The sequence below is a fragment of the Sebastes fasciatus genome, chromosome 15 (genome assembly GCF_043250625.1).
Source record: "Sebastes fasciatus isolate fSebFas1 chromosome 15, fSebFas1.pri, whole genome shotgun sequence".
NCBI lineage: Eukaryota > Metazoa > Chordata > Actinopteri > Perciformes > Sebastidae > Sebastes > Sebastes fasciatus.
The window spans coordinates 27,473,914-27,546,002 of NC_133809.1; the positions used below are offsets into that span (position 1 = coordinate 27,473,914).

Below are 72,089 nucleotides of genomic sequence, written 5' to 3' on the forward strand. Positions count from 1 at the left end.
GCACTCTGTGCTTTGAGCTAAACACTAATGACAGCATATTAGCATATTCATAATGACTATGCTAACATGCTTGTTGACATTCTCTTCTGTGTCTTATTATTATCAGGAGTAACACTAACTCACAACCCTTCCAGGGAAACAGGAAACGCTACCATGAAGGAACCACAACCCTTCATCAAATATGATATGATCAGTTACATTAAAGGATCCCTGCTTTTTGCTTCTTTTGTGTTTATACATCAGAACGGCACATATGGGTACTTAGCAAAAAGTCAAGGCCACGCCCCTTTTTGTGGGATTGAAAACCAAAGGTCCCGTTGACTTCAATGCAATTTGATGTATGTTTGGATCGTAATTTTGACAAATTCGTATGCATTCATCTCTTGTTATACAAACGGTTGTTTTATACACATGTCTGATAATTATTTTGCGATCTTGTCTGAACCACGGACGTATTAAGAGAACTGGATACAGCGTTGGAGGCGGGGCCCCGTTCATTCCTGTGAGAGTTGCTCAGTGGCGCATGAAGCCAAAATGGCTCGACTTCTGACTGGAAAAGTACCCGGATCTTCCAGCGACCTTCCGCATCCATTGGGCCCATGGAGCAGGCGCAGTAGCGTCACATGGCTCTGTCACATCTGTCACGCTGTCGTCACGGGTTGCTAATTCAGCCTCCCAGCCCTCGCTCCAGCCTCGGTCTGGTTTTCATTCACATGAACGGAGGAAGAGAAATAACTCTGGATTCGGCTATTAGTGCGTTTTACAACTTTGAGGACCTAATTATTTAAATAAGGGCTATTAGAGTGTTCGTACTGGGAAGGTGATTTACCTAAAAAGAATAATACACTGAGTTAAGGACCTATCTTTCCCAATGTAAGTCTATGGGAAAAAGTATTTTCGGGCCCAATGGCATCACGTGACGGACACAGAAGTTGTAGTACCGCCGTTTGGCCACTAAGAAAATTGGAATCAACGACCGCCGCTCTTCCTGGGGGGTTGGTCTGAACCTGAGCGTTTGCGATACCTTAATAAATGAAGGTCGATCACCGCCATGTCCCTTCAGTCTTCCCCCGTCCAACACAGTGGCTGGATATTATGGCTTATCCAGACATCATATTTGATTGAATCACGTTAGGTGTTGCTGTAAATAACCAACGTGTTAATAGCCAACTGTTTGATATATAGGCTGAGATTTATTTGGAGACGACAGTCTGATGCTGCTATAATGTTAATGCATGACTGTATTACTGCAGCAGCCGATATTCACATATCGTATGTGCCTCAAATCTCAATGTGAAAGCCTCGGTTAACCCGCCACACAACAGCTTTTCATAGTGTTGTGTCATCATTTTCTCTCCTGAGACAGCGAGTTTCTTTCCCCCAAAAGGGAGCGCAGACTCGGCGATGACGCCATGCTGGTCTGGTCTATAGCTTGGAGCCATAAAGCCATGCTGGTCTGGGCTACAGCTTGGAGGCCTAGAGACCCTCTATTAGATCTTTTTTAGGACACAGCAGGGGAACAAATCAGAGATCAGCGGATTTATTGTTGCTGCAACCAACTACACAGCAACTCTTCTGCATAGCGTTTGTTTAATGTAGTAGTTTGGAGACATGTTTCTTCTGTTTACTCTGTATACCGTGGGACACAGGATTGTTTTCCCCCAAAAGAGGGTGTGGTCATGAGAGCCTGATCTGGATGACATATTGCCGATCTGATGTATAATTAAACCTGAAACACGCCCGATGTCCTACTGCAATCAAGCTCTGATTTGTATTGATTTTAGTAAACAATATCTTTGATCATTACATAAGTCTTGATAAATTCAACGAGACACAAATCTTCAGAGTTCTCAAACCACGAGGCACACGTAATGGTTATGTAACGGTTTGGCATACAAGGGAAAGTATATCAAATAGCACTTCCTTGCCTTTGTGGAAATTCACTTTCCTTATTCTTTGTGTCAGCTTTGGTTGACCCACTTCCTGTGGCCTGATTGCCAGTTGTCATGGTGACGCCAAAGCAAAGAGAAAGGGGGCAGATTAAAGAACTATACTAGATGACACTTTGCTAAATGATGTTTATTTGTTCTACAGAGGGACAGATTGCCAACACAAAGGAGTGAATAGGCTGGAGCTTTGTCGTCTGGCCTCAGGAACCTACCTGTCAACAACACCTGCATAAAAAGCTTCCTGTTCATCCTCGAAATGCTTTGTTCCACTGAATGTCTGTTTTTAAGTGTGATAAAAAACCCTGATTCTGATCTAGTTAGCTGTATTTAAAGTGACACGGCGATAAAAAAAAAAGAAAAAAAAAAAGGTCACATAGTTCGACATTTTGGGAAAAACGCTTTCTGGTGTTATGGCTGGGAGTTAGATGAGAGGATTGATACCATACGGTAAATATAGTCGGGTTTCCACCAAAAGTTCCCGGGACTTTTAGTCTACTTTTCAAGGAACTAAAAGTTTCCTTCAGCCCTTGTCCTCTTGTCTGTGTTTCCACCGCAGTCTAAAGACCAGCGAAGATTAGGCAAATTAGAATTAGAATTATGAAAAAGCAACATGACATGTGACGAGGGCTGCTGGTGGTCACAGCAGTAAACACACTCTTGCAGCTTGCAGTTCAGTGTGTCCACCTGTTTCATCTAAAAAACACACAGAAACGTTTCGGTTTCGTCTGACTGCAACGATATTCACTGATGCGCATTGGATGTAAGGTGTGAAAGTGAAACTAAGAGCGTCTGTCTCCACAGTAAATCATCTGTTGAGTGTTTGATGGTTATTTATTTGTGCTTTAGAACGTAACCGCCATGAAACAATCAGAAACTAACTTTTCTTTCTCTCATTCACAGCATTCACAGTCTCCCTCTTCTAACGTTACCACTCACGATCTGTCTCTCTTTTTTTTCTGTCTTTTTTTTTTTAAAGAGTAGGGAAGCCGACAGCAGAGCAGACAAAGAGAAATGCTCTCCCCCTTCTCCTAAAATGGTCGTAAATCGATACTGGAGTACTTCCTTGTTTATGAATGAAGCGGTACATGAGTTGAAGCCGTTGAAGCCGTTGAAGCAGCAGCGCTGTGTGTGTGTGTGTGTGTGTGTGTGTGTGTGTGTGTGTGTGTGTGTTTTACCAATCAGTGACCGTCATCCCTGCAAAGTCCACCCAGAAAGTTCCGGTACTTTCAGAAAGTACTACCCCATGATCAGGGCCTTTTTTGGAGGTAAAAAGGCCCCGGAAAATGTCCCCGGAACTTAAAGGCAGGGTTGATGATGTTATCCAGTATACACTATTTGTTATATTGGACAGTGATCCATTACTGATGAGCTCTGAAAAAGGACCGGAAAAGAGCCGTCATCTGTAGCTGCTGTAATCCTGTAAAAACGTCTACCAATCACTGCCTCGAGGTCCGCTTGGAAAGAACCAATCAGATACCTCCCTGCCTCCCTACTCGTACTCTATCCTTGGCGTGCACCAGCCTGAACTCAAAGCGCGTCGCCGCCGCACATTTACTGGAGAATGGAAGAGAAAACTCAGCCAAAAGTAGAACTGCCGCGGTGACTTGTCATCAAGGCCTTTGGAAAGGAGGCTGGGTCACGGGCGGACATGGGTCTTGGGGTATGGGTATGACACATGCGCAGTGTAACTGAAGCTGCGGTCGTGCATTGCGATTGGCTCAATTTCAGCGAGTGCAGACCAGATTTTACTGCGTATGTGTTCTACCCCCGAAGATATGACGCGTGACCCAGCCTCCTTTCCATAGTCCTTGCTTGTCATGAGGTAGCGTTGTTGAGTTGAGGTCCTCTCTCCGCTGTGTGTCTGTGAAGTAGTTGCGATGCGGCGGTGCTCGGTGCATGTGTGTGTGTGTGTGTGGGGGGCGTTGCCTTGGAAGGAGCCCCGAGGGGACGGGGGGGGGTTTAGACGGAGCTCCTGAGGTGATGCTACATTAAAATGATGCAAGCTTTCCAACATCGTCGACCCCATCTTTAATTTAGACCCTGGTCCCAGTGGTCGATACGTAATGAGTTCCTCAAAAGGTTCCTAGCTCCGAGGGGAAAGTCCCTGCAGGTGGAAAAGGGGCTTACGTAGCTGGAGTCAGCAAACTTTAAGCTTAGCACGTAGACTGGAAACAGAGGGGAAGTAGCCTGCGTGGTTCTGTCAAAAGGTAACACATTTTGCAGCTCCAAAGCTCACTATTAAAAACATTATATCTTGTTTTTTTACTCTGTATAAAATCTAAAGTGTAAAAACGACATTACAGGAAGTTACAGGCCCCCGGCCAAGAGTCTGGCACATGACTGGCTTATTTTTCGGACAGTTTGGGGCCGTTGGTGAGCGTCCGTCGGCTTAGTTTTTTCGGTGTGTCCAGCATGTTAAATCGGCGGCGGAGCTCGTCGGTGAGAGAAATCACTCTGATTGGCTGTTCAGCTTAAGTGAATCAGTGCACGAGAAGAGAAACGGAAGTGAGGAAAGCAAACCAACGAGTAAAGTAATTTTTCATCTCATCTGATCATTCCAATACACAGATGTTTTCACAGCGACATGGCCATCTGAATGAAGCTAAGTGGTGAGTGAGAGTGGTGTGAAAATGGTCGGCCAGCGCTGCTTTGTTTCATGTATGTATCATAACAACGGTTTGTATATCCGACGTCCTCGGATACTACCGCCACCTGCTGGTAGGGAGAGTTATTTCATCTCACGCAGGCGCAGAACGTACGTGGTAGTTGGCCGTCTGCTGTGGTCTTTGCGGTGTGTTCGAGTGCAACTTTTTGGTCAAGACAAAGGTGACGTGAGGCGACTCAACTAGTGGCCTTCGTCGCCTCTAGTTCTTTGATGTCGGCTTGGTGTGTCCCCAGCTTTAGAGGTGCTGGTATGCAAATTTTGACTAGTTGTTTCCAGTCTTTATGTTAAGCTAAGCTAACCGGCTGCCGGCTTTAGCTCGCCGTACAGACACGACAGTGATATCAACCCTCTCATGTAATTCTCAGCAAGAAAGCGAGTGTATTTCCCAAACCGTTGAACCATTCCTCTAAAAGGTTACGACGTTGGAAGTTATGTTTGGCTCTCGCAGCAAATGTCCAGAGAGAAATTTGTTGTCCCGACATGCTGATTTACGGGATTTCTCTTCAATGAGGTGTTGTTCAAGGCTGTCACAAAAACCTGACAGATGGGGTCACGGTGAAAAAGCATGGCGACATCAAATGAGTTCAAATGAGCCTGGGGGCCGGTGTTGGCACGCTGAGGGCTGAAACGCACCTCCCTCCCGTTTGAAATGGACCAATGCTGGAGCAGAGGGGGTTCACACCATCAGCACACTGGGGGATGGGGAAGACACCCAGGCGGGCCTTCTTTTTCCAAGAACTGCAGTTGTTGGCGGGGAAAAGGAAAAAGAAAAAAAAACTTTCCTCATTCACATTTTTCTGCTCCCTTCCTCTGACTTGTGACGTGATCTGCTGCAAAGGAAGCATGCTCTACTTTGAGTATTTGCACATTTTGAGCCATTTTGGCACCCAGCAATAAAACGATGTAGACAAGCAAGTGTTGTACCAAATATAATTTATAGTACAAGTGTTGTTAATCCAGCGTTGGCTTAACAATATACATTAATAACAAAGAGCATTAAAAAATACATTTTTTTTTTGCACAAGCATAACTTCCTTCCCATCCATTAACTGAAATAGTCGGCTCAACTGAGGAGCAGCTGTGAGAAACCAGACGCCTGAGACAAGGCAGGTCATGTCAAGTCCTTTCAGCTCTTCATATCTCTAAAGAGACGGAGGTCTGGTGCCGCTGCTGCTAAAAAAAAAGAGGATGTAGTCGAGGTACTTTCGGATAATGGCGTAAGCACACAGGTGGCGACATAGTTAATCTTTTCTAATGTGCTCTGAATTTGCAGAGAGCGGCTAAACACATGGCACGGACCACCCAAGAGCGGGGGAAAGGGGCAGGCTTATCTGTCAATGTCAGTCTTTGCCACTTGTGCAGAATCTCTAGTTTGTCTCTAGAGTGTAAAAATCTGTATTCTTCAACTTGCTTGATGTTGAGTTAATGAAAGCCACTACAACACCTTGACTGTGTCGGTACTGCCTCTGGACAAAAAGGCCCTGGATGAGGACTAGGCTGCCCTTCTCAGTACCGGCCTCTCCCTCCTCCTCCCCCTCCTCCCCCTCTTCCCCCTCCTCCTCCTCCTCTCCCTCCTCCTCCTCCCCTTCCCCTGCCCCTGCCGCCACCGCCGCCCCTGAAGCCGCCGCCCCTGCCGCCGCCGCCGCCCCTGAAGCCGCCGCCCCTGCCTCTCCCGCCGCGGGCGCTGCTCAGGTGTCCGGCCGAGCGCCTCAGCTTCCTCCTCTCCTCGTGGTGCTCCCGCTCTGCCTGCTGCTGCCTCGTCTGCTGCTCCGACTGCAAATGAGGACAGAATGACGCATGTTAAACAACAACTCAGTAGAGTGCCAGGTGTGTCTGCAACGACGACTGCTGTAATGTTTCATTGAATGAATACAACCCACAATTGACCCTTCGCTTAAGCCCCCCCAGCTGCTGCTCCGTCAAGCTGCCAGAGCTGCATATAGCCCACACTGTCACTTACTGCACTCCCTGCATACATATCCAGCAAATTTTTGTGAAAAGGCGATTTCAGAGAGAAGCAGACAGAAGGATCTACTATATGCATTTGAAGGTTTTATCAGGATGTCAAACTGATTCAGCAGCAAAAGCAGGTTAAAAAGAAAAGGAACAACACTGTTCCTGGAAAGCCGGGTAGGTCTTTATTCAATGTTGCAATCCTTACAAAGCAAAAGCAGCATTTGTATACATTCGGTATACCTTCAGTAGCTGGCATAGCATAGAAGTTAACGGTGTTACACGGTGGTCGGGCACACCACCCCAACCTTCGTTTTGCTTTTTTTTATAGAAATAAAACCCATTTAGTTCATTTTTGCGTAGCAGCGCCGTGTTATCAAGACATATTCGGGTGACGGACACTACAATCTGAAAGTGTCTGCTCCGTACGGAGTCTCAGCTCAGAGCAGCAGGACTCCGATTTCACACACACGGGATGAGAGAGAGTTGACAGACAAGACGATGGCGGAGGATTTGGCGTCAAAGCAAAAGCGCCTATTTTTTGCGACACTTCGGATTTTAAACCCAACGCTACAAGAGATCCAGAACGTTAATGAGGCAATCGCCGTGAGGAGGACGGAGCGGTTGCAGCCGGTGTGCGCGGCGCAGCGGCTCCAGGGTGGAAACCTGCTGCTCCGCAGCTAAAGCTCTACTGGAGAGGCCAGACACACGGCCACCCGGGGGTACAGATCAAAGTAAGCACGCTACATATGTTGAGCGCTGTCTTTTCTTGTAAAATGCCCGGTGTAATCGGTGACACCGGTGTTGTCACAGGTTTATTAACCGGTGGGAAAATGTCCTCACCTCGACATCCCTAGTATATATCTCCTTCCAACCTCTCTGGGTAACGACTATCACTATTAACACATGCCCCAGGCAAAACGTTTAACCAAGACCAGCTCGAGATCCACAAAAAAAAACAGCCTGAAAATGAAGAAAATCTGCAAACAATTGCAGGAGAGTCTACGGAACAGAGCCGTATAGTTGTCTGACCCTGGTCGGAGCTGGCCGATGCTACGCTACGATTGGCCATTTTGCGTTTGAGGGACGGGACTTAGCGAAAGGTCAAATGGACCCTTTTTGGCTGCACTAGTTGGTTTACAGTAGATAACAGGGTTTGGGCTTTTATATCTGTACTTCATTGCATCAAACAATGGAGTGATAGGAGTGAGTCGTAGGAGACACAGAGGACGGTGCGGTCACAGTTTACCTTTTTGAGAGTGAAGGTCAGCTGCTTGCTGCCCACTGCGGTGTCGGCCATGCTGCTGGTTCCAGAGTTCTCCTCCAACTTCAGACGGTCCTCCAAAGAAGCCCTGGAAGAGTACACACACATTTCCTCAGACACAATATACCAAAGAGGATACAGTTCGGTCAGGGAGTAGTGTCATTTGGCTCAGAACTCCAGTGAGTCTGTAAATCTATTCATTTAGAGATAGCATGCACCACAACGTTTCCTCCATAACTGGAACAGATCAGGTTATTCCCCCCTCCGCCCCCCCCGTCGTAAACAGCTGCAAACCCTGAAGCAATCTGAATAATAGTCTGGTCCCACACAGTAAGCCAGCACTCCTCTAACAGTCCCATTTAATACAGAATCCAAAAAGACGTACTTCTGTAGTCGCTGCTTGCGGGCCATGTCGTTAAAACTTCTGAACTCCTCCCCGGCTTTGATCTGATAATACTGAGGCTGACTTGTCTTCTTGCCGTCGGCCGTGTTTGAGGTTTTCTCTCCTCCGTTCTGTTCCCTCTCCAGCAGGACGGTGTTGCGGTCCGCTTCCTTCCTCTGCAGCCGGCGGCGGTCGCGGCCCTCTTCCCGAATCAACCTCCGCTGCTCCCTCACCTCCTCCACCCAGCTCTTGTCGTCGTCGGAGCTCTCCTCCTCGGAGCTGGCTCGCCCCTCGGGCTCCTCGTCGTCTTCATCCGCCTGGATGGAAGACGTTACAGAGTTATTAGTGTGATATTCGTTCTTGGCACCGAGGACAGGCCTGAAGCCTCCTCCTATACACTGTATATAGGACATACAGTATGTGCAAACACAGCTCACTTGAACAGATGAGCGCCGCAAGCTAATATCACTCTTCATACAGTGTATAATATTTATTTAGTTACGCCGCTCCCTTCGGGCACAAACCAATTAAAGGTACAATTGATAACATTGATAACATTCCGCCGCTAGATGTGGCGTCCTCCCTCCCCCGTTTCATTGCATTCATTTCACAACAAGTGGTTGCCAGTTCGTTGCACAACCTGCATATTTTATGGTTGAGTGGAATGAGTCAGACAGTTAGTCATGTCAAGTGATGAATCATTTTGCAACACGTGGCTATAGGCCTAAATTAGGTGTGTGCGTGTGTGATTTCCGCACCACCAGGCTCAGGGAGAGCTTCATACAACACACCACAAGACTTGTGGTCACTTTACCTATGTATAATTTACCTTTTTACTACATATATATATCAGGTCTGTCAATCGATAGTTAAAAAAAGGAGTTAATTGCGATTAATCGCCCATTTTTCGTGGGTACCCATAGAATCCATTTACATTCACATATCTGGAGGTCAGAGGTCAAGGGACCCCTTTGAAAATGGCCATGACAGTTTCTCCTCACCAAAATTTAGCGCAAGTTTGGAGTGTTATTTAACCTCCTTCCCGACGAGCTTCAGCTGTACTATCACTTTAGCTTTAGCTCTAAACCTTTCAACCTTTGTTTCATTATAATACATTTACTTGACTCCTATCTTTACAGGGATGGTATAAAGGTGATAAAGTATGTCAGTGAATATGAGATATGAGTTTACAGTTAATTACAACTCCTCCTCGGCATTAAGGAGTTGGTTTTATGGGCGTTTTGCCGGTAACACTCGTTGACTTTTTGCTTCTTCACAGAATCTTTTGTCCGTCTGCCCTCTGGCTTTTCGGAGAATATTGCAAGTAACAAAGCGTTGAGCATAAACGCCTTTGTGCATGATTGTGCACGTGCCTTCTGTGGAGGGTCCGCGCCACGGTGCCTCGCGTGAGTATTAACAAAAGCTTTACCTTTTGGGAGGCGGCAGCCTGCTGAGCCAGTAGACGCAGCTTCTTCTGCCTCTTCTGTCCGACCTTGGAGACGATGGGGTTGAGGAGGCGGAACTCTTCGCTCTGCTCGTCCACCTGGTAGTCCGGGTTCTCGAACATCACCTTGAAGCGGTCGTCTCCCAGGACGCTGGGGAGAGCCTGCAGGTTTGAAAAGTTGAGATGGGGGGGAAATGATTAGGGTTGACGTTTTTTTCTCTTGCCTACAAATGCTGTGGTGGAAAAGATATCAGGCTAAACAGGTACAGAAAGAAACTTTAAAACTTTATTTCAATTTCATAAAACACAAAGTTCTCAACTTTACTGTGTGGTGCTAGAGAACACACACACACACACACACACACACACACACACACACACACACACACACACACACACACACACACACACACACACACACACACACTATGTTGCTGTATATCAGGTGTAGATCACACCATGTAAATATCATGTAAATCGGATGATCTTTGTCACATAAGGCTGTCTTCCTGCTTTCAGTAGGTGGTGCTGTGACTATAACTGAATATGGGCATGTAGATGTCGTCAGGCCTGGACTCTTATCCAGTATGTAAAATTTGGGGCTGATTGGATCATGTAAAGTCCAATTGCAACAGCTTCCTGTTTCATCGTGAAACATGCAAATTGCCCGCCTCGCTACGGCAACGCCGTTCCACGAATACCCAAAAGCTTTGCAATTTACCATCGTGAAGGTGTTGAGATTCTGCTGACCAAATTTGAGATGGATCTGTTGAAACATTTTGGAGGACTTTCGAAAAGTTCCATACCTGTAAAGTGCCTAAAATGCCGTATTGTCACATGACCTATGACATCATCATTTGAGGTATCGACTATTCCTTCGCAATTTAGCGTCATATTAGCCGGAGGGTTATACAAACCAAATTTTAAACAAATCCGATAAACCCTCTAGGAGGAATTTGAGTTTGCATTAAATTTATGAAAAAAGTATAATATTCAAAATGGCCGACTCCCGGTTGGGCGGAGCTAATGAAAGCTAGTCGGAAACATATCTGAAATGATGAGAGCAATGTGGGTACCAAACTTTGTGAATATCAGAGCAACTTTGTTCCAACCATGGCCTTCCGCGCATTAGGGCCACACTATGGAGCTCGCTGGACACGCCTGAACCCAATCGCTGTATATTCTCACAAAAGTTCACAGGTTTTGATGGATGCACCAAGTTTCGAGAGTGTTCCAGTGTTCATGGGCGTCAAAAATGCGTTCAAAGGCTAAAAGTAATTAGGGGGCGTTATAGAGCCCACATACCATACCCAAGACCAATTACGACATCAACTCGAAATAATTACTAGTTTGAACGTTTGAGGTTTTGTGAGTTTTTGTGCATCCTAAAGTCCTCAAACATGGGTTTGTAAAATGAAAATGGCTGACTTCCTGTTGGGTGAAAGAATTAAAAAAAAATGTTGATATGTTCTTACAGATGAGAACAATGATCCAACCAAATTTCATGAACATCAAAGAACATTTTCGCAACTCTTGCTTGCGTTTGGGGGCGCTATGGAGCCCGCTTGCCATGCCCGAGTCCAATCACCGCAGAACTATTACATTTTCACCGGTTCTGAAGTGTGTCCCAATTTTTCTGAATTTTTCGTGCATCCCAAGCCCCTCAAAAATGTGATTTGGCAGCAGAAAAATTATAATCTTTACAAAAACAATAGGTTTCCTTGCACTCCAGGGATACAATTGGGCCCCTGGCACTTTTGTGCTCGAGCCCTAATAAATAAAAACTCATGACAGATGATGAGTTTTTACGGCATATTGCTGTGATGAAGACAATATCTTTAGAGTTAGTAAATCCAGAGACCTGAGAAGAGCAAATGAAGACATAATAACCATGATTTAGTAATCTATGTTCTCCTACCTTGCCCTTCTTTTTCCTAGAAGTAAGCTCTGCTTCGTCATCACCCTCGTCCATCAGCTTGAGAGCCAGCTCCTTGTTCACCTTGGGCAGCTTCTGTCTCAGATCACATTGTACATTTGATTAGACACACAGGGAACAGGCAATGAGATCCTATCAGCATTGTTCGGGACATTTGCATAGACATACTCAAGTTATTACTAAGCTGAACGGTATTTGTTTTAAACTTTTGGGATGGGCGTGACAGGATGTGAAGACGCTTTGCATTCAGGCGTTGCACAGTTTCACACGCAGTAACCAAGGGAATAGGTACATTTTACTCCATGAACTGCTTTTCTCCCTTTCACAAACATGCATACATCTCAGGGCCAGAGATTGGAACAGTTCTACTCTACAAACCGGGTAAAGCTGTAACCACTATGTGGAAAGACGAGACACTCACCTTGACCTGCACTCTCTGGGTCCTGGACTCCTCAATCTTCTGGCGGATCTTATCCTTGCGATACTCATCGTATGCGAAAGGATTGGCCAAGCTTTTGACCTGCGGCCAAACCAAACAGCAAAAAGTGTTAAATCTTTGAGACACTCTTACAAAAGGTTTTTGTCTGTTATGTCATGATCGGTCAGAATTCGAAAACGACTCAGCTAATTATTGTAAGATATGTTAACACAAAGTTGATATAGCTGGTAGGGATGTCACAAGAACCGATGCTTTGGTACCAAGTCGATGCCAAAATTCTGAAAATGTGATGATACTTGTTTTCCTACAGTACCACAGGCACCGAGACTAACGGCATCCCATTGTTTGAGGGACCAGAGAAAATGTCTCTGATAGTGCTACATTGTGAAGAACAAATCTGTGTTGAAATCGGCAGGAGGAGCGCTAGGTAACGTTAGCTGTTAGCAGCACAGTGCTGCCTGGCTAAATAACAGAGCTAACAGCTAACGTTGACGGGGGTTGCGTTACACATACATTATGATGTGTTCAAGCTCTATTCAGTAAAAATTAGGTAAATTCTAACGTTATAATGATGTGTTCATATTAGGGCTGTCAATCAATTAAAATATTTAATCGCGATTATTTGCACGATTTTTATCTGTTCAAAATGTAAAGGGAGATTTGTCAAGTATTTAATACTCTTATCAACATGGGAGTGGGTAAATTTGCTGATTTATGCAAATGTATGTATATATTTATTATTGGAAATCAATTAACAACACAAAACAAATATTGTCCAGAAACCCTCACAGGTACTGTCCTTAAAATTTAGAATTTTGCATAAAAAAATATGCTCAAATTATAACATGTCAGTGAGTCAGTGTGCTGACTTGACTATGACTTGCCCCAAACTGCATGTGATTATCATAAAGTGGGCATGTCTGTAAAGGGGAGACTCGTGGGTACCCATAGAACCCATTTTCATTCACACAGCTTGAGGTCAAAGGTCAAGAGACCCCTTTGAAAATGGCCATAACACTTTTTCCTCGCCAAAATTTAACACAAGTTTGGAGTGTTATTTAACCTTCTTCACAACCAGCTAGTATGTCATGGTTGGTACCAATGAATTCTTTAGGTTTTTCTAGTTTCATGATACCAGTATCTTCACTCTAGCTTTAAAACTGAGCCTGCTACAACATAAAAAACGCAAGTTGCGTAATGCGTTTAAGAAATTAGTGCCGTTAAAACAAATTTGTGTTAACGCGTTAACTTTGACAGCCCTGGTTAAAATGTGATCTTGTAAAATGCTGTTTTTGGGGAGAACCTTGAGGCAGAACATCAGGGATTAATAATACATTTTTAAAAGCCAGTATGCTAACGGTAATAAAGGAGTGTATGTTAAAGTACATGGGATTTATTGTTTTGTTTTTGTTTTTTACCGTGGCATCGAATTGGGTATCAGGAATCGTGGAATTTCACTGGTTTTGGTATCAACTACTACATTTCCGGTATTGTGACATCCCTGTGTAGCAGTTAGATACCTTACCTTGTGATAGAGCCTGATGTCCATGAAATAGCCGTGCATGTAGGCTCTCAGGAGAGACGATCCCACCAGGTGAGTCAAACCTGACACAAATAAAGAAAAAGCAAAGTTATCACAATAATGGGAAATTGGCTAAATAGATTAATAAAAATAAACAAAAAATTCAAGCAAACCATTTCAGAGAAAAAAGTAGAATTTATCAGAAATTCTGTATAGAAACATCTAGACATTTTTAGCCATGTTAGCAGAGTCTATATGGATGGCAATGACAGACTGTATTTAAGAAGTGGACGTAGTCACTGTGACGTCACCCATTGGTTTGTGGACTGCGGTTTTGAAGCCTTGAGTTTGGCATTTTGGTTTTTGTCCATTGCCATCTTGGTTTTTTGCAACCAGAAGTGACATGAGAGTGTGGAGCTAAGTAAAACCGAATGCTGAATAAGACGTTTTTAGGCAACCAAAAATGTTGCAATTAACTTTCATGAATTGAAAACACACTGTGAAAGGGTTAAAGTTAAAGGGTTTTACACTGATATTTAGACTGGGATGCGTCTGCGATGCACCGGTGATAGAGCTGCAACATTATTTGTCAAGTATTAAATTAATCGGCAACTGTTTTGATAATCGATGAACCGGTTTGAGTAAGAAAGAAAAAGTCAAAATTCTCTGATTCCAGCTTCTTAAATGTGAATATGTTCTGGTTTCTTTACTCCTCTATGACAGTAAACTGAATATCTTTTGAGTTGTGAATAAAACCAGACATTTTAGGACGTCATCTTGGGCTTTAGAAACACTGATCGACATTTTATAGACCAAACAACTAATCGATTGATCGAGGAAATAATCGACAGAATAATCAACAATGAAAATGATCGTTGGTTGCAGCCCTAACCAGCGCGCCTCTTGGCTCGTGTCTTTGAACAGTTCACACATGGTGCAAACGATAGCATTTAGCTCAAAAACATAGCTTTGCCAAAGTACGACCTCACAGAGCCGCTAGCGTGACTGTAGACTCTTAAGTCTTCTTGTTTTTTAGGATTTACCTGAGAAGAAATTTGTTCAACAGAGAAACTACTTTGTGAGATTTAGTTCAAAATGTATGAGGAAAAAAACGTGCGATTGAAATGAGATCATCTCCACCGTGAGATTACTCGCTCTCAGGTGTGAGCAGCAACGTGCACGGGTGATTGTTGGAGAACATGTATTACGTCAAAGCCTGAGGCGAGTGAGAGCGTGTGAGATAAGAGGGACATGGAGAAATGAAATTCCCAGGATCTCCCGTCGGTGTGTTCTAGGCCAGGCCTCCTCAAGGTTACATAACAGAGCCACGTTACACAGCTTCTGTAAATCAACACTGCCGTCCCCCTCCCTGCCCCCGCCTCGCCTTTTATTCCACAGCAGCCAACCACCTTTCTGCTTCTTGTCATTTGATCTCTTTACTGCTGAGCCTGCATTCCAATGTTCATTCAACCCTTCCAGTATCCACTCCCCCGACCCTCCTTCCTCACCCCCCCCCCTCACACACACGCTGCTTTTCATTACGTAAAACCTCTCAATCATTCTCTAGGCTTGTAGTTAGGTAGTCTAGCCACCCAAAACCCCTAAGGCGGCAAAGTGGCTCAGATTGATTCATAGTTTGGGGTTTTCCTTTCAGGGCTGGGATTAAATTCCCTCTTTATAGAGGGTTCTCTTTTACCCTCTGTGCTTTCAAACTAAAAGAGTAATTGGGATCGTTTGGTTTTGGGGGAAGTCTTTTCTGTGTAATTAGTTGCAGAGCTTTGACATTTGTTTCCACATGCAGTGAGGTTCCTGAGGAGAAATTAAGGCAGCAAGGTCTCACCCAGATTCTCCAGGTCCTTCCGGGTCACAAACTTGTAGTCGTCGTACACTGTGCTCTCGGGACTCTCCTCCAGCTCCTCTGTCAAGTTGTCGAGGAAGGAGCACCACCGAGGTGCAGGACCTAGGGCCTAAACATACACACACACACACACATCCTTGGTTCAGATTTAGACTGTTGAGTAAGTACGAAACCTGTCATGTATTTGTTGAAACAAAAATAGGCCAACTGTCCGAGCTCATGTTTCCAGCACCAGATAGAGAATGACTGAGCTGTACCTTTTTTCCAAAGAAGCGTGGAAGTGTGCGGACATGTAACCCGAAACGGGTGCAACGAAAGCATCGGCACAGCAGAGTGTCACTGCTTCTCAGGTTGAGCAGTCAAGAAGGAACTCAATTTCATGGATGTAGAGTGAGAACTGAATACAGCGCCGGAGGCGGGCTGTCGTTCATTCATATGAATGTTGCTCAGTGGCGCATGATGCCAAAATGGCTCGACTGCCGAGTGATAAAGTACCCGGATCATCCAGCGATCTTCCGCATCCATTGGGCCCACAGAGCAGGGGCAGTATCGTTTCCTTTAACCCCGCCTCCCAGCCCGCGGAAGGGAAATAACTCTGGATTCACTTTTAGTGCATTTTACAACTTTTAGGACCTGATGATTTAAATAAGGGTTATTCCAGTGTCCATACTGGGAAGTTGTTTTACATCAAATAAAATTATCCGTTGATTTGCAGACGTCTCTTTACCAGTGTAAGTCAAAAAAATATTTTTGGGCCCAATGGCATCACGTGACGGAGACGGAAGTTGTAATTCCACCATTTGGCTACTACGAAAATGTGCTTCAAAGCCCCGCGCTCTTCCTGGGATCTTGGTTATAACAAGGGCTGTCAATTGATTCAAATTTGTAATCGTGATTAATCGCAAATTAATCGCACAGTTTTAATCTGTTCAAATATGATGCTTTATGCAAATTATGTATATATTTATTATTGGAAATCAATCAGATGTACTGCATTTAGCATAAAACAATATGCTCAAATCATAACATGGTAAACTGCAGCCCAACAGACAACAACAGGTGTCAGTGTGTCAGTGTGCTGACTTGACTATGACTTGCCCCAAACTGCATGTGATTATCATAAAGTGGGCATGTCTGTAAAGGGGAGACTCGTGGGTACCCATAGAACACATTTCCATTCACATATCTTGAGGTTAGAGGTCAAGGGACCCCTTTGAAAATGGCCATGCCAGTTTTTCCTCTCCAAAATTTTGTGTAAGTTTGGAGCGTTATTTAGCCTAGTCATTTAATATGACATGATATCAATGGATTCCTTAGGTGTTCTAGTTTCATATGAAAGCAGTATCTTCACTCTAGCTTTAAAACTGAGCCCGCTACAACCTAAGAATCGCAAGTTAGGTCAATGGGTTAAAGAAATTAGTGGCGCTTTTCTTATAAAAAAAAAAAATGCACTTTGAGTTGCGTCTATGTTAATAACTGGCTATCGATTGTTAACACGTTCATTTATCAATTAAGGAAATTGCTTAACGTGTCATCATTCCTTTTGTCCTTACTGGCTGTAAAGCGATATCTGTGAAAAGAGACGGCTCTGAGTGATGTGGACAAAATCCACAACCCTTGTTCTGTAAAAATGCATTCTAAAGTTCAACTATTGTGCTGCTTCAGTAGTCTGAGTCAGCCAAAACGAGCAGTTATCTTCGTCATGGTTTGTAGGTTTATTGATTGAGACTGAGAGTTTTGTGCCCGCAGCAAACCTACATGTGACTGCCAGGAAGTATCCCATCAAATTCAAAAAAGTGATTCATCAGATTAAAAGAGTTGGTCTTAATTTACTAGAATAGTGTTAGAGCTGAAATAGATTTTGGGGATATTGTGGTTGTATAACTATAATTTATGGCGCTGTTAGAATACAGGTATGTAACCCCTTTGTAAGCAGGAGAGCACACCGTATTTTTTTATTTTTTTCTAATGTTCATGCGTTCATGTTAAAGCATAACCACCTGTAGGAGTTGAAGTATATAAAAGGTACAACCACCTGTAGAAATCTCTAAGCAAAAATCTTGATAAAAAATTATTTCCCTTCCTTAGTCCATGGCCCTTAACTAAAAAGTACATCGATATTGAAGAGATCTTGAAAACTATTTTTTAAAATAGGTGCAAATCATAGTAAACTCAAAGGATTGTGATAATCCACCTCAATTAATGTCGCCTAACATCAAAGATATGACCACCAAATACAGTAAACAGTAAAAGGTATTTGACCAACTTGACGTGTGGGTTAACGAGTGTGGATTTCTAAGCACAAGATAGCTCCAAGCTTTAAAAAACAAAGTAGAAGAAGCAACCATCAGGCACAGAAAACCAAAAAATCAGGGACAGCACTACTAAAATCCATGTCTCAGTGTCTCAAACTAGATCCTGATCTGGACTCGACCCCGCAACGACAACAGCCGGCCCAGGCAGTGCTGCCCAGCGCTCCATCTCCACCTCCATCTCCACCTCTACCTCCACCAGTGGAAGGAGCCATGACGGAGGAAGAGGGCAAAACAAGCTCAGCAACCAAGCCGTTACCATACACTGCCCCTCGCACACCATAACTGGACTTTGCAACGGTGTAAAGACTGCTTTCCCAGTGAGAATGGACATTGGCAAAATCTCACTGTGCAAGCAGAGAGACTATGAGACTGTGTCTGCGTACCTTATCAGACTCACAGAGGTTCACAACACACAGTGGCCTCCTACGACCAGCTGCCATGAGGGGAAACAATGAGATCGATCCCTGGGAAGCTCATCTTCGGGACCGCTTCATCAATGAGACCAGAGATCAGTGAGATGATAAAACGCAATTGCATCACTTGGGAATGCGGAAACCTTGAGACTGTCGAGAATCACGCCATGGCAGAAGTGGTGGAGGCAGGGGGAGATCCAACGCCTGCTTCAGATGTGGAAAGACAGGACACTGGGCAAGGAATTGCCCTGAGAACCAGGACACACAGGCTGATTGACTAGCGGAGGGGTCGAGGACAGTGAAGGATTCATCTAGCTTTGACACGGAGACGGGAAACAGTGACCTATCTGCACATCAGACACGTAAGAACACAAACACTCTTTTCTGTTATCAAAACACTGTCCGATTAACCTGATGGGGAGAGATTTTATTGTTTTACTGGGGATAGTTTTGATATCTACACCACAGGGCATAGTTGTAACCAGAATTAGCAAACAACATCTTTTTTCAAATATAGTAAAGAGGACCTGTTATATGCCTACCAATGGAAAATCCCAAACACTGCTCTTAACTCTGTTAATGACACTCTCATAAACCAAGCTACAGCTCTCTCCACAGCCACACACAGATATTATGAGAAAACAGGACTTGCAATGCACCTCGCTTATCTCTTTTGGAGTAGACAGTGAGTTTGAAAACAAATGGTACAGAGAGGGCCTTGATAAGGACAAACTCAAGCTTGACTGGCTGATTCTGTGACTCTGCCTGATACACTTTTTCAGTCTCTATTTCAGATACCACACTCTGATCCCAACGTCTCACTGGTCAAATCGAAGGATGAAAGGTGGCAAGATTTGGGACCTTAGACTAAAAGGTGTAATGATGCTACAGGTTGGGAGTAAACAGCGGACCCCAAAGTTGATTTTCACAGGGTCTCTGATTCTCTGCTGTGGGAAACTGACAAATTTTGCCCTTACACAATAATATAAGATTGTCTGGACACCTAGAAGAAAAAGCTTTTGTTGATTTGAGGCTAGCTCTAAATCTCCTCCAACATTGGACCTAACAGACTGCACCAGACCATTGACACAGACTTTTGACGACCGGGGTGGGTACATGACATAATACTATTGCAGGAGCATGGGGGACGACAGAGACCTGTTGCACAACTTCTCCGACAAACTGACCAAACCTGGAGAAAACCCATGGCCATCTTTTTATCTGTTTTATTTTTCATTTTTTATTTTCATTCCTATGCCTATATTATATTAGTTTTTTTTTCATTATCTTATATGTGTTACAGAGTACATCAGACTTGTTAAATTGATTATGCATTTTCCTTGTGCTAAAGCTATGATTGCCTCTTTGATCAAATCTACTGTTGGACAATATGTACATACACCACAGCTGGAGAAAGGCATTCCTGACCTTTTTACACCTCCAGGGTGGACGCCACCATTTTAAGATGATATTGTCTGAGTTTAATTCCTTCTTTCTCATATACTTAAATCAAAATCACATAGTATCTTCACACTTTGATTTTGTGTATTACAACGGTATGTTAATTAATTAAGTGAGCATAGAATGCTCAAAGGGAGGAATGTAATGGCAATTTTCATATCTGCAGTTTAACACTGCACCTTTAGATAATCTCAGGGCCTCACATGTTCAACTTCGTCACCATAGGACAGTGACCTGACATTTTAGTTCTCTGTAACTGCAAACAACAGATTGCTGAAATACTTGTTATGTCTTGTGATGCTCTGTTGTCTGCTGTGTGCTGACGCATTGATACACTTTCTATCCTTCTCTTCTTTTCTTCTTTGCACTTATCTTCATGTTATGCTTTAAATGTATAAATACTGACTACTCTTTGTATTCGGGGCTCACTTGCCACAGTCCACAACAGGTGGCTGTGCTCGTGAGTCCATCTGCAGATGCTTTAGTTATTAATGTATGCCTTTTTATTAAATTCACTGAAAGACAAGTTGTTACGTTGGTTTGTGTCTTGTTTTAACAGAAACTGCCACCACAGCGTTTAGATTAGATCCTGATGGGCAGCCTCTGCCATCAGTGTATGAATGTGTGTGTGAATGGATGAATGTTGACATTTGGTGTAAAGCGCTTTGAGTGGTCGGAAGACTAGAAAGTAGGGATGCTAATTTTGAAACATTTTCTTAACCGATAACCGACCCTCGCTGACCGATTATTAACCGTTAACCGACAAGATTTGTGCCTCGCATGCAGCAGCGGTGCGCCAGCTGCAGTGTATGAGCACAAAAGACAATGGAGTCCCCAGTTCAGCCGTACGGGAGCGTATGCTGCGTTCACTGTCTCCAGTTCACCGTCTGGGAGAGTTCATTTAGCAGACGGCCACTTTCCCAGTAAAAGTCTCCACCGCACATTTAGTTTAGTTTAGCAGGTTGTCCGCTGTGTGTCTGGCCAGCGTAACGATACTCCGTCTGTCCGGATTAACGATAGCGATTGTCCGACAAACAGTGTGTGCGTTTGTGCTACATTATGCAGCTGCTAGCGTTGCCGTTGGCTTCGTGCCCGCTGTAGCCACACACATACGCTCCAGCGGGGCGTAACTTCATCAAGTTTTACGACCGACTGTGTTGTCGGCGGTGTTATAGCTGTGAACGTAGATGTAGCAGACAGTGTGTGTACAGTTTATTTGTCGGTGAATAAATCCTACGAGGCTACAACTCCTCCGCTTGAGCGAGCTATAGACTGGAACCAACTTCCTGTATCCTCTTAAGGTATGCTCTTAAGGTGGACCAGCTTTTCCCCCTTCAAGTGACGAGTTTTTCTCAGCTTTTTAATGAATTATTAACATTTATTTTAAGCGTTTTAACCGATAGGTTAAAATGCTTAATGTCGGTTAACGGTTAAACGGTTAATTATTAACATCCCTACTAAAAAGGCGCTACATAAATGCAAGTCCAACTCCATTTCAGCTGTAGATCCGACAGCTAAGCGATGCATTGTTCTCTCTAATGCAGGACAGTAGGGCCAAAGTTCAGCACATCCATGTCAATCATCGTCTGGATTTTACTCATTTACACAAAGCAAAAATCTAGTTTACTGTACACACAGACGCAAACACACACCAACACTGTCAGACCATATCAGAGTCACAGGACAAGTCTGTTGATGCCAACAAGCCTACAGCAGCTTTACTCATTATGCAGCGGCCTTGTGAGAACCACAGTAATGAAAGTGAAAACAAATTGCCCACACACGCTCATTGATTGCTTTCTCCTACACAAGTCCTCAAACCCCTGAAACACTAAAGCGTGTACGAACAGGTGTTCTGTAACATCGCATATCCTTTATTGCACCATAAAGTAACTCTCACATGTGTGCTCGTCAGCCCGGCACCTGATGAACAGGATGTGAACATGACCTGTCCTGCCGCGGGTTGTAAAGTCCCCAGTGTGGAATGGAAACGCCTGCGCACTCACCGGGATGTAGAACGTGTTCATCTTGGGGTCCTCGTTGGCGGTGAAGAGCATCCCTGACAATGAGACACAGGATGCAGGCAAAACAATGTGAGGACGGAAGCGGGGGCAGATATAAATAGAGCTCATCTGTGGTGTAAACCCTGGATTTAGTTCCAGTCGTTACATGTTTGAAGGTCCCGTTACACTTTAAAAAATGAAACTGGTGAAATGTGAAATAGTGAAAAGTGGTTGATAAAGATTTGAATCTGAATATCCTAGGGCAGAATAAACATACGTCCACAAAAAATGAGAAGGGAATAAGAAAACTGTAAAACTCAGTTTGGTAGCTGAAAGACAAAACATTAGAATTTGTGAGCTAAAAAATGTAGGTAGGAATATTCTCCCACAGGCTCTCTAATCTGTACCACTGTGCTGTCATTGTATGTATTTATTTATTTATTATTGTTTTTATCATTATAAGTTTGTATCTATTTATCTTTATTATTATTATTATTATTATATTTTCCTATTTCTTTTATTTCTAATATTTATCTCTTTATTTATTTTCTTTCTATGTCCGTATTGTACCCTTTATGCTGCATTTACAACCCCTTAAAAGGGGATGTAATGTATGTCTGTATTTAACCCTTTATGCTGCATTACATCCCCTTTTAAGGGGATGTAATGCAGCAGAAAGACATCCCCTTTAAAGAAAATAAAAAGGGGATGTATAAGCAGCTTTTAAATTGTTTTAAAAGCTTTTAGTTTTAAATAGTACGGTTGTAGTGATGATGCATGCTTGTGGGAAGTAGAGAGCATACGACTGGATAAATGAGGTTTGGATTCTACTGCACGAGTTGTGTGAGAGTTTGTAAACGGATGATTTGATATAGTGTTGCTGTTGTTAAACGCGGCCCCCTCATTTACTTCAATTCATCAAGACATCACCAGCTCCCTCCTGTCTTCTGTCTCCAGTGTGTTCTGACTGACACCCCGGGGTGAGTAATTCATGAGACGTCATTTAAAAACAAATTGAAAAACAAAACCTCAGATCGAAAGTCTGGACCAAATAATGACTTCAAGGTCAAAGTTCACTTTCAGTTATGTTCTTAGTGAACACCAATTGGTATGCAATGACAGAAGAGGCATAACTGCATAGTCAAAGTCAAAGTGTGTGAACTCCTAGAACTGTAACATGGCGCCACCCGAAGGTGAAAGACGGCTGCATGAATACTAGAAGTTGTGACCCACCATCCGGTTTCATTCCTCTCTGAGCCCTCCTCTCTTTATTAGTGACCATGTTTGTCTCAATACTCTTTAAAGTTACTATTTATGCTGGTGTACAGTATATAGTTATTTTCATGTTTCATTTATATCCAGCAGATGTTCATTGTGTATTTCGTATTCTAGTTTTTTAAAGCTGTATCTCCTCTTGTGCATTCTGCTGCTGTAGCAGGCTTGTATTTTACCTGCATGGGACCAATAACATTCATCTTATGTCATGATCTTGATGCAGAAGTTGTTCTCACCTGAGTTAGGGTAGATGCAAACATCATTGATGTTGGTCTGAGGCTGTATGGAGGAGAAGGCCTTGCCCTGTGGTGAATAGAGAGAAGAAATAAGAGTCTAGACAGTCAAGTCGTGATATTAGGGTAAGGACGCTTGAAAACGCTAAGGGGCCGTGTCCACCAAAGCATTTTCTTTCCTGAGGCCAGCGTTTTATTTTTAATTCTTTGCAATAGGAGCACCGCGTATTTACGCTATACTACAAACGCCAGCACCGTGGGAAGCTGAGGGTTGCACGTTGGTGTTTTTTTTCTGGTTGCAGAGTTGAAAAGTTCACTTTGGTTAAAAACGCTGCGTTCGACACGGTCCCTTTTTACCCAGCCGTCGAATGACAGCGGAGGAGGGGCGGGACAAATAGCTTACCACAAAGACGTGATCAAATGTGTTTATTATTATTATGAGTATGTCGTGGTCTTATTGTGTATGTTATACTATTGTTTTTACTGTGGACTTTATGTTGTCCTCATGTCTGGAGCACTGGACCAAACAAATAATAAAGTTGATCTGAATCTGAACCAAATGACGGTAGTCGCCGAGATGTTTCCTCGCCCACAAAATCTCCTCAACCCACGTAGGTTTGTCCTCTCTCTCTACATGCTTCATCCTGCCCTTCATCCAGAGCGAGGGCCAGAGCATGTACTACCTTGTGCCGACATTTTCACATGTACTCCGTTTCTTGGCAACCAGACTCAACCAAAGCGTCTCAGCTGAAAAACAAACCGGCTTTGGTGAACACGAGCCCTAATATACAAATATGAAAACGAGCCAACGAGGATTTGCCTCTGATCTGATCTGGGGCTTTTGTCCGGGAGCTCCAAAAACTGTCGGGGAGCGGGAAATCAGGCCTAAAGTCGTTTAGTGTGAACTAGCTATTAAGTCAGGTCCTGTAATGGCTGTTACTGAATCTTACCGTGTCTTTGTTCCAGATTTTTATAATCTTGGAGTCGGCGGACACGACCAGGTCCAGTTGATCGTGGAAGTTGAGTGACTTGATTGGCAGGTTGTAGAAGTGGTCTTTAACCAGCAGCGGCTGGTTGGAGCGCAGGTCATAGAGCAGCACCTTCAAGACAAACAACACCGATATTCACAAATCTAACTATAAAGCGAGGAACCTCCGTCTGACTCTCTGCTCATACGATCTACTTCACACTTAGCGGGTGTATTGCTCAGGACCCAAGGGAGCGCAGAGTCGAATGTGATACAATTTGGCCTGATGGTGGCGCTATAACAATGAACTTTACGTTTTGATTTGTAACTGTTTAAACTTAATGAACCCTTTCTGCGGGTCACGATACTTGGGTGCCGATTCGATATGTATTGCGTTTTTTAAGTGTTGTGATTCGATATTACGATTTATTGCGATTTTTTTGTTAACTTTTTAAACACTAGACCACGGGGGAAAAGTTGACTCATACACTTCTGGGTACTTTTACTTTGGAAAATATCTAAATTAATAAAGTAAGAATGTTTGATTTTCAGCATGTATGTAGTCAGAGATGTCCTGAAGTCAAATATATCAGGATCATTGTCAGGAATTATTTATACATTTTTTTCGAGCAACCCAAAAATCAAAGAATAAAGACATTTCCCTCAAAAATTAGTGGTATTTTCTATCTAATCTATAAGAGACATGTAATGTTTTATACTTCCGGTGAATATAATCCAATCAATCTTATTTCCATATATGTATTTTGTATATAGTTCTTTTTGTTAACACCTTATTTTAGATACGATATTCAGATACGGTACGGATATGACGTCACTTTACTGAGACTACAACAATAAAAGCGGTAACTTCCTTCTATCCCCACATAGACTCAAATGAAGCAAATATATTCATTCTGGCAAAATCAATTTCAAAATCGTAAAAAAAAGAAAATCGTGATACATAGGTGAATGCTCCTCCTACTGATTTCGAGCAATCTTTACCAAATTTGGTACAGAACATCTCTGGACTATGCTGGAAAAAGTTACTTTTTTTGTATTGTTGATGTTCCATACATCATCTGTCTGTGTGTATATGTATGCGCGTATCTCGACAACCGTTCATCCAATCGACTTCACACTTGGCGTGTACAAGCAGCCGTACTGCGGTCCTCGAAGCAGAACCTCTGGGGGCCGAGACCAGACGCTAGACGGGCACGCGCTCCGAACGGGCACTGCACTAGTGTATTTCATTCTGCAAGTAGCAAGCTTCCAAATGTGTTCAAGACCATTATACTATCCTCCGCTGCAACGGTCATCAAAACCAGCAGCACATGGGTACACTAAACCAAAAGAGGCGACATCACAAGGCCACTGGCTGCTCCTGACCTTTTCAGTCAAAACTCAGTTCTTGTCTTGAGAACAGTGTAACTTTTTAGAGGAGACTGAATGACATCAGCCACTTCTTCGTGAGTCGACTAATCTCAGGAAGAAGAGGCAGAATTTCACGCCGTGTGGGCAGCTAATAGTTTACAACAATAACAAATAGAGAGGGAAGTGCAGAACAAAGTCATAGACCAGTGTAATGGCAATTTTCATATCTGCAGTTTAACACTGTACCTTTAGATAATCTCAGGGCCTCACATGTTCAACTTCGTCACCATAGGACAGTGACCTGACATTTTAGTTCTCTGTAACTGCAAACAACAGATTGCTGAAATACTTGTTATGTCTTGTGATGCTCTGTTGTCTGCTGTGTGCTGACGCATTGATACACTTTCTATCCTTCTCTTCTTTTCTTCTTTGCACTTATCTTCATGTTATGCTTTAAATGTATAAATACTGACTACTCTTTGTATTCGGGGCTCACTTGCCACAGTCCACAACAGGTGGCTGTGCTCGTGAGTCCATCTGCAGATGCTTTAGTTATTAATGTATGCCTTTTTATTAAATTCACTGAAAGACAAGTTGTTATGTTGGTTTGTGTCTTGTTTTAACAGAAACTGCCACCACACCAGTATGAAAATAATGTCATAGCTAAAAACATAGTTTTGTCACACCTGTCCTGTGCTGGTGCCCACTGCCATGGAGAGGGAGCCGTTAAACTTCAGCGCACTTATTGAAGGCAAACTTTGGACTCTGTCAAGAAAAAACACAACGAGAACAACACAAGTGAGGCACAAAAACAAAATATATGACATAATAATTAACGCTGTCAGTGCTCTGAGAAAGGATCAAACTGTGAATCAGATGAGAGCTGGATATTTCTAAAGTGGACCATAATGGTGCACAGCTTGCAGCTTGTTTTCGTGCGGCGGATGAAAAGCGCCATGTGGCTACATATGCATGGTCGGGCTGACATCAGCGTTTGACATCTCCGTGTTTGCAGCTCGGTACGTACTCTGCTCCTTCGGCGAGGCTGCTCAGGGCGCAGTCCAGCGTGCCCACTCTGTTCCGGACACGAGGGTCCCAGCATTCCACCCGTCCCTGGTAATCCAACGGAAGAGATGTCAAAACAAGTCAGACAAATGCAGGGGGACGAAAGATGTGAGGAAGCTTCCATCTCATGACAATAAGAATATGTTTTTAAGGGGAGACACTACATTTGAATAGGGTAAATATATTTTATCTAGGGCTATCAAAGTTATTGCGATAATAACGCGTTGCAAATTGCATGCAAATTTGTTTTGTACACTGACAGCTGTTGATGCCTGTTGGGCTTGAGTTTGCCATGTTATGATTTGAGCATAGTTTTTATGCTAAATGCAGTACCTGTGAGGGTTTCTGGACAATATTTATCATTGTTTTGTGTTGTTAATTGATTTCCAATAATAAATATACATTTGCATAAAACAGTATACTGTATTTGCCCGCTCCAATGTTGATAAGTGTATTTAATACTTGACAAATCTCCCTTTAAGGTACATTTCGAACAGATAAGAAAATGTGTGACTAATTTGCGATTAATCACAATTAACATTTTTTTTAATTTATTGATTGAGTGCCCTAATTTTAACTCATAGATATCTTTCCCTGTTGATTACTTACATTAACACAATTATTTTTTGGAATACAAGTTTTCTGAAAGTGTATGTTTAAATATGAAAATGAGGCATTAGCTTATTAATAATGTGCTAATTTGCATACATTTCCAGAAATGTGAACATTGGATAAAACCAGTTTCAAAATTATTTTTCCATTTTTTTTATATGTTAGAGTCAAAGGTTTTTACATAGGGGATTTTGGATATCTCTTTTTATTGCTACATAAATCAGAAAATACTGTCAACAGCCCTAAAAATTTTTAATTTTCGCCATGTTTTTTAGGGAATGAAATGTTCTATAAGTCAGGCAATGAATGATATTATGAACAAACCCCTCTGTAAAAACCATCAGAATATACAGTAGATAGTAGGGATGCACCGATTCAACTTCTTCAGTCCCGATAGCGATACCTGGGTTTTGGGTATCGGCCGATACCGAGTACTGATACCGATACCAGTGTTTAACTAATAAGCCTCATGGCTTGACTTATACATTGCTTTCCTAACTCTGTAAAACAAAATCTAACAAATAAATATGTAGATATAAATTTACTGAATTGTTATTTAATATTAAAATAATAAATTGTACACCAGGTAATTAATCTTCAAAATTAACAGGAATTAAAATTCCAAGTTTAAACCTTTTTAATGCAGCAACAAATTGGTCAAAACTTAAACAGGAACTAAAATACCAGTATATGATATATAGAATATACATACATGTTAGTGCTACTGAAGTGGAGATTTCAGTCTCAGACCTATTTTGAGAAATCGGCTTTTATAGATAATATGGATAGTACAATTCCACACATTTTGAAAGATACTAAATGGGAATAGGGTGAAAATGTTGAACTAATAGATATCGCCATGAAACTTCCCCAGTTGATTACTTACATTAAGACAATTACTTTTTGCATTTGTATTGTTTTTTTGAAATGTTATGTTTAAAAGTATGCAAATGAGACATTATCTAATGTTCACTTTTGGTGAATGTAGGAGAAATCAGCAAATACACAAATAGACAAAGTAGTAAAATGAACACCTAAATGTGTATAATTTGGTTGTTTTCTTTCCACTAGTCTGAAAGAAGACATGTTATGGAAGGAAAATAACCCAACATTTCTAAATTGACCAGTGCATGAAAAACAATGTTCTTGCCAGAAGGTGTCTCTTGGTTTAATACCAATACAAAGCTGCAACGGGGAACTTCTCATGTTGGCAGCTCCTAACATAAGTGACGGTTTGACAAATTTGAACTTTAACACTCAGGCATCTTGTAGCACACTTATTTTTATCAGCCCAGCTGGTGTGTGAAGCCTATAGCAATACCATATCAAAGAAATGAGAGAAGATAAAAAGATCCACCGTACTGGAACTCAAAAACAAATAAAGCCAATTTCTGAACCATCTAACAAAAGAATATGAAAATCCAGTCATTTCTTACTGAACACAGCCAATGAAAGTTAAACTCACTGTGGCATAATAACTGAACTAACTATGCGACTGTTCTGTTTTACTATAAGCACAAAGAAACCTGATGCAGCATGGTCCGAAAATAAGCCTTCTGATATATTTCACCAAAGACATTTTAATCCTTATTAGGGGCCTATATTTTTATTAACATATCTAGGGCTACAACTAACGATTATTTTCATTGTCGATTAATCTGTTGATTATTTTCTCGATCAATTGGTTTGTAAAATGTCAGAAAATGGTGAAAAATGTCCGTCAGTGTGTCCCAAAGCCCAAGATGACGTCCTCAAATGTCTTGTTTTGTCCGAAACTCAAAAGATATTCAGTTAACTGTCATAAAGGAGTAAAGAAACCAGAAAATATTCACAGAATTTGGACTTTTTTGTCTTAAAAAAATGACTTAAACTGACTTATCGATTATCAAAGTAGTTGGCGAATAATTTAATAGTTGACAACTAATTGTATAATCATTGCAGGTCTAAACATAACTAAGATTTATAGTATAGTATATGATTCTAAAATGCAATTAGCGATGAACGGCCCCCCACACACACACACAGTCACAGTTTCATTTGAGTCTGCTCATAACTGGTGCCTCATTTCACACACAGCCTGCTATGGCACTTACCTCAGAGGTTCCTGTGGCAAACAAATGATGGACGGGGTTGATATCACACACATTGTTTTCCCTGAGAAGTCAAGAAAAAACAAAACAAGTGGCGTGAACATCAGCTGAGAGCAATGACAGCAGAGGGCTTATCAGTCAATGTCAGATCGCACCACAGACTACGGAAGCAGAGATCGGCTGTGCTTGCAATTATTTTTTAATACCGTTATCTCAACATCATGAGTTAATTGTGACGTTATCTTGAGAAAACAAGTTTTGTTATCTTGAGATAACAAGATTATTAACTCGTTATCACGAGAAAACAAAAGGACGTTTCCTCGATGACTGATTGACATTTTAGCTGAAGACATCTCTGACTACATTCGGAAACAAAATCAAGCATTTTTACGGTATCAATTTAGAGATATTCCAAAGTAGACTTTTGCTTTAGTATGTGTACCTTGAAATAGCTACATTTCTGAATACTTGAGGTGCTATAAAAAAAACTTGCTCCATAGTTCCTGACAAGGACTGATATATTTCAGTTTAGGACATCGCTGACTACATACATGTTGAAAATCAAGATTTTTTTTTACTGTATCGATTTTGAGATTTTCCAAAGTAAAAGTCCAACATTTCTACCTTGACATATCTACATTTCTGAAAACGTAAGATGCTATAAAACACGTTGCTCCATAAATTCATGACAAGGACTGATATATTTCAGTTCAGGACACTGCTGACTACATACATACTGAAAATCAAGCATTTTTACTGTATCAATTATGAGATTTTCCAAAGTAAAAGTCCAACATTTCTACCTTGAAATAGGTATATTTCTGAATACTTGAGGTGCTATAAAAACCCTTGCTCCATAATTCCAGACAAGGACTAATATATTTCAGTTCAGGACATCGCTAACTACATACATGTTGAAAATCAAGATTTTTTTTTACTGTATCGATTTTGAGATTTTCCAAAGTAAAAGTCCAACATTTCTACCTTGACATAGTTACATTTCTGAAAACATAAGGTGCTACAAAAACACATTGTTCCATAATTCCTTAAAATGACTGACATATTTGACTTCAGGATGACTACATACATAATGAAATGATTTCAGATCTGAAAAGTAATGTAGCTATTTCATGGTAGAAATGTTGGACTTTTACTTTGGAAAATCTCTTCATTGATAGAGAAATTGATTTTAAGTATGTATGTAGTCAGAGTTGTCCTGAAGTCAAATATGTCAGTCACTGTCCAGTTATTATAGCACCTCAAGTATTCAAAAATGTAGCCTAGCTATTTCAAGGTACAAATACTGGACTTTTACTTTGGAATATCTCTAAATCTAGTCAGTAAGAGATGTCTTCAACTCAAATGTAAAAGTCATTGTCAGAAATAATTCATTTATTTTTTTCCCCTCACAGTTTAGTGGTATTTTTTTTTTAATTCATAGGGGACACAGGTAACATGTTTATACTTATTGTGAATATAATCCATTCAATCTTATTTCCATATATGTATTTTGTATGTATCCTTGTTAACACCTTATTTTGAAAAACAGACGGAGTCACACGTGTAGTCACGGTCCGCTCGATCTGGGCCGTTTTAATGCAGGAACTGTGCTTTTGGTTTTCTTGTGGTAACAAGTTAATTATCTTGTTATCTCAAGATAACAAGGTTTTTTTTTTGTCGAGATAACGATATAATTGACTTGTGATCTCGAGATAACAGCATAAAAACATCTCGGCTTCAGTAATACACTTTAGTGGTATAACAATTATAATATTTTCACCTGGCTGAATCTAGAGTGGATCATACAAGTACAGCTGCAGATAAAAACCATCAACAGTGATGGCAAACACTTTTGTTATACGTACACAGCATCAGTCTGAAGGGAGTTGAGGAAGCGGCCCTGTTCCAGATTCAGTCTGAACACCTCGGAACTGAAAATGAAAACAAAAACATCAAACAGTTGTCGCCCGGCCAGCATATTCCTCCAACATGCACGAGAGGAATCTAAAAACATGCCAAAATAATAACAGAGTGCCTCCACATCTATCATTCGATCACGCTCTCACCTTGTCCCCACAAAAAAGAGGTCACAGGAGGGATAGTGGTAAGAAAAGTCCCGTCCAAACTTTGGAATACGTGTCTTGTAGTAGTGTCCATGCTGGGAGTGCAACTCCACGTAGCGGTCACAGTGCAAAAACACCAACTGTACACACAAACCCAAAAGACAGATAGTGAATTTAAAAGCAAGTGTAGTCAAGAAGGCTGGAAAACACCAAGGATTGACTTGACAAACATGGAAATTCAATTGCATTCCCATTTTGACAGTTAAGTTAATCAAGTATATTCTAACCATAACCAGCTATGCTATTTATGAATTTACTGTGTAAAACAGTACTAGTTCACAGTGACAGTGTGGTACATTAGTAGTACAGATAGCAATGCTTTCTCTGTGGAAGTTAATATGATCGGTGCTAGGAGATTGAACAGATAATACATATGCAGTTAATTAATAGGTGGTTCCTCTGCTGAAAAGGAACCTGTCTTCATTGGCTATATTGACCATTTTTTCCCCCCAACTGTATGAAGTTATAAGCCATAAAATAAAATGTTTTAATCATGAAAAGGTCTGTCCTCTTAAAAACTACAAGTACAACTCTTACATCTAAGGACCCCTGTGAACATTTGGATAACTTTAATGTCTAGTTCTTCTAGTTTCTGATAACCTCACACTTCTTTCAAAGGGATAGTTTGGGTGTTTTGAAGTAGGGTTGTATGAGGTACTCATACTACTGTACTTTATGTCTTACCTTAGAGTAGTCATCAGATAGGATGTCAAAAGCCACAACTTTGAGAAAGAGAAAAGCAATTCATCAATTTAGACATACAGTACATGACATGCATGCTATACAACAAGTAAGTGTGTCTATTAACTTACTATCTGAATCCAGACAGCGCTCGAACTTCAGGGACAGCTGGTAGGTGTCATAGCATCGAATCCTGGGTTTGTAGGTGCCTGAAAAGAATGGAAAACATGTCACCTAAATAGTCTTGGAGGCCTGTTCTGACTGACATCTGATGTCACTCTCACTTTTAATGAAGGTTTGTTGAAACAGTGCGTCTTACCTGCTGCCAGGACGAACTGACCATCCCTGGACACTTTGATAGAGCTGCACACTGTGGGCATCTCAAAGTCCTGGATGAGCTCAATCCTGCGCTGGATGTCTGGGAAACAAAATATATGAAAAGTCACAAAAATGACACACATTTCAACGACAATGAACCAGTCTGTGATGCTGAAATTGTAGAGGTCGACTCACCAACATCTTTCTTTTGTAACTGCCTCTTCTTCCGATCTGACAGCCACTGCGTTGAAGAGGTAAAGGTGATTAGGATTTGGCATTAAAACAAATGACCAATTAAGCAATGCTTAGTCACAGCAATACTTTCAAATTGTTTAGCTATGTTTCATATTACTCTCTTCTGACCTTTGTTGTTTATTTTAGTCTAGACCAGGGCTGCCCAAAGTGGGGCCCGCGGGCCAAAGTTGGCCCGCCATCAGGTTTGATTTGGCCCGTCAGATGTTAGCAAATTATTTTTCTTTAATTAAAAGACCCAACCGACTTTACTGTCTTTTGGAGGCCGTACCAGGCTCGGGTTTATGGTTAGAAGATAGTGGCATCATATGAAACTAGAAAACCTAAAGACTCCATTATACCAATCATGTCATGTTAGTTTGTCAGGAAGGAGGCTTACACTCTACAGTTGGGCTACATTTTGGTGAGGAAAAACTGGCATGGCCATTTGTCAAGGTGTCCCTTGACCTCTGACCTCAATATACTGTATGTGAATGTAAATGGGTTCTATGGGCACCCACGAGTCTCCCCTTTACAGACATGCCCACTTTATGATAATCACATGCAGTTTTTTGAATGCAGTAAACATGGGAACTTGGGATCCTAGTACCATTTTGCATCTTAACAATACAGTACATTAGGTGTTTCATTTTGGCCCGTGGCCCTCCAAGGATAAAGACCAATACATACTCCTGGCACAGCATTTACTGACATGTCACAATGAAGGCTGAACACAAGAGGCTCAAATGGTGCTGTACTATAGAGCTAGGTGTGTTCCTTTATGTGAGCCGTTGTATTAAGGTGGTGTGTTGTTGAGTAGAGTTTAGCATTGACTCTCAATAAAAGTCAGGACTAGTGTTGTCACAGCTTAGCTGTGTTAGCTAGCTAGCGTGCCTCAGTGTGAGCAGAGACTTCCTACATGATGAATGTAACTCAGCGTTAGGAGCATTAGGAGCTTCTTACCTCTGGAAGAGACTTTCCATGACTTAGATTATAAATCTTCACGTCATTCACACTAGAGATCTGCATGGTGGAGAGCGAACCGGACTCTGGTCACACATAACACTGATACTGATCCTGCTACTACACACCACACCGGTGAGCTGCACTGGACCCACGTTGTTGCCTCCGAGTAAAAACAGGAAGTCAAGTGAGTTTTGCGAAATAGGTCCGAGTAGAAACAAGACCGACTGAACACAGTTCCCCCTCCTCTCCAAAGTTATTCTGGGTTTAAACCATGATTGAAACCATTATATATCATATATATCATATATATAATATATATATATATAATATATATATTATATAATATATATATATTTTATATAATATATATATATATAATATATATATATTATATATATAATATATATATATATATATATTATATATATAATATATATATCTATATTATATATACATAATATTATATATATAATATAATATTAATAATTAAATAATTAAAGTTTGTGACCCGGCCACCATGTTGAGATCAGTTGAGGAAATACCAAGCACCGCCCACCAGCCGGAGCAAACTTTCTCATTTTACAGCTAAACAGTACACTACAAGATGTTTCTGAAAACATTTGAGGAGAGAAATAGGAATTACAGTAACAGAATATTGATTCATATTTGATCAGCGATGCTTAGTTTGACCGTTTGATCGGAGTTCGCGAGTGATTGACAGCTGCCTCCGTTCAATGAACAGCCAATTGGAACGCTCTCTCTCAATGAAATGACCTGTGATTGGCCAAAGTCTCCTGTCACGGGCTAGATTTTTGTAAAGCATGAAAACAGAGCCATGAGGAGGTGTAGAATTCTAGTTATCTTTCAGAACACTTGAATTACAATATGCTGAAAGGTTATTATGGGAGGTTTATATTATATATTATAATATATTATATTAGTGTGGCTTAATATATACACTTTCTTACAAAGTTTTAACACTGTTTTAAACAAGTAAAAACAGCAATTTGTTTGTAATATAATATATATATTATAAACAATATTATACTTATACTAACTACTACTACTATTATTAACAATATAAAAAAATATCTCCTTTCGGAACTTTATTATTGATAAAAATGATAAAACACTACAAAAGGTTAGGTATTTATTTTACACACTTTGTTGAATAGCATAACTTTAATCTACTGTTTAACTTGACTATATGTAGTTAGCCAGAAATGTTTCTGTCACCGTTTTAAATTTCAAACAAAATATCAGTGTGTTATGCATTTCTTAACTGTGCAAATGTAGGCTAGCTCTTTCACACACACATAGACTATCGTAAATTGTAAATCCAATGTTGTTTTAGGCTGCAGGCTTTTTTAAATTGTTCCCATACATAAATATTTAAACAAATTAAACTTATCTTTTTTTCTTTTTTCTTTTAACTTTGAGGAACATGCAGAGCGACAGCAAAGTTGCAAATTGAAAGTCAACTAATTTAGGTAACGTCTACTCAAATCACCTGAGGTGATGTAACAGCTTCTTGTGATCCTAGAAGGCAGTGGGCCGGCTGTCAGCCAGTCTCAGGTGGAGCTGCTGCTCAGACTTTCCAACATTCACAGTGGGACTGACACAGGGCGGTCATGAAGATAACCTGACGGTAAGAATCCTTGCTTTCAATTAGGATTTCTTTTCATTTTGTAGTTTCTTTTATTTGACTTCAAGTTGCCATAAGGGACAATGTTAATATGATACTCAATGACTTGGAAACAGAAATAGAATACTATAAACAAAAAACAGTCATGTTAAAGCCTATATATGCTTTCGATGATGGAGTTCATCTTACTATATGTTTGTCTGCTCTGGGTCACAGTCTATTTGGTGCCAAAGCCTGTTCTTGTTGGGAGGATTTTGCCTGGAGGTCTCTTTGTGAAGCACTGGGAGTCATGACAGACCTATGGTTGATTTCTGTCCCTCTGGACAAGACCACTTTGACCAGTGTAGAGAAACTCAAGCGCACCATTGCCAAAACCAACCTGGCCTCCTGCTGCAAGTTCTCCATTCCAGATCTCAAGGTGAGGCTGTGTATCGTCTGTCCTAATGAAAGAGCCCGAGGGGGCCAAGCAAACCATAGGGATTAAATATGTACATAAGGACTGGATATGGAAGGGCCTGTTGTGAGAACAGCATTGTTAAAAACAAACAAGCGAGTAGAGTATGTTAGTTTTGCGTTTATACCAGTACAGTAGAGTGTGGTTGAGGAGGATGATGGTGTTTGGTGTCCTTCTCCTGTGAAGGGATGAAGGCTCAGGTTGCTCTCTACAGTTTGAGGCAAAATTTCCACCCGACCCATTTCACTCAACGTGATCAATGTTCACCTCGGCTGCCAGGAACCTTAACAGCAGTTTGTCATTTGAGTTCAAACATGAAACGTGTGTGGTATTGAATATAACATATGCGGACATATGAGGCTGAATCTTAAAAGCCAGTATACGTTCAAAAGTCATTATACATGCAGGACTGCTCCATGTCAAATCCATGATACATCACCAGCCACAGTAACACTGACTGTGCTGTCTCTGCTGTGACCCCAGGTGGGAATACTGGACAGTCTGCTCAGCATGGCGGATGATCTCTCCAGGCTCGACACACTGACCGAAAGGTAATAAAAAGTCCAACAATCATGAACCAAACTGAATATGTTGCCCAACAGAGCGCTCCAGGGATGACGTATTTTTTGTAGGCCAACCAGGAAGTTAGCATCACACTGGGTTCCCTCAACAAAAAGCCAATGGGATTTTTCCATTTATTGATGTAAACTCAAAAAACTCATTGACTTCCAGATAAGGGAACCAGAAGTGCTAAAATGCTAACACATTTCCGGGTTTTAGGACTCATTCCTGTAGCACTCCATATGTTGATGCACATGAAACCTGTGTGTCTCAATGGTCATCCATTGCACGTTTGTAACTTAAAGGGGAACTACGTCCATTTTCAAAATTCATACGTTATTTCTACAGTCTAAGACAGTCCAAAAAATATTAGTAAACATAAACAACTCTCTTCCAAATCCAAAAACTAGAGTGCTAAAACTCAAATTTGTGATGTCATATGGTATAAAGTGTGGAGCTGCTTTGGAATTCAAAACGTGAGTGGTGTTCCCCTTTAATGTGCAGCCTTGTCCTTAATTAAAACTTGTAACTGTGAGCCTGTATGTGCTCCACACCATGATTAATTGATGGTCAGGGGCAGCTGACAGTTAGTTTTCCCTCCTGATTTTAAATTCATTGTTGGTATATCTGAGCTGACGCGGTGTAAGTGAGGATGTCATGGCCTATTTGCGACATAAATGTAGATCAAACCAGGGGATTTTGTCTGAGTGGCAATACACAAGGCACATTTTATTTCAATTTGCACAACGGAAATATATCTTTAATTCTATTTTATTGTATTTTTTTTTATTTTTTTATCTAGTTTAAAGTAGTAGTTGGTATGTACATTTATATAGAGATTTGTAAATACAGCGTTTTTCGTACCTATCTCATCTTTTTGTGTGAGTGATGCACGTTTTTTGTGATCTAGGGATCTTGTGGTGTTAAAGTCTACCTACCTAACTACCTACCTACCTGTCTACCTACTTACCTACCTATCGACCTACCTACCTACCTACCTATTGTAATTTAGCCCAGACTTGTTTTTATTCAGTTTGATGCATTGTTTTCTGAATCTCTCTTCAGCTAGAGGTCTTTACGTGGATAAATAAAACCCTTATTGGACATTTATAGTTCATTGTGGGCCTCAGTGCCAGAATTAGAAGGAAAGAGATTTTCAGGAAATGAGCCAATAAATGATTCAAATTATATCTAAATAATTAACGTGAGTAAACCCTAATGATATTTTTCCCGTTGCTTGTCTGCTCAGCGTGATTAAAAAAACACATCAGTGTATGAGGGAGGTGATGGAGCAGTCCGGTGACAAAGTGCTGGAAAACGCCTTAGCCAATGGAGGTGAGTCACACACAAACACACACATGCTGATGCACATGGCTGAGGGTGTTAATTACATCGTATAGAAACTCATTAAGTAAGTGCGTAGAAACCCCAGGCTATGTGCACGCTGCAAACGAGACTCAGAGCTGCTTAAAGCGAGCTCCATATGCATATATACACACAAACATCCACAGAGATAACACAGCCTACACTGGTCCCTTTATCTTGTATTAGCCTCTTACATAAAGGCAGTAACTGCTGCCCAACACAAACCAGGCTAACCAGTGTCTCTGATCACTTTCCCCATCAGACCACGGCGTGAATCAGACAGCCGTCGTGTCGCCCCTGAAAGCTTACCTCAAGTCTCTGAGGGGTATTTTTTATCCGCTGGCAATTTGCTCTTTGAGCTGGAGTGCAGTGCCGTGTGTGACTCCTTCTAAAAAGTGTGCATTTTTACAGTGCTTTCACGCTTGTGTTTTCTGAATGACACTCGTATTCTACTGTGTGGTGGTGGTGTGTGTTTCCAGATGGTTTCTAGTTATGACTTCTTGTGTGTGTGTTTCTCAGTGGACCTGATGAGCTACACCACCAAGTTTCAGTGGGACAAAGCCAAGTATCCCACAGCTCTGCCTCTCTCCAGCCTGGCAGACATCATCGGCAAGGTACTAACCCATGAAAATGAGCATATGTACATATAGGAAAACATGTAAATAGAGTTATTACAGTCATAATCTTCACCTCAAAGGAGTTCTCCTGCAATTTATTATTCGCAGTTGGGAGACGCAAAAGAAACAGTGAAAGTCCAACAAAGTCTCACGGGAGTTTGTGAAATAGTTACGGAATTTAATCTATTTGATTCGTCTACATAGACACAAATTACATTTATTTTTTTTCGTGATGCTTTCAAGGTATTTTTCATGCTTTTTCCTACGAATGTCCGGCAACACGTGACGCACAAGTCAATTTCCACTCCGGTCTTTTCAAAATAAAACTACTTAGTTAGGTTTAGGAAAAGATTGACTTGGTTAGACTTAGGCAACAAAACTACTTAGTTAGGTTTAGGAGAATATCGTAGTTTGGGTTTAAATGGTGGGGGGGGGGAGGCAGGAGGTTCTAGTAGAAATCCAAAATACAAGTATGCACTTGAAAATAAGCATAATAGGTCCTCTTTAAAGATATTTAATGCGTTCTTATCTTGGACTAGTTTTGAGGTAATCACATGTACTCCTGATGTTTACATGTCATGTGTGTCAGGAAGTTTCCCAGATGGAGACGGAATTAAAATCTCGAGCTGCAGCCTACAACAGTGTGAAAACGAGCTTGCAAAGCCTCGAGAAAATACTAGCGTGAGTGACGTCAGTTACATATTAAGCAAAAATACATCATTATATTACTGTAACTATAAAATCATTAACTGGAGTGTCTGTCTTTCCAGCGGGACTTTGCAAACTCGCAGTCTGAATGACATAGTGAAGAAGGAAGACCTGGTGGTCTCAGAGTACCTCACCACTCTACTGGTAGTGGTGACCAGGTCGGTGACACAAAGGTTATTCTACCCTCATTTTACGGCGTAACACAAGAGTTTGTGCGTGTATATTCATGTGTTGTTCTTTACGTGTTTTTGGTCACAGAGGGAGCTACCGGCAGTGGGAGGAGACCTATGAATCTCTGTCAAAGTTTGTGGTTCCGCGGTCCAGCAGGTGAGCTTTCTTTATGCACTCTTGGCTGTAAGACAAGCCATTCCACTTGATCTCGGTAGACTTGCACCAGAAAAGCTCAGAGTACCTGTTCTCAGCATCTAAAAGGTCAGGCTAAGTAAGCACAGGTGTTCCATTACCGGCAGAAAGTAAGAGTCCGTGTAGCTTGGATCAGTTGCAGGAAAGGAAATGTTTTGTTTTGTTTTGTTTTTCTGAGGAAAAGTTGTATTCAACTAAAATTTTAAATATTTTAATGCTTTATGACATCATGCCAGAACCTGAGTAGCATACCTTACAAGAAAAATAAAATGCTTGGTAGTGAAGAAGTAAAAAGTGCTGTCAAACCCAAATTTGTTTTCAAACAGGAAAAACACATTTGAGTCCTGTACAGCAGCCCTCCAGTTTTAAGCAACAGATGAAGTCTTGACTGTTCCTCCGCATTACATCACAGTTTAGAGTCTCACTAATATGGGCTTTTGAAAGTTGATGCTGGTATTAGGGCTGTCAATCAATTAAAATAGTTAATCGTGATTAATCGCACAGTTTTTATCTGTTCAAAATGTACCTTAAAGGGAGACTTGTCAAGTATTTACTACTTTTATCAACATGGGAGTGGACAAATATGCTTGCTTTATGTATATGTATATTTATTATTGAAAATCAATTAACAACACAAAACAATGACAAATATTGTCCAGAAACCCTCACAGGTACTGCATTTAACATAAAAAATATGCTCAAATCATAACATGGCAAACTGCAGCCCAACAGGCAACAACAGCTGTCAGTGTGTCAGTGTGCTGACTTGACTATGACTTGCCCAAAACTGCATGTGATTATCATAAAGTTGACATGTCTGTAAAGGGGAGACTCGTGGGTACCCATAGAACCCATTTTCATTCACATATCTTGAGGTCAAAGGTCAAGAGACCCCTTTGAAATGGCAAAATTTAGTGATTCCCATCATAGCTACACCCATAAGTAGAGCTTTAATCAGCCAGGATTATTGAAAATACAGGCCTTTAAATTAAGATAAAGATCATTTTTAGGGATTTTATTGTCTTTATTAGAACAGCTGGAGAATAAAGAGGGGGGGGGGGGGGGGGGGGGGGTGACATTCACGAAGGGCCATGGATCGAGTTCAAACCTGGGCCGCTTTCCAGGATTCAGCCTGGGGCGCACGCTCTATACCGGGTGAGCCCAGGTCAAGGTCACCCCAGGGTCTTTGAATTAATGAATGTACCAAGACTATTGACAAAGTCAAAAATGGCTCTGTTAACCTTACTGTATGCGGCACACCCCTTTTTCCTTTGTTCCATTTCCAGTTTTAACTTACGGTTGCTCTTGCTGGCTATAGTAAATACAAGTAAAAGTCGCCGTCCTGATCGGTTCACACAACCTGCAACACATTTATGAGGAGGTCATAGGGCCTGACAACACCTGACTGTGTGTAATAGTGTAACAAACCAAATGAGTCTTCATGTGACTCTGTTTTCACAGCATAATTGTCGCATGTTGTCACGTGTCGCTCTAATTTCCTGTCATTATATCTTGTGTGACCATCAGGAAGCTGTACGAGGATGGAATGGGAGCCATTTTCTCAGTTACACTTTTCAAAAGAGCCGTGTGTGAATTCAAAGCCGAAGCCCAGGAGAGCAAGTAAGCAGGACGGATTGCCAGGGAGTACCACATCAAGTCAAAGCTGTGTTGTCTGTTTGTCAATTACCATAGTGTAGCCTATGATCCACACAGGTTCATCGTGCGCGAGTATATCTTTGATCTGGAGGCGAAGCAGCAGCAGGAGATGAGGCAGCAAAGTTTTCACAAGAAAGAACAATATGTGAGTTCAACATCATGCTCTATAGAGTTTTTTTTAGGATTTGAGTGTATGTTATAGTATATTATAAATGTGAATACCTCCTCCATAGGGAGTCTTTGTGCGTTGGCTGAAGGTGAATTTCAGCTCGGTGTTTGTTGCCTGGATTCACTTGAAGGCATTGAGGGTGTTTGTTGAATCAGTTCTCAGGTCAGTGCTGGTGATTTCCCCTTAAAAAAATGGCATGTGATTCATATTCTTGTGAGTAGTCTCATGATGAGGATGTCTCTTGCTAGGTATGGACTACCGGTGAACTATCAGGCTCTTGTGCTGCACACAGACAGTAAGCGTTCAAAGAAACTGAGGGAAGAACTCGCTGACCTGTTCAAACATCTGGACCCCACCACCTCCGGCAGCAAGACAGATGTAAGAGGCCAAATCTGCTTTCACTGCTTCAAATGTTGCTTATAATTATGTCATTATTTCATCTAAAGCACAGAAGAAAAGACATAAAGACACAATGTACAAATTCTTGAGCATGAGTGTTCACTCTTGGCCCCGGGATCAGCATGTGTGAGAAAACAATGTCAACGCATGGTCCAATTAGTAGCTTTTTCCGAAGCTCTCAATCCCAGTCTTCATCAGCCTATAGAACTGACTCAGGTGACCTAATTGTAAAATATCAGTCACATGATGACACCTAAGCCAGTTCCAATTAAAAGTGATAATGGAGTTTTAAATGAATGCAGGAAATGTCCGTTTTTCTACTCTGTCGTGGATACATGTGACACAACCATAGACTTTATATAAGAAGTGGACGTAGTCACTGTGACGTCACCCATTGGTTTGTGGACTACGGATTTGAAGCCTCGAGTTCGGCATTTTGGCTTTCGCCATCTTGTTTTTTTGCAACCAGACCGCTGAATAGGATATTTTTAGGTGATTAATATGATAAAATTAACTTTCATGAACTGAAAACACACGGTGAAAGGGTTAGAGTTTTAAGACAACTCCCATGATCACAAGGTAGCATCCCCTGCTTTATGGTCTATTTGACTCTAAATGGGACCATAATTTACTAAATGAACATCATGCTGTTTTGAAGAAGACTTGAAACTAGTGATTGAGACCATAAACTCATGTTTACAATGTTTACTGAGGTAATAAATCAAGTGAGAAGTAGGCTCATTTTCTCATAGACTTCTATACAATCAGACTTCTTTTTGCAACCAGAGGAGTCGCCCCCTGCTGGATGTTAGTGCAAGTTTAAGGCACTTCAGCATTGGCTTCACCTTTCAGACCCTAGAGGTTTCTGCCTGGACACAATAGTGTGTCAGCCTATAGCCAAACATATGTTTGAGGTCATTTAGAAACAGTGATGCCAATACATTGTCACTGAGCAATCACAAGTTATTTTTCAACTGTAAAATGTCCACAGTACATATCTTGGTCACAATTCTAAGATAGCCCAATTTAAAGTATCATATATCTTATCCAAATATATATATGACAGTAAATATATAACACCTACTTTTACTTTTGATACTTTAGCTGATAATACTTCTGTACTTTTACTTTTACCCTGTGTTTTTAAACCTATAGTAGCACTACGAAGCAGTGTTTTATGAGTGAGTCCCGCTATGCACGCGGATAACGCAATACACAGTCTGGCCAATGCATAGTTTCAAATTATTCCAGTGATCTACAGGCGGCACTAATTTAATAAAAAAACAGCAATGCGCTATCAGAGGTAGGGAAGAAGGTTGAGGTTTCACAACGTTGTGCACATTCGTTAGACCTCGAGGGTAGACACAGTGGCTTTTGGTGAGTAACACTGAATGTAAGCATAGCTTTTATTTGTTTACAATAAAACTTCACAGGGTGCCTTTAAACCTGCATTAGTTTATATCTCTTAACCACTTCAGGGCAGCACACTAAGCTGTAAACACAACACCGACACACCGTCGCCTTATAAAGCTGCTGTGGGGAATATGTTGGCAAACAGTTGCATATTTGCACATCCAACAGACGCAGAGCATCATTAGCATTCATCTAAAGGGCTGTTTCTGGTGACCTGAGGCCTGTACTACAAAGCGAGTTCAACATACCCAAGGTATTTCCTCTTAATCTGGCTTATCTAACCCTAACAAACGAGATCCCGCTAAACGGTCCTCCAAAGGTGGTGATCAACTCGGTTAATCAACTCTGGGTCTGATGTGTAAGTATTGCAATTCGATATTACAATTTATTGCGAATTTTGATAACTTTTTTAACACTAGACCTAGGGACTTCTAGAAACTTTTTACTTTGGAAAATAACTGAATTAATATAGTAAAAATGTTTGATTTTCAGCATTTATGTAGTCAGAGATGTCCTGAAGTCAAATATATCAGTCATTGTCAGGCATTATTTATAAGATTTTTTTCCAGCAACCCAAAAATCAAAGAATAAAGACATTTCCCTCACAATGTAGTGGCATTTTCTATTTATTTATTTATTTATTTATAAGGGATATGTAATGTTTTATAATTCTGGTAAATATAATTCACCCAATCTTATTATCATATATATATTTTGGATATACAGTTCCCTTTTGTTAACACCTTATTTTGAAAACCAGACATATACTTCCGCTAACTTCGCCGGGTCCGTCTCTAGCTCTCCCGTAAGCTCCGTTCTCTTTATACATCCATGATGAGCTCCATCGGGGCCGTTTGAATGCATTTAACATACAGTTGTAGCGTCGGCCCATTTGACCTCGGATATGCGAGTGAAGGCTGGTTCGACCACATGTTACCGCGATACGATAACGTTTACTGTCCGTGACAGAGTTAGCATGCAGCTTTAGCCATGATGTCTAGCTCTGCTTTTCCTGTCAATGTGTGAATCCCAAAGTATTTTCATACTTTACTGTATGTGTAGTGTTTACCACTGTGGATTTAAAATGTAAGGGTGCAGGTCGTATCCACACCAACCCTCCGCCGTTTTCTACTTTCTCGTTTGGGCTTGCGGCGGTTTGTTTTGGTTGACGGATGCGGAACGGATATGACGTCACGATACTCAGACTACAACAATACAAGCGGTTACTTCCTTTTACCTCCGCATAGACTCAAATTAAGCAAATATATCGATTCTGGCATTAAAAATATATTTAAAAGTTGCGATACATAGGTGAATCGGTTGAATCGATGGTGCACAGACAAATACTCCTGCAGTACAATGATTAAATGTGTTTTCCGTCTTCTCCTGTCTCCCTCTGCCGATCAGGTGAGCTGTGACATCCCAGGAATCTGTCAGCATGAGTACCTCTCCTATATCTGCTACCACGTCAACACCAATCTGCTGGAGATCAGCTAGCAGTCAACGAAGAGCGGACCAGCACAATGACCAAGCAATGAGGGCCCTGCCGCTCACCTGGTGGAGTGGACCAGTGAGAGCCAGGAGCCTTAAGACCCGCAACTCTGAAATAAAACACGTCTAGTGATCCTAATCTTGGTTTTCAACATGTCTCATGAGCCAGAGATAACTGGACCCTTGGACAACAGCAATGTAAATAATCTTGTCAGGTGAACAGTAGATGGATTTGGGTCCTCTTCACCGCAGTATCAGCTGGACTACACTTTGTGATGTGCTGCACGTGGAACTGTGGAACCATTTAAATATGCAACAACGTACTGTAAATATTAATGTCAGCATGAGGCTTCAAGCATTTTCAGTGAGCACAGCAGCTCTCTTCATGCACAGATGCACATTATTCAACAGCAGTCCAGTAATTTTTTTAGTGCATTATACAGTATATTCTGAAGGGAAAGTATATCATGACTCTGTACATATCATTTTTCTTTTAACATATATATTTGTTCAGAATGTTTTTAAATGTAATGCTATGGTGAACTCAGATCCTTCACTTAAGTTAAAGTACCAATAGAGTAGTCTATATAGTAGTAAATAGTCTATATAGTAGTTTTCATTGTTAGTGGTGGGGTTACAGTAACTATGGGTGTCGCCAATCCATCCATCCATTCATCCATTATCTGTAACCACTTATCCTATTCAGGGTCGCGGGGGGGCTGGAGCTGATCCCAGCTGATACTGGGCGATGGCGTGGTACACCCTGGACAGGTCGTCAGACTATCACAGGGCTGACACATAGAGACAGACAACCATTCACACTCACATTCAAACCTACGGGCAATTTAGAGTCTACAATGAACCTAACCTGCATGTCTTTGGACTGTGGGAGGAAGCTGGAGCACCTGGAGAAAACCCATGCTAACACGGGGAGAACATGCAAACTCCTAATTCAACCAGCACTGAAATATAACTTTAAAGGAACAGTGTGTAGGATTTCGGGGGATCTAATAGCAGAAAAAAATATTCATAACTGTGTTTTCATTAGTGTTTAATCAACTTAAACTAAGAATCATTGTGTTTTTGTTAGCTTAGAATGAGCACCTTCATATCTACATAGGAAGCGGGTCCTCTTCAAGGAGTCCGCCATGTTGCTCTGCCATGTTTCCACAGTAACCCAGAACGGACAAACCAAACTCTGACTCTAGAAAGAGCCTTTGGCGTTTGTATGTCACCTGAAGGCCACCGTAGTTCTCCGACACGCTTGTGAACCTGTGGTAACGTGAGCCGCAGAGTGCAAAACCGTGGTACCGCCAGCCGTCGTCTGACTTCATAACTGCGGGTCACGTTACCGCAGTCTTGGAAAGGGAGGAGTGAACAGAGGGGTAATCAGTTGGTTGCAATCTGCAACCACAACACTAGATGCTACCAAATCCTACACACTGTGCCTTTCAGTAAAAGTATAGAAGTATTATCAGCTAAATGTCCTTAATATATCAAAGAAAACACACTTGTTCTGCAGAAAAATTACCCATGTGACTAACATATTATTATGTATGATATATCATATAGCCTGATGCATCAGGGTGTACAAACATTTTACTGTTGAAGTTAAAAGTCAAGCTGGTTTTAAAGGGGAACTCGACGCAAATTTTACATATCAATGTCTGTTTACAGTTCTTGGGGAGCACAATTGCATATGTGAAAAAAGTTGTATAAAGCCTTTTGTTGCTCCAGAGGGAGCTGAAGTCTGGTAAATTGCCTCAAGTGATGTCACTTGAGTTAGCATCGGTTGGGGCTGAAGACTACAAGTTTGAAAATGAAATAAATCTGGAGGTATGGAGTTAGAGAGCAGTGAGCTTACTAGACCTCTGTAGCCTTCTCCTCATCTCTGCTTGAGGCTAGAGGCTCGAGGCTCAGTAGTTGCTAGTATAATAACACACTTCCGACTGAACTGTCATCGGTCAAGTTGCATTGTGGGTAATGTAGGAAGGAAGAAGAATGTGTGGAATAAAAAATGATTTCTCTGGTTCTGCTGCATCGATTTTGATCCGTTATTGAAAAGCTGTCCATCGTGAGTCCGTCTTATAGACTGTATATAAAGACGACGCGTCTCCACTTCCTCCCACTGTAAGGAAGTAAAGACAGAATATCCCGGATACGGGAGGAGCCATGTTGGGAAGAGCCATGTTGAGATTTTGACGTCATTTGGAGCCAGAGTCTGCGCAGTAGTAATCGGGCAGTGGAGCCGTGGTATCGAGGTCACCCGATTGAACAAATCGCGAGCCGAGCACGGCCGCAGTTTGAAACACACAGCTGCCAATCATGACGTCTCATCCCCTTTTTATAGCATCAAATAATGAATTAAAACCAAACTTATCAGATAAATGAACACTTGAACATACATCAGCGTGATAAGAACTACACTAAAATGAAAGAAACAATCTTTTGAAAAATTTGTTTGACATGAAGTTTGACTTTTTAGTTTGGCCCATGTCCCATCCGCTAAAATGGAGGGGGCGAGATTTATGACAGATACTGCAGCCAGCCACCAGGGGGCGATCGAAATGTTTCGGCTTCACTTTTGGGGAGCTGTCATGTCGTCCATCTTTAAATACAGTCTATGTTCTGACTGTGTTATTGGAGTGCTAAATCTGTGGAGGACTCTTTTAACCACTGTACATACAGTTTGGTAGTTTGGTTCTGTGATTCCCGACCTGGCCGTCACAAGATAAATCTGAGAGGTCCTGAGATGATTAATGAAGTAGGAATGAAGAAAAAAAAAGACAAATTTGCTGCAGTTTTTTTTTTTTTTATGTTTTAATTTTTCTTTGTTTCTCTTTTTGTGAAATATTGGGAAGTTTTACCTCAAACTGGGCCTCAAACTTTTATTTAAATGGAATCATGAAAGTAGTTTGGCAAAAATCTGACTTTGGTGTAACTGCTATCAACTCATATATCTGAGACGTGACAACGAGCCCCAGCTACACTGCTTTTTTTTTTGCAAAAGATCACAAGCCAAAAAGAGTAAGATTATTTAAAATCTTTTGCCGGATAACTAACCAGAAAATTCAGCTGGCGGATACAGTGGTAGAAGTGGTTCTCAACCAAGATTTTGGTTGTTAGATATGATTAAGACCAGAATTATATTGTTGTCAAAGGAGGAAGTGAAACCTATGATCAGAATAGTCACTCTTATGACTCTTATTCACATTGGGCTCACTTCTATAGTGAACAGGTGTTATCATAGGTTCTGATCATAGGTTTCACGTCCTCCTTTGACAACAATATAATTCTGGTCTTAATCATATCTAACAACCAAAATCTTTTTAGATGCCTTAAGCAAAATCGTATCAAATGGGGGTCCGTGACCTGATGTGAATCAATTTAGGGGTCCCCGGACCCCTGGCTGAGAACCACTGCAAAAAGTATAAAATATATTAAGTTGCATGAAAAATAAATACTCAAAGTACCAGTGCCACAAAATAGTACTTAAGTAGCACATGAGTAAATGTACTAAACTGTTACTTTCCACCACTGAATGCTATACACTACATGATCACCAGAGTGCACTATCTCCCATGGTGTCCATTTTGTGTTGTGATAGTGGCAGTTTACATTTGTTGGATCCTGAGGCCTGTACTACGAAGTGAGTTCAACATACCCAGGGTATCTTCTCGTTATCTGACTTAACTAACCCTAACAACCGAGATCATGCTAAACGGTCCTACGAAGGTGGCTATCAACTCGATAAATCAACCCAGGGTTTCTCAGTCTGGTTATGAGCACACATTTTTACAAAGGAAGAGTAAACTATATTAGACAAATACGAAGAAGTTAAACTCATAATCCAGACTAAAAGTAACACAGTTGAAGCTGCCAAATGCAGGAAGAACAGCTGGCAAAAGAAAAAACTCCAGATGTGTGAATGCGTAAATTAACAGACTTAATAATTTAACGGAACACTCAAAAGTCAGATATAGTCATCTAGATATAAATGAATTCAACACCAGCCTATTGTGTAGGAAGGTACTGTAAACGACTGTAGGAAAAATAATGAAATACAACAGTGCCTATAAACAATGATAAAGGTCTGCCGGTGTCTCTTTCTTAACCGTCTTGACTTGTGGAGCTTCACAAACCTGCCACCACAGAGGAAGCACATAGTGACAGCTTCATCTGCACTGGTGAGTTTGGGAAGTTCCTCATCGTTGCTGTCGTCTTCTTCTAAGTGTTGCCGCACTGGTTTGGGCTCTGGAAGCAGGTTTGGTGCAGAAGTGTGTTCAGTGTGTTCAGCTGTGGTGCTGCAGCTTCCTGGGATGTTTGGCTGGTTGAGAGGATGTCTTCTCAGGATAAAGGAAGAGTCCTGCCCTGGAACGGTAAACTAATGATGAATGTTTATTATGTATATTATTCAAGACAGTAGCTAATTAGATGTTGATGTTGATAATTAGAAATATCATCAGTCAACTTGATGTCAATATTCGTCTTCTAAATAAGAGTCTTACTTTCTTTAGTCAACTGAAACATCTCTGCTGTGGAGCTTGTCCTCCTCATCCTCTTGACTGCTGGGAGAGGTAGGGTGTCGGTTGGGGTGGCTGTTTAGGGATCAGACTCTCCTGATGGGGTCTGGAAGAAAGTTTGGTGCAGAAGTGTGTTCAGTGTGTTCATCTGTGGTGCTGCAGCTTCCTGGGATGATCGGTTGCTTGACATCCACTCTCAGGTGCCCCAGGAGACACAGAGGATATAAAAGATATAAAAAAAAAAAAATCATGAATATTTTATATAATATAATCAACATAGAGTATGTAATGTATCTTATCACAACTTTATGTCACTGCTCTGGTCAGGAGAGCGCATTTCTTCTTCATCGTCACGGAAACTCTGGATGTTCTGCGGGAACGTTGAGTCTCGGTCTTCCGCGCTGTCTTCTCTCTCCGGTGGGCCATCTGCACCTGAGTAAAAAACAAATAACAAAGTGAGAAAGATCAATATGATATGAATTACTGATAATAATGTTGATAATGTTATTAATGATTTCCATACCTGTATCTCAAGTCATCGTCACCTCAGTAACAAAAACAAAGAAATCAAAGTACAAAAGAGTGAGTAATCTTTACTTATTAAATAAGTGCTATTAAATGAATAATCAGGTGTATAAGTAAGCTGTGTCTTTATTAGACTATTGTAGGTCACTTACCAAGTCACAATCTTGTACTTACCTTTGTCCACAAATGATGTCCACTGAATTTCAGGCCAGCATGGCACATATATAGTAGGAGCCAGTTGAGGCATTTCAGTGAGCAGTGATTGGGGTAATCAGGCCTGGATCAGGAAGAGGGGTCTCCTCTTAAGACCAGGCCTGAGAGGAGAGTCATATATATCTGATCTCAACATGGCTGCCAAGTCACAAACTTTCTAGTTTTTACAGCTAAACAGTACACTACTAGATGTTTCTGAAATAGGCATTACAGTAACAGAATTTTGATTCATATTTGATAAGCGCTGCCTAGTTTGTGCGTTTGAACAGAGTTTGTGAGTGATTGACAGCTGCTCAGAGACGAGATGGCTCCAGCTCGGCTCTGATTGGTTGTTTTCCTCCAGTCTGTGAAATCTTGCAGATGCCTTTAGGAGCACTGGAGGACACCTGAGGACACAGAGGCACATGGATATAGTAACTGTTTTATAAAAATAACTTTTGAATCATATTTGCTCCAATTCTATTTACTGCACCTTTAAAAAGTACTACAAGCTCTGTACATGTTTCTGATTGAGTAAAAAATGTGTTGAAAAAGAATGTGAATGTATTTGTTATATTGTGATTATTTAGTTTATTTGTGAAAAATGTAATATCCCAATAATATGTCATTTATCTTTGGCAATGATGTGACCTGAACGTTCATGCCAATAAAGCTTATTTGAATTTCAGAGAGAGAGAGAGAGAGGGAGGGAGAAAGAGAGAGAGAGAGAGAGAGAGAGAGAGAGAGGTGTGAAGTGTTAGGTAAAGCTTTGCCTCTCAAGCTGTGTTCCATTCATTCAGTGTGCATGGAACAGTCAGAAGAGGAAACATTTTACGCGCAGACATAATGGACATCAACTGTGGTTAGTGCGCTTTACTTTAACATTAAAGGACACATATTTAATCAGTCAAACATTTCAGTAAAATGTGGACAGTTCCGAAGCCCAAATATCGAACTGGTTCCTGCGACGAAGGGGAGATAGCTGTGAACATCGGCGGAGTCCGGGTGCTGCTGTTCGGGGACGTGTTGAACCGCTACCCGGAGAGCAGACTGACGGAGCTGCTCAACTGCTCATCAACTCACAACTCTGAAGAAGTCATCTCCTCTCTCTGTGACGACTTCGATCCTTACAAAAAGGAGTTCTACTTCGACCGAGACCCCGATGCCTTCAAGTGCATCATCGACGTCTACTACTTCGACGAGATCCACATCAAACCCGGCATCTGCCCCATCTGCTTCATCAAGGAGATGGAGTTCTGGAGGATCGACCAAAGTGTTTTAGACGAATGCTGCAGAAGTTACCTGAGCGAGAAGGAAGAAGAGCTGACTGAGATCGCAGACAAAGTGAAAGTGCTCCTCCTGGAGGATCTGGACGCGGACCGGTGCATTACGCGCAGCCAGCGGTGCCAGATGTTCCTCTGGAGGCTGATGGAGAAACCCGGTTCCTCTCGGGCGGCACGCGTCATCGCCATCGCGTCCTTCCTCTCCGTGCTGGTGTCTGCGGTGGTTATGTGCGTTGGGACGATCCCGGAGCTCCAGGTGGAGGACTCCGAGGGGAAACTGTCGGAGCACCCGATCCTGGAGGCGATCGAGACCGCCTGCATGCTGTGGTTCACCGCGGAGTACCTGCTGCGCCTCGCGTCCTCTCCGGACAAGCTCGGCTTCTTGCTCTCCTTCATGAACATCATAGACTTCCTGGCCATCGTGCCCTTCTACGTGGTGCTGTGTCTCACCCACCTCGGCACCACGTCCATGTTGGAGCTCACTAACGTGCAGCAGGCGGTGCAGGCGCTCCGGATCTTGCGGATCGCGCGTGTTTTCAAGCTGGCGCGCCACTCCTCCGGGCTGCAGACGCTCACCTACGCGCTCAAGAATAGCCTGAAGGAGCTGGGGCTGCTGCTCATGTACATGGGGGTGGGGATCTTCGTGTTCTCGGCGCTGGCCTACACCCTGGAGCAGAGCCACCCGGAGACGCTGTTCAGGAGCATCCCGCAGTCCTTCTGGTGGGCCATTATTACCATGACGACGGTGGGATACGGAGACATCTACCCGAAGACCACGCTGGGGAAGTGCAACGCGGCCGTGAGCTTCCTGTGCGGGGTGATCGCCATCGCGTTGCCGATCCACCCGATCATTAATAACTTTGTGGTGTTCTACAACAAGCAGAGGGTGTTGGAGACCGCGGCGAAGCACGAGCTGGAGCTGATGGAGCTCAAGTCTGGAGGGGACGCGCGCAAGAAGAGCACGAGTTAAAGTTTAGGGCGAGACTGTGCAGACGTTGACATTTGGACACAGAGACTGTTTACGGGACATTTGGACAGCTTCATGCAAGTGAGACACCTGTACATATAGAGCCATAACTGAGATGTTGTCTTTATACAGCTGTGTTGTTTCTGTTTCTGTTGCTGCTTATTCCATGGTGCAGTTATTTCGTCCAAAACTCTTCTTGTTATTGTGAAGGCTGTTGTTGTTATTGAATTAAAAGTTGTGCATTAAAAAAAAACTGTACATACACTTGTGCATATGAATCATTAAAGCATCAATAGCTCATAACTCATGGACAAGGTGGATAAAAACAATACAGCTTTTTTTCCCTTTGGAGGACAGTACAAATCATGTTGTAATATATATAAACATTAAACAAAAGTCAACAAACCCTCCCAAACTTTAGGCTTCATTGCCTTGAGGTTATTTAAATACTTTATCTAAAATTAGACTTGATTTGACCAGACTCCTCTGGTTACTTTGTCCAAATTAAAGTGAGAGAAATCTGAATTTGTGGATTTTCAGGCCTCAGTGAAAAAAATCTGATGGAGTTTTATAGCATCTGTGTCAAAATGTTTAGAAATCTGAAAGCATTTTAGCCAATAAAAACATTGTGACACCTGCATTGGATTCAGTATTTAAGAAGCTTCATGTTAACGCAGCACCACTGAGGGTAGAGGATCTCACAGGACACTGGATCATGTTACATTTAGTCCATTTTAATGAATATATATATATGTGTGTGTGTGTGTGTGTTTCCATGCTTTAGTGGCAAATGTATGAGATAGAGACTTAGATTGGACGATTGTGGGTGTATGTATAGCTGCCATCATTTTAAGAAATGCCTTATTGGAAAATTACTAGGGCTGTCAATCGATTTAAATATTTAATCACATGATTATCCATAGTTAATCACGATTAATCACAAATTAATCGCACATTTTTTATCTGTTCAAAATGTACCTTAAAGGGAGATTTGTCAAGTATTTAATACTCTTATCAACATGGTAGTGGGTAAATATGCTGCTTTATGCACATTTTTGTATATATTTATTATTGGAAATCAATTAACAAAAGAAAATATTTACATTTAGCATAAAAAATACACTCAAATCATAACAAACTGCAGCCCAACAGGCAACAACAGCTGTCCGTGTGTCAGTGTGCTGACTTGACTTGCCCCAAACTGCATGTGATTATCATAAAGTGGGCATGTCTGTAAAGGGGAGACTCGTGGGTACCCATAAAACCCATTTTCATTCACATATCTTGAGGTCAAAAGGTCAAGGGACCCCTTTGACAATGACCATGCCAGTTTTTCTTCGCCAAAATTTAGAGTAAGTTTGGAGCATTATTTAACCTCCTTCGTGACAAGCTAGTATGACATGGTTGGTACCAACTGATTCCTTATGTTTTTCTAGTTTCATATGATACCAGCCTAAAAATTGCATGTTGCGTTAAATGCGCTAAAGAAATTAGTGGCGTTAAAAACAAATTTGCATTAACGCATTATTATCGCGTTAACTTTGACAGCCCTAAAAATTAGATAATAATAAATAGGAATAAAATATGACTACTGAGTCTGAGTCACAAATCGCAGCCCCCGGAAATGGGTGTGTGACTAATCAGATTAACCTAAAGTTGATTTTAGAGGAATAGTTTTGTGTTCATATTTTGTGCCCTGTGTGTCTGCCTGACCCCACTGGCCAGAGGGTAAATGTGATTATTAATTCAGTTGGGACAGATAGGGAACTTCAAAAAATCAAGCTTCCAATGCCATGAGAAGTTGTGCTTTCATGATACTTTCTCAAAAGAAGAAGAAGAAGAAGAAGAAGAAGAAGAAGAAGAAGAAGAAAGAAAGAAGAAAGGCACTTTATTGATCCCCGAGGTGAAATTACATTTTTCACTCTGCTATATTTACACAGTACACACAGGCCGGAAATACACACACACATACACAAAAAAAAAAAAGTAAAAAGGATTAAAAAAAGTGTTCTCATTTATTAATATTTAGTCCAGGAGACATCTAACCCAACCAGACATTAACCACATGTGACTGCTATTGATTACACCATCCCATCCTCCGGAGATGTGAACATACAGTATCTTTTAGATGGACGCAAGCCATATGACCACTATCAGCCTATAGCCACATTTTCACAAATTGCATTTTCAAATCTTTTTTATGAAAATATACTAAGTGTTGGGGTCATTCAAAACTGAATACAAAAGAGATTGAGCTATTTTTCTTGATGAGGCATTCACCCAAAAGATAGAGTTAAACAGTGATGTAGGGAGTAGTCAGATCCTTTAAGTTAAATAAGTAATACTGCTATATAGAAATACTCCATTACAAGTAAAAGTCCTGCATTGAAAATACAAGTAAAAGTAAGTATTATTAGCTAAATGTATTTCAGTATCAAAAGTAAAAGTATAGAAAAATGGCCCCTGTGAATGTTTTAATATAACATATAATATTACTTATTTGTTCTAACTGGATGCATTCATGTGTTAGCAGCATTTAACTGTTGTAGCGGATTGAAATGGAGATGATTTAATCAATATAATAAAAATAATAATAAATAATAGTTTTTAAGGATTTTGCTTTGTTACTATATATATATATATATATATATATATATACATACATATACAGTATACTGTTTATATACTGTTTATATTATATATATATATATATATATATATATATATAGTAAAAAAGTAAAATCCTTAAAAAGATGTTGGAAATGGAAATGATGAAATTAATAAAATAATATGCTCCCATTAATAAGAAGCTTTTAAAAATATATATACATATTGAGAAGTGATTTAAAAGCGGATTGAGCTGGAGATTATTTTATCTATATAATAATAATAATAATAATAATAATTATTATTATTATTATTATTATTATTGTTATTATTATTATTATTATTATTAAAGTAATAGAGTTTATTTATACAGTACTTTTGAAAATAAAGTTACAAAGTGCTTTATACAGTTGAACCAGGAACACACACATTTCAGGATGCAATGAAATAAATCAGACTATTCCAAGAATACAATATATATATATATATATATATACATATATATATATATATATATACATATATATATATATATATATATTTATTTATATACAATATATATATATTTATTTATATACAATATATATATATTTTATAATTTATATACATATATATATATAATATATTTAAAAAACAAACAATTTCCTTAAAAAGATAAGGAAATAAAATAATGTGCTCCCATTAATAAAAAGCTTTTTTTTAAAAAAGATACGTATTATATTGTTACATATACGTAACAGTGCATCATAACCTCATCATATGTTTTGTGTGTAATATCATAATTAACTAGTCACTAAAAATCTAGTGGTGTAGAGGTATGTATGTAGTGGTGTAGAGGTATATAGCAGCATAAAATGGAAATACTAAAATAAAGTATAATTACCTGAAATTTGTACTTAAATTGGAGTTTACAGAAGTGAGTCTGCCTGCGCCAAGGTGACACAGTCAGTGTTATACTGTTTCTTCTTGCAGCCATCTTGCATAGAAACAACACAGGGATGATGACAGGAAATGTTTAAAAATTTAGATTATTCCACTAAGAAGACAGAGTTGTATTGCAGGCTAGGCAATGGGTCAGTGTTGTGCTGTACGGCTGAGTGTCACTGATGTGTCTGTGTCTTGCCCGATAAGTTTCTGTGTTAATCCGTGCTTGTGCATCGCGTGTGACACGATCCAAGGCTGTGGTCTGTGAGAAACTTCCGTCCCCAGCGGGAGAACACTTCAAAGTAAGGCTATGCACACCCACGCACTGAACGCTCAAAAAGAACTCCCCTCCCTCCCTCCTTCCTCCTCCACCACCACCACCACCCCACCCGCTGTTTCTCTCCGTCTCCATCTCACTCCTTCGTCCTGCCTCCACCTCCACATACTCAGATGATGAGTTGTCAGCTTCAGTGGCTGTGAGAGCGCAGCGATCAGACGCAGAGACATGTAGAGCGTTGGTGCTGTCATGTTTTTTAGGAGATGCAAAACTTTGCACTCACAGCTTCAAATTTGAAAAGAACGTGTATTGCACCCTGAAGGTAAAAATAGAAGAATGATAGTTCATCAACATTGCAATGATGACATGAAAGATTTATGTGAGGATGAAGGGGGAAATTGACAGACGTTAACTGACAGTGACTTTAACCAAATATAGCACTTCATATGTTATGCATCAGCAACCATCACTGATGACTCAGTCTCACTCCTACTGTCTGGCACACAGGTTGAAATGTGCCACTGACCACGGTGCGAGACAAACTGACCTTCACTCCAAATGTGCAGGTGTTGCATGGACATCCATGTTACTAATGTGCATTGTCTTTCCTTCTGTGGCTCTTCTGCTATGTTTGATCCGTGGCTAACCTGTAAACAAACGCATCAAAGATGCAAGAACCTCCTTGTCAATAACTGGCTTCCCCCAGTGGGCTTTGATGCTTCACAGGAGAGGTCTCCCACGATTCTTACAGTCCCAGAATGCACGTGTGTCTGGAGGAGGATTAAATGCTATATGGATTTTGATTGAAGAATGGTTTAATACTGATAATGAGTTCCCACTGGTAGTAGTAATGTAGCAGCTAGTGTAGGCGTGTGCATTGGTAGGTTAGAGTTTAGGGAACTGAAGTTTCACGTCTTTTTTTTCTGCAGTGTTAATTGAGACATGAGCACTGATGCAGCAGCACTGCAGGGTGGGATCTAGAAGGTAACCCACAAGTTGCAAAACTATTGCGGTCAATGAGGTTAGACATTGACCTCAAATTATTGAGGTTAGGCATTGACCTCTAATAGTTAAGGTTATGCATTGACCTTGAATGGTTGAGGTTAGGTATTGACCCCAAATGGTTGAGGTTAGGCATTAACCTCTAATGGTTAAGGTTAGGTATTGACCTCGAATGGATGGACTCTTCGATGGAAACCTGAAGACACCAGAGGTAGTGTATTTTGTGGTAAATGAACTTGCTTTTAAATAGCTCCTTTCTAGTCTTCCGACCGCTCAAAGCGCTTTACACTACATGCCAGTGTTCACCCATTCACACGCACATTCTGCTGCTCCAGCTCATCGGGATCTAATCTAAATGCTCATTCACACACATTCACACACCAGTGGCACAGCTTTTGGGAGCAATTTGGGGTTCAGTATCTGGCCCAAGGACACTTTAACATGCGGACTGGAGGATCTTCTGATTAGTGGACGACCCACTAAAGTGCTTTGATTATAAGAAGCCATATATTTTGGGAATTCATTGTAAAATAGACTACAGCCTGTATACAAGAAATAGACATAGCCACAGTGACGTCACTTGGATTGTGGACTGACATTTCGAAGCATCGAGTTTCGAATTTTGGCCTTCGCCATCTTGTTTTTTTGGAGATAGAAGTGACCATATTTGGAAGAGAGGGTGGAACTAGGGTGGGGCTAGGGAGGAGCGAGGCCCAGTGGGGCCAGGTACTGTTAGCATAGCAAACACTAAGTTACCAGCTAACGCAGTGCCATGCTATTGTTCAGACGACCCATTATTCCGAAACCCAATAGTTCGGAAAATGTCCCATTAGACCAAAAGCCCATTTGTCCAACAGCCTGATATCCCGAAAACAAATGCTTATTGTTCAAAATACAAACTCAGCACATGACGAATTATTATGCAAAATCAACTCCCTCAGCCATGGCTTCAGTTTAATTTGTTGAAAGTCAGGCACCAAGATCCATTTCTTTTTGCTAGCAGCAATCCACCTTCCTCTGTCTTGTTCTACAATACTGATGACAAGTGGAATTTTTCTTTCAGACATAAAAGCTGAATTTATTAAACAACTGACTTGTTAAGATTTGTAGTGATTTAAGAGGCTAAATTTAAAAGCCATTAAAAAAAACAGTTACAAGAAAAATGTCATAATACACATGTCAATAAACATTTTGGTGACGGTGCATGGAAATATGATGATCAAATAATATCGTTTTTAAATTAATCTCCGTCCAGATGAAAACACAAAAACAATATTGACCCTTCGCAGTCCCGCCCCCCACTGCTGCTCCGTCAACCTGTCAGAGCTGCATGGAGCCCACACTGTCACTAACTGCACTCCCTGAACAAATATTCTAAATCTAAATCTAAATTTTGGAAAAATTAAAAAGCGATTTCAGAGAGAAGCAGACAGAAAGGTCTACAATATGCATCTGAAGGATATCTCCAGGATGCCAAACTGATTCAGCAGCGAAAAACAGATTAAAAAGATAAAGATAGAAGCTTAAGGCTACAGGACATGTTGCTTTATTAGTCACGCTTCACAAAGGAGATAACAGCGCACAATACGTTACGAGCAAAAAACTCAATTTTCCCTGCCTACACTCAGGTCAGTCCTGGGCTATGATTGAACTTAAAAAGGAAAGGAGGCTGTATAACGCTTCAAATCTATGCTAAATTTTGGTGAGGAAAAACGAGCATGGTGACTTTCGAAAAGGTCCCTTGACCTCTGACCTCAAGATATGTGAATGAAAATGGGTTCTATGGGTACCCACGAGTCTCCCCTTTACAGACATGCCCACTTTATGATAATCACATGCAGTTTGGGGCAAGTCATAGTCAAGTCAGCACACTGACACACTGACAGCTGTTGTTGTCTGTTGGGCTGCAGTTTGCCATATTATGATTTGAACATATTTTTTATGCTAAATGCAGTACCTGTGAGGGTTTCTGGACAATATCTGTCATTGTTTTGTGTTGAAAATTGATTTCCAAAAATACATATATACATACATTTGCATAAAGCAGCATATTTGTCCACTCCCATGTTGATAAGAGTATTAAATACTTGACAAATCTCCCTTTAAGGTACATTTTGAACAGATAAAAAATATGTGCGATTAATTTGCAATTAATCACGATTAAATATATTTTAATCAATTGACAGCCCTAGTTAAAGCTTCTTGTCAGGTTTTACATTGTCCATGTTTCTTTGGGTTTAATTTTCTGACAGGTAAAATCACATAACACTGCTTGGCAGCGGACTCTTACATCCCAGATGTTAGACCTTCTCACTACACCAGTATGTGAATATGCAATATGTCTGCCTGCAGAGTAACTTCCATCTTTGGGTGAATAAAACAAAGCCATTTAATATAGTAGTATTTGATTTCAACATGTGCATTTTGTGTATTTGCAGCAAATGACAGTGCAGGCAGCATAACCCTCGAAGTAAACATCTGCAGTCAAACCTGTTGCACCCAAAACATAACCAACCTTATATCCATTATGTGATGTCATACACAACATTATAGCAACATATCCCCCCTCCACTTTTCTTTCTTTCTCTCGCTCTCGAAAAAGCACAACTAATTTCCCTCACCAGCAGTGGTCTTCTGTTGTCATGGCTCCAGTCTTTAAATAACAGTCTCGCTCTCATTATTCTGCCTCGACGAAGCCTTTTGCTTTTAGACTGGGCTCCCACGTTGAATGCACTCTGCACGCTTCATTGTAATAGATTTAATAAAGCAACACTGTTTCTTTTCAAAATCTCATGCACATCAGAAGGATGAATAATTACAGACATTTTGAGGTGATGCAGAGTTGGATAGCTTTTGATCTGATCAAGTCCCTATGTAATAAGATTCCATCCACTGGGGATAGATAACAACATGAAGAACAACACCTATTTCACATTTGTATTCAAATTCTCATCAGCAATTTGAATTACTGATTCAGTGCAATGCTTACTTAATGAGTGAGAATCTGGTGTGGTGGGTGGTGGCAGTGCATGTAAACAGATATCTGCTACATTTTAAATAAAATGTTAAATAATAAAAATACTGAATAATAAATAAATAATAGAATTAAATAATAACCCTTTTTCAGACATGCAATACACAAATGTATTGGCTGTATCTGTTAAAGTGATGCATTCTTGTCATTCAGACATTCAATGTTCTTCACTGCTTCATTCAGACATGACCATAAAGCAAGGGATGCTTTAGGGCGGGGCTACCTTGTGATTGACAGGTCGCTACCACGTAGTTGTCCGGTCTGGGAGTTGTTCTCGTGTTATCGTCTTAGAATTTGAACCCTTTCACAGTGTGTTTTCAGTTCATCCAACTTAATTGTAACATTTTGGTCGCCTAAAATGTTTTATTCAGCGTTCGGTTGTACTTAGCTCCACCGTCTCGTGTCACTTCTGGTTGCAAAAAACATAGATGGCGACGGCCAAAATGTCGAATTCAAGGCTTCAAAACGGCAGTCCACAAACCAATGGGTGACGTCACGGTGACTATGTCAACTTTTTATATACAGTCTATAATTAATTTGAGTGTTTGTGAAAAATGGCGGACCAACGCAACGAAACACTGCTCAACAGCGCTACTAGTGGTCATAAACTCCACAGGGTACCTTTAAGTTGAAGCAGTCGAGTTTATTAAGAAATCATCCAAGCTAAATGTTGCCAAATAATAGTTTTAAAGTAAATTTACTTTTGAGGAAATGACCGTCAAGCTGAACATTTTTGCAGGGTGATTGCTATTCATGCTCCTGGACTTGTGTCAGTCAGACTTGACAAGTTATGTATCTGGTGCTAAAAACAGCTATCACACCGGTGCCACCGGGGACGACAGCTAGATGTGATTTTCGAGGCAACAGAGGGAGACTCACTAACGATGGATTACTTGTGGGGTGACTCAAGCCTTTAATGTATTTCTGGCAGTGTCTTTGGGGCAAACACATAGTACAAGCATGTTATTTTGGTGACTTTTAGTTCAGTGTTTTGTGGTCTGAAAAGCAAATTTTCGCAAAAAATGTCTTTACTTAGTGTGTGGACACTGGTGCAGTGGACTTCTTTTACTGTGAGATCTCTCCGTCTCCGACTTTAAAATTGAATCCATTTAGTGTCAAATTTTTTTTTTTTTAAAAGCACAGCACTCTGGTGAACTTCACTTCACTTGACTTCAAGAACTTTCAGCTCAGTTCAAATTCAGTTTAGGTCTTAACTTAACTGGGAAGTGGGAGACGGAATCACTTCCTGAATAGAGTGAGGAACACTTCAGTGTCGTTACTTTAGATTCAACAGTCCTTATGACGGCGAAATTATTGACCATGAAAATTAATCTGTAAAAGCAGCAGGATGGTGACCTTTCAGACATCCGTTTTCAGTCTGCTGGTCTGATACGGAGGGAGCACTCAGCCTTGCCCGCTCAATGACTCTTTTGCGCTCCTCCTCGGCCCCCACTCGCTCACAGCGGGTCACTCCGTCTAGGTTTTAGGGCAGCTCGCCTCTTTCAGAGAATGTGTTTTCAAATGCCGACACTGGAGAGTCTATGTCTCGCTGTTTCAGTTTAGCAAAGCACTTCTTGGTCAATAATGCATGTTCTGCCTGCAAAGTCCAATGCTGGGTGGGGGGGGAGGTTGTCCTGTTTGGTGTGTGATCATGTACTGACTCACAGTTTGTGTATAGGTTCTACACACAACAAAAGGTACGACAGACTATATGCAGCCCAGTCGCACAGCAGTTCATGAAATGGTCACGAAATTGAATGTATTGATTCGACACAAATTTCAAATTTATTTTTTTGTGATGGTCATCACAAAATCAGTTTGCATGTAATCCACGTAATTTTGAACCAGAAAGTATAAAGATCAGTGAACACCACAAAAGGAGGAGGTCTGGGTGGATGGATGGGTCAAAAAACACAGGGATTACGCCTAGGAGACTGGTGTTTGTATCCCGTGTGAAACCACAATTTGTCACGTAACTTTTGTACTTTAGTTAAGGCATTTCTGGTGTCATTTAAACCCAAACTGCGGTCTTTTCCTAAAGCTATCTAAGTAGGTTTATTCACATAACTTCCGTACTTAAGTTACGGCATTTCCGGTGTTAATTAATACCAAACCGCGACCTTTTCCTAAACCTAACTAAGTAGTTTGCTGCCTAAGCCTAACCAAGTCGATCTTTTCCTAAACCTAAGTTGTTTCATTTTGAAAAGACTGGAGCGGAAATTGACATGTGTGTGTGACGTGTTACTGGACATTCGTAGACAAAAATCACGAAAAATATGTTGTTGAAAGTCGTGTTGAGCATCTAAAAAAAAGGGAAATGCATGTTTTAATCAAATAGATTAAATTTCATGACTATTTCACTAAATGCCGTGAGACTGTGTTGCTATATGAGCTCAGTTTCAGTACCATAGAAATAGAATAGGAGTAGATCTGACATTCCCATTCAAATCAACATAGCAGGTTGGTCAGAGTGGCACCCGTTTTTGTCGTTACCATTGCATTTCAGCCTTCCCTTTTACAAGTGAAGTCTGGCCCAAGCTAAAAGATTTTTAACAGATGTGAGACCCCACACATAACATGTTATGTTAAATTTAACAATTATGTTCCTATAGTGTGTGGTGAGCAACGATTTGGCCAAAACATTTAGCTACTTGTTAGCAACCGCCTTTTAAAGATATGTTAAAGCTTCAAAATTCCCGAGTGGGATATTTACTCATGTATTTTATATCATAGAACAAAACGTTAAAATCTCTTCAGGCATCTAACTAAAATATCATTCAAAAAACCCCATGACGTCTTCTCTTGCACTGTGCACTGGCAGTCAGCCGACATGACCACTAAGTTTTATGCAAATGATGTGTGATGATGTCACCAATATGCAAATGAGTGCACGACAATATCTGGCGACTTTTAACGACTTTTGGAGCTAGTGCTAGCTATTCATTGAAAAAGAGTTGGCAACACCGATGCACATCAGAGAGACGGCATTTAAACACTTGGCAGTCCCTTCACTGATAAAAATGATCAATAATGCCTCCACTTCTGTGAAAAAAATGTGCATGCAGGCTGAAATTAAACTGAGGTGTTCTGTCGGGAGATGCAGTGAACCCATAGATTGTATATAAGAAGTGGACGTAGTCACCGTGACGTCACCCATTGGTTTGTGGACTGCCGTTTTGAAGCCGTGAGTTCGGCATTGTGGCCGTCGCCATCTTGGTCTTTTGCAACCAGAGGAGACACAAGAGGGTGGAGCTAAGAACAACCAAACGCTGAATAAGACATTTTTAGGCGACCAAAAAGGTTATAATTAACTTTCATTAACTGAAAACACACTGTGAAAGGTTAAAGTTCTAAGACAATAACACGGACAACTCCCAGACCGGACAACGCCGTGGTAGCGACCTGTCAATCACAAGGTAGCCACGTCCTAAAGCGTCCCCTGCTTTATGGTCTATTTGACTCTAAATGGAACCATAATTTACTAAATGAACATCATGCTGTATTGAAGAAGACTTGAAACTACAGTAGTGATTGAGACCATAAACTCATGTTTACAATGTTTACTGAGGTAATACATCAAGTGAGAAGTAGGCTCATTTTCTTATAGACTTATATACTTCTTTTTGCAACCAGAGGAGTCGCCTCCTGCTGGCTGTTAAAAAGGATGCAAGTTTAAGTCACTTCCTCATTGGTTTCACTTCTCAGACCCCGGAGTTGCCCACTGCTTAAACCAAGTGAGAGTAGAAGAGCTATGAATAAAGAAAAGTCTGCTCGCTGCTAGGCTAATGTATGCAGTGAAAATGCCATAGGCTTGGCTAATAATGATGACTAGCCGCTAGGCTAATTTATGCACTGTAAAATGCCATAGGTTTAAGGTAGCTAATAGTGGTGAATATATCTGAAACATACAGCAGTTTAGAAGCTGGGGAGCTGTCATCACTTTCTGCATTTTGTTGAACATTGTTCAACAAATCAAATGAGACGGTTATTATCCTTTAACAAATTAGTCAGCCATAACAAACATAACTTTGTGATTCCCGAGAAATGCCAACTGAGGGTAATGTGTTCATAGCTCAATTGTTCTGGGCTGTACGCCTCTCTAAATATCGTTGAGGACATTTGGGAAACTCAATCATATGGTTGAGCTAGCTTCCTATTCACATCCACTTCTTGCAAATTGCTCTTTAAAATGTCACCGGCTGCAGAGCTGCTGCGAGCATGCAACATCTTTCCTTGAGGGAAGGATGGTGTGTAGCCTACTTTTGGCCATATGTGCATTCCCAGCTCTCTGAATGCCTCGGAGACAAACGACTAAAAGTAGCTTAATACTGATTGGGAAGGAAGCATGTTCTCTGCTTGAAGGCAGATGAACTTTTTTTTCGACTGAGATACACTTTAAAATGTTCTTATTCCAACATTGCTGTGCATATTCTGAAATAGGACAGAAAGAGTGCATGTCAAGGTGAAAGTCACATGTCCTTCAGTCACGGAAGTCATTACACATTTAATCATTATCAGATTCAGTGTACATTTTAATATCACTTGTTCAACTTACTTAGCCAATCACTCATGAATCCCACTGTTTTATTGGTTGTAGTTGGTTGTCTAGAGAAAGCTAGTGATGAATCGTGATGTCCATTAGCCCTCTGAGACCCACACTAGACCCATTTTTGTGTGTTTTTTAGGGTGGTACAGGGGGTCTCTTTAGGGTGAGATAGCAGGTCAACAGTAGATGTCACATAGAAGTGGTGTACATCATCTGAAAGCTGGGAACCTGAAGATGAATTTGAGATGCTGCCCAGCACTGTGTGTCAAGATGTTCTAGTTATAAATCTGAAATAAACATGAATTATTGATTAATTAATTAAAATAAATTGTGAAAGTGTATAAGGGTTTAAAACATTATGATAGAAGTATGTGATTTACATTCCCATGCTCACTTATGTCTCATAAGTTATTGCAGCATTTTTTGGGTTGATACCATTATTTACACAAATTTGGTGCTTAATTTAACCATGTTTACCACTTGAGAATTGATAAAAATGATCAATAATGCCTCCACTTCTTTGAAAAAAATGTGCATGCAGACTTAAATTCAACCGTGGTGTTCTGTGTGAAGACGCAGTGACTTAAACCCATAGACTGTATATAAGAAGTGGACGTAGTCACTGTGACGTCACCCATTGGTTTGTCGACTATAATTTTGAAGCCTCAAGTTTGGCATTTTGGCCATCATGGCAACGAACAATTAACTTTCATGAACTGAAAAAGACACTGTGAAAGGGTTGAAGTTGTAAGACGAAAACACGAACAACTCCCAGACCGGACAACGCCATGGTAGCAACCTGTCAATCACAAGGTAGCCACGCCCTAAGGCATAATGGAAATTGCTCAGAAACCCTGTTATTGTCAATCTAGCTAGGAAAGCCATCCATCATCTGAATGCTCTAGGTCTGTAGTTTGTGGCTGTAAAGTTCCATGAGGCTGTGATTATCCTGGAGGTCACCACAGGTCATTGTACACAGAGAGGTCAAATAAAAAAAAAAAAAATGGTCTCACAACAATGAAATGGCTACTATGGGGACTAACATCATCACACATGAATACAGTTGGGCTCATCTGATCCACAAGAGTCTCAGCTTTACAATGATACCCAAACTATGCAATTTCGAGACTGTTTAGGGAACCCAGTATGCAGAAATATTCAAATACACTATTTTAGAACAGATGAAAATAACACATTTATACTGCATTCAAAAAACTGCATGGTTTTTGCCCAAAACTGCATGTGATTATCATAGATTGGGCATGTCTGTAAAGGGGTATGGGTACTCAAACCATTACACCAATGGATAACTTCGATTTTCTAGTTTCATATGATATCTGTACCTTCATTCTAGCTCTAAAACTGAACCTGCTACAGCTTCTGAAAGACAGTAAAAGTGTCGGTACTGTTTCTTAATGCTGGGGACGTGCCGACCGTCATCTACTGTAGGTAATACACCTCATATGGATAAGTACCTCATACAACCCCACTTCAAAACACCTGAACTATCACTTTAAACTACAATTCTGGCCAGATCTTACACATTGCCCCTTTAAAAAGTTGGTTCGAGTTAATACCAGTCTCAGCGCTACTTGTGAGGATGCATGCAGACTTGCTGTAACAGGTTGCTGAGGGAAAACTCTGAAACTGATGACTGTACAGTAAACTGCAGCATTTGAATGAACCCACTGCACTGGGTCTCGGTGTAAAAATGTAATCAGGCTAAAGAAATAGCTTACAAATATATTACCATAAATGCATTCTAAGCAGTTCTATAAATTCTATTTAGTTATGGTTTGAAGAAGGAATGTAGCAGGCAAATGTCAAATGATGGTTTCCACAACAGATATTAGCGCTGCTGAACTGCTGAGGCTTGGCTATTTGGAATTCATATCTTTCCCATAATTTTCATTCCCCTCACATTATCATTCTGTTTTCACTCATAATTTATTCATATATCTTCATAATTCTGAAGCAAACACGCTGCTACCGAAACCTGGGCAATGGTGTTCTGAAAGTCTCACCATTACAATCAAATTCCTGAAAAATATTTCATCTGAAGAGGGAAGGAACTGTAGGGTTAAGTGGGTATCTGTCCAAATAGAGTTGAATGAAGAGGACAAACCTAAATTATTTATATGCTGACTACCTTTTCATTAATCTCTGAGGACTAGAAAGTGCTTCACCTCTGCAGGAGTTAATAATAGCTCCTTTAAAGAAGTAAAAGGATGGGAGAGACTCCAAACTGCTGAGGCTCGGAGTAATAGAAGTCAGTGAGTACCCATAACCTTAAGGTACTGGACATGTTACTGTCTTTTCAACATGACAAAAACAATCTCTGTGCATGTGGTGACTGGGGTGTTTCTGCTTTAAAGGTCCCGTATTGTAAAAAGTGACGTTTTCATGGCTTTTATATTATAAAGGAGGTTTAAATTCTACATAAATACTGTGAAAGTATCGAAACACTCAATTCCACAGAGAAATCCACACAGCCCGTATTCAGAAACTGAGCTTTTGAAACAAGCCGTCAGGATTTCTGTCCGTTTGTGATGTCACAAATCTACAATATTTAGACAATTTCAAAGTTTTAAACGTAAACATTCTAAATTGGTCCCAGTTTATTTCCTGTTGCAGTGTATGTGAATGACATCAGTTGTCAGGAAGTAAACATGGACCCAAGCTGTTGCCTAGCAACGCAATTCTGTTGCAATTCCATTGAAATGTACTAAAACGGAGCGTTTCAGACAGAGGGTAAATGCAGGTATATTCAAGCAGACAGCATGAGGAAAATAAAGTTTTTTTTTAAACATTAAAGTATGTAAACATGTTCTAGTAGAAACCCAAAATACAAATATGAACCTGAAAATGAGCATAATATGTCCCCTTTAAGGCAAAGAATTCAAAAGTTCAAGCTCAGGATTCTCAAAATGACATTTCCTTTAAAGATGCTCTATACGATATCCAGAGCATTAAAGCAGCAGTAGGCAAGATTGGAGCAAATATGATTTAAAAAAGTTATTTTTATAAAACGGTCACTATGTCCTGACAGTAGTGCATGAGACAGGTAATCTGAAAAAAGTAATGTACCTCTGTGTCCTCCTCTATCAGCACTGTTTGTCGTTGTTTCCACTGTTAGCAATAGCACCGTTAGCTGCAAGCCGCTGGATCAGCCGTTGCCATGTTGAGAGCCTTGTAGAGGCAAAAGGAGTGCTCCCAATCTCGCATTTAGCACCTTTAAATTTCTCAGATTTTTGTAACATCATAGAATTTCATAGCAGTACTGCAAGGAGTCAGTCATTTCATGTGTCTCTCATCTAGATTTGATCTTTGATGTTTAATACATTTGGAACAACTATCATTGGTTTCACATGTCATCCACCCCGTCGTCAGATGTTTGATATCAGTTTATGGGTATATATTACAGGACGTTTTCTTTTGAAGCAACTCAGAAAATGCAATTTGCAATTCATGCTGTGGTACTGCATTTCCCTGATCTCTACCACACTCAAGCTGCAAGGAACGTGTACAGGGAAAACAATCTACAAGTGTAATGACTGCAGTGCTTAGCTGGCTATCACATTAACCTCTGGACTCCCTGGGAAACTGTGATTATAGAATCAATGGTTATAATCAATGTGCATTTGCAGCATTGCATCAGGAGGAAAATCCTTTGTCCCAAACCACTGAGGTTCCTCTTATCATTTGATGTTCAAAGTTATCCTGCTGCCGTCCTTCCTCTCATTTCTGAACATCTTTTCTGTCCCTGCGCTTTCTGAGCTGTCTCTCGCGGCTAACACCCACTCTGGCAGAGAATTGATAGCGGCTTGAGGATTAACTTCAGAGACGCACCGCATGTGCCGGGAGTCCCCATGTCCCTCAGCTAAGGCACGAAGTCAGCAAAGGACAATGCTTTGTCCCCATGTAACGCTAGATGGCAAAGAACCACAGCTCAAATGCTCATGGATCCCTCATGGAATAATTCAGAAAAAAAATTAATCAACGACAAACCAAATATTCTGCTATATAAACCCAATAGCAGTACGATATATTGACCTCATACAAATATGAAGAGCCTACATATAATGTCCCCCGAGATATCCATGACAGAAATTAAATAAATATATACATACAGCCTGACGAGTACAAATATAGTACACAAGTTTAAACTAATTATAAAGCAAAATGTACAAATATTATTTTTCTCATCCTGTTCCACGCTTTAGAAATATAATCAGTAGGGCAAATTCATTTTAACGCAACTAATTTCTTTAAAGTATTAAACCTGCAGTAGGCAGTATATTTTTGGCATCAATGGGCAAAAAATTCCACAATAACCTTACAGCATATTGTAATTCAAGTGTTCTGAGAGAAAATTAGACTTCTGCACCTCCTCATGGCTCTGTTTTCAGGCTTTAGAAAATCTAGCTTGTGACAGGAGACTTTGGCCAATCACAGGTCATTTCATTGAGAGAGAGAGAGCATTCCTATTGGCTGTGCTCCCACTGGTTGGCGGATCTTGGTATTTCCTCAACACTACAAGATGTTTCTGAAAACATTTGAGGAGAGAAATAGGCATTGCAGTAACAGAATATTGATTCATATTTGATCAGCTAGTTTGACCGTTTGATCGGAGTTTGCGAGTGATTGACAGCTGCTCAGAGACATCAGCTGGACGGCAGACTCCAGATGAGCTCTGATTGGTTGTTTTCCTCCGGTCTGTGAAATCTTGCAGATAACATTAGGAGCCCCCGAGGACACCGGAAGACACAGAGGCACATGATTTTTTTCAGATTACCTGTTTCATGCACTACTGTCAGGATATAGCAACCTTTTTATAAAAATAACTTTTTTTTAATCATATTTGCTCCATTTCAACCCACTGCTGCTTTAACGCAACTTGCGATTTTTAGGTTGCACCATGTCATAATAGCTTGTCGACAAGGAGGTTAAATAACGCTCGTTATTTTGAAGGAAAAAAGAACATCTCTAATCTGGTTAGAGTATGTGGATTTTCTCAGTTTTCAGAAAGTGGAAAGCAGAGGAGTAGCCTACCATATAGAATGTGGCTGGTATCCAATCTGTAGCAGTGCAGAAACTATCCTATTAACATGTTTTTATCTCAGTGACATTACTGGCAATGTGGATTAGAGGCATAACATGAAAGTCACCTTCTAAGCATCTGCAGCAATAAATCTCTAAACATGCATTCACATCATGTAATTACACACATCATTGTAGTTGCAGTATCTCTCCTGACATAAGAGGATGTCCCAGTGACCTTGGCACATGTACAGATCAGGTCACAATAGCACAGTCTTTCAGTTGTCCTCCCCGTCTCTTAAATAAACAAGACTATAGATAGAGGTGGTGAGACAAGACTGAGCGAGTGGAATGTTAGTCCTACCTGGTGTTTCTGGCAGATGGTGAATGTCCACTCTCATTGGTCCCAATTCTATAAAAAAACACCACGCTGAATAATTTAGGACACTTTGTGTCAGATTGTGTCTCCATTCATCATCCATTATGACAATCTCAGTCACTGCCGCCCAAGCATCCTTTTTCTGTACTTAAGAGACAGATCATATAAAACAGGGAAACTGCAATGACAAATTTATCCACTATATGTGTTCATCCTGAGAGGAAACTGGCAGGTGTTCTTTGCAGATGTCAGTCAAGTAAACCCATATGTTGTTTCTCAACTTGTTTCTCAGACCGGAGGAAAACAACCAATCAGCTGATCCGATCTGGAGTCTGCCATCCAGCTGCCGTCTATGAGCCGGCTGTCAATCACTCGCCAGTCAAACTGTCAAATTAGGCAGCGCTGATTAAATATGATTCAATATTCTGTTATTGTAATGCCTATTTTTTCTCCTCAAATGTTCCCTGAAACATCTTGTAGTGTACTGTTTAGCTGTAATATGAGGAAGATTGTGACCCGGCAGCCATGTTGAGATCAGTTGAGGAAATAGCCGGAGCACAGCAAATAGGAATGCTCTCTCTCTGAAATGACCCGTGATTGGCCATGAGGAGGTGCAGAAGTCTCTCTCAGAACACTTGAATTACAATATGCTGAAAGGTTATTATAGATTTTTTGCCCAATGATGCCAAAAATATTCTGCCTACTGCAGGTTTAATGAGGTTACTTCCCCAAACAGAAGACACAAGAGAGGAGGGAAGAGTAAATCATGCCTACGTGTGTGTTGACTCAGCAGCGACAGCATTAAATGAGAAAAGTTGATCTACAGGAGAATAAATATTTTTAAAAGCAATGCGGAATACCTGATAGCCTTACTGCATTATATTCCGTTATATTTTTATATTGTGAATTGTCACCTGCCGTCTGAATTTTGTGTTTTCCTTTACATAAATAAAGTAATTTAAACCTTAAGTTGGTGCATAGATATTCACCAGAATGCATATAATATTATCCATTAAAAGAAAAAATTACGGACCTCACTAATTTCTAAACCCTGGCTCTACTTTGGGCACCTGAATAATTTAAATGCTCGGCTTCCCACAAAATCCCACAAAATTATTTTCTCATTAAGAGATTATTTCTGTAAGTGTTTGGGTCACATGTGTGTAGCTTGTAGGAATTTCTTGGACAAAGTTAATCAAAGTTTAATGCAAAGATAAATGGTTACTTTTTGATGAGAAATGAATATGAAAGTATGAGCTTACCTTGAGAATCTAAAAGCACTTAGTTGCTGCCAGTTCAACCCGACAGAGTGAAAGAGCTCCGTAACACAACTGCTGCCAGTGTCACGTCTTTTAAACTGCTAAAAAGAATAGGAGTATCATCATTTATTATGTGCTGTTTACACCGTTATATTAACTTATTCTTCACGTGAGTGCTGAATGCATCAAAGCTGCCAGGTTTTCAATTAGTTGGGAACAGGAGGACGCCAAACTTCCTCCACCATAGAAACAAAAAAACGTGGAGGCTCCATGCATCCCAAATGGCATGACAAATGCTGATGACTAATGTCTAAATAGCCTCATGGACCTGCACCACCTGCTTACCCAGCGAGGCTCACAGATGCCAACACCGAAATGAGTTCCTGCTCGAGGACAGAAATGATTTTAACTGGCACCCTGTGGCTCAGCAGATATCATAGATGTTTTTTCAGCGCAGCCCTGCCTCAGAACAAATCCACAACAAGACGTTTAAACTGTAATAAGAACAAAGGGACCCTTTTTCAATTTCCTCAGGAGATTACATTTTCAGTCACTTTTCCTCGCAGACTCGAGATGGCTACTGCTGATCTCACTGACTACACTTGGAGCAAAAGCATACTGTAAGTGTTAAAGCTACAGTGTGTAAGATTTAGTGGCATCTAGTGGTGAGGTTGCAGATTGCAACCAAGCGTGTCGGAGAACTACCAACACGTTCTCATCCCAACTCGTCACATGTCACTTGTCTGACCCCGCGGCGTCACTTTTCGGTCGCACTAAACACGCGCTTAACAAGCTCTCGCCATTACTTTTCGGTCGCAGTAAACACGTGCTTAATGTTGTGAATTAAGCAAAAACACTTGCTTAGGTTTAGGCAGCAATGCCATGTAGATAGGTTTAGGAAAAAACAACCTGGTTGGGCTTAAAATTACTACATTTTTACAGTGCTAATGTGTTTTGACATTGTGAACACACACAGGAACGAACAGTTGAATGTAACGTGAAAGTAAAAATGTAACGCACTGGGTGAAAGACTTGTGTTAGTTGGACCCATACACCTCCCCTCCCATCTGCCTGGTGTGTCTCTTTTGCTCTTTATAATACGTCATCACAGCACTTTCCCTGTGCGTTTACTGTTGCCGCCGATGCGTTTACAT

The 72,089-nt window shown here is 40.8% G+C and overlaps 3 protein-coding genes across 3 annotated transcripts; 2 read left to right on the forward strand and 1 right to left on the reverse strand.

The window, feature by feature from the left end:
* Positions 1 to 5,980: 5,980 nt before the first annotated feature.
* On the reverse strand, positions 5,981 to 33,716 carry nol10 (nucleolar protein 10). The gene is made up of 21 exons (XM_074660416.1): positions 33,534 to 33,716; positions 32,535 to 32,580; positions 32,341 to 32,439; positions 32,153 to 32,230; positions 32,025 to 32,062; positions 31,284 to 31,420; positions 31,083 to 31,148; positions 29,221 to 29,281; positions 26,478 to 26,563; positions 26,137 to 26,215; positions 24,063 to 24,212; positions 23,116 to 23,182; positions 21,608 to 21,660; positions 15,395 to 15,521; positions 13,558 to 13,637; positions 12,015 to 12,113; positions 11,576 to 11,668; positions 9,643 to 9,819; positions 8,217 to 8,530; positions 7,817 to 7,919; positions 5,981 to 6,387 (listed from the first exon to the last, which is right to left on the reverse strand). Exons 1-21 carry the CDS (start codon positions 33,597 to 33,599, stop codon positions 6,121 to 6,123), a joined length of 2,286 nt encoding a protein of 761 aa, XP_074516517.1. The 5' UTR covers positions 33,600 to 33,716; the 3' UTR covers positions 5,981 to 6,120.
* A 1,084-nt stretch (positions 33,717 to 34,800) lies between these two features.
* Positions 34,801 to 45,219, forward strand: LOC141783189 (V-type proton ATPase subunit C 1-B-like). Its single transcript, XM_074660304.1, has 14 exons — positions 34,801 to 35,184; positions 35,398 to 35,599; positions 36,119 to 36,186; positions 37,446 to 37,531; positions 38,081 to 38,175; positions 38,768 to 38,859; positions 38,949 to 39,044; positions 39,145 to 39,213; positions 40,777 to 40,869; positions 40,963 to 41,050; positions 41,139 to 41,236; positions 41,323 to 41,452; positions 44,294 to 44,741; positions 44,809 to 45,219. The coding sequence occupies exons 2-13, from the start codon at positions 35,471 to 35,473 to the stop codon at positions 44,381 to 44,383; spliced, it is 1,134 nt and encodes a 377-aa protein (XP_074516405.1). The 5' UTR covers positions 34,801 to 35,184; positions 35,398 to 35,470; the 3' UTR covers positions 44,384 to 44,741; positions 44,809 to 45,219.
* Positions 45,220 to 50,362: 5,143 nt separating this feature from the next.
* Positions 50,363 to 52,486, forward strand: kcnf1b (potassium voltage-gated channel, subfamily F, member 1b). Its single transcript, XM_074660408.1, has one exon. It carries the CDS (start codon positions 50,542 to 50,544, stop codon positions 51,868 to 51,870), a length of 1,329 nt encoding a protein of 442 aa, XP_074516509.1. The 5' UTR covers positions 50,363 to 50,541; the 3' UTR covers positions 51,871 to 52,486.
* Positions 52,487 to 72,089: the final 19,603 nt, after the last annotated feature.

Excerpts from the sequence above, each read along its gene's own strand:
- kcnf1b (XM_074660408.1), top strand. The coding sequence starts at position 50,542 with ATGTGGACAGTTCCGAAGCCCAAATATCGAACTGGTTCCTGCGACGAA.
- LOC141783189 (XM_074660304.1), top strand. The coding sequence starts at position 35,471 with ATGACAGACCTATGGTTGATTTCTGTCCCTCTGGACAAGACCACTTTG. Across the intron at positions 35,600-36,118 it reads TCTCCATTCCAGATCTCAAG|GTGGGAATACTGGACAGTCT; the intron begins GTGAGGCTGTGT and ends CTGTGACCCCAG. Across the intron at positions 38,176-38,767 it reads TGGCAGACATCATCGGCAAG|GAAGTTTCCCAGATGGAGAC; the intron begins GTACTAACCCAT and ends CATGTGTGTCAG.
- nol10 (XM_074660416.1), bottom strand. The coding sequence starts at position 33,599 with ATGCAGATCTCTAGTGTGAATGACGTGAAGATTTATAATCTAAGTCAT. Across the intron at positions 21,661-23,115 it reads TTGCATCTACCCTAACTCAG|GGATGCTCTTCACCGCCAAC; the intron begins GTGAGAACAACT and ends TCTCATTGTCAG. Across the intron at positions 13,638-15,394 it reads GAAGGACCTGGAGAATCTGG|GTTTGACTCACCTGGTGGGA; the intron begins GTGAGACCTTGC and ends TATTTGTGTCAG.